General features: G+C 47.0%; 2 protein-coding genes and 1 pseudogene across 2 annotated transcripts in view; all 3 read right to left on the reverse strand.

Annotated features, from left to right (window-relative positions):
- Positions 1-6,312: 6,312 nt before the first annotated feature.
- Positions 6,313-43,862, reverse strand: LOC142912443 (dead end protein homolog 1-like). Its single transcript, XM_076060642.1, has 3 exons — positions 42,302-43,862; positions 33,803-35,124; positions 6,313-6,319 (listed from the first exon to the last, which is right to left on the reverse strand). Exons 1-3 carry the CDS (start codon positions 42,350-42,352, stop codon positions 6,313-6,315), a joined length of 1,380 nt encoding a protein of 459 aa, XP_075916757.1. The 5' UTR covers positions 42,353-43,862.
- A 1,012-nt stretch (positions 43,863-44,874) lies between these two features.
- On the reverse strand, positions 44,875-56,302 carry LOC142912417 (putative RNA-binding protein 46 pseudogene; annotated as a pseudogene).
- Positions 56,303-71,041: 14,739 nt separating this feature from the next.
- LOC142912444 (uncharacterized) overlaps positions 71,042-72,089 on the reverse strand; it is a 4,025-nt gene continuing 2,977 nt past the window's right edge. The window contains exon 3 of the mRNA XM_076060643.1: positions 71,042-71,064. Coding sequence (XP_075916758.1) covers positions 71,042-71,064 — 23 coding nt within the window. The remainder of the gene's footprint in view (positions 71,065-72,089) is intronic.

Consider the following 72,089-nt stretch of genomic DNA (forward strand, 5'->3'; position numbering starts at 1 on the left):
CCAAGCTACAGTCTACATTATAGACTGTCAGTACACTCACCATACTTAATAACCAGGCTACAGTCTACATTATAGACTGTCAGTACACTCACTCAGCTTAATAACCATTACTACAGTCTACATTATAGACTGTCAGTACACTCACTCAGCTTAATAACCAAGCTACAGTCAACATTATAGACTGTCAGTACACTCACCATACTTAATAACCATTACTACAGTCTACACAATAGACTGTCAGTACACTCACTCAGCTTAATAACCATTACTACAGTCTACATTATAGACTGTCAGTACACTCACCATACTTAATAACCATTACTACAGTCTACATTATAGACTGCCAGTACACTCACCATACTTAATAACCATTACTACAGTCTACATTATAGACTGTCAGTACACTCACCATACTTAATAACCGTTACTACAGTCTACATTATAGACTGTCAGTACACTCACCATACTTAATAACCATTACTACAGTCTACATTATAGACTGTCAGTACACTCACCATACTTAATAACCGTTACTACAGTCTACATTATAGACTGTCAGTACACTCACCATACTTAATAACCATTACTACAGTCTACATTATAAACTGTCAGTACACTCACCATACTTAATAATCATTACTACAGTCTACATTATAGACTGTCAGTACACTCACCATACTTAATAACCAGGCTACAGTCTACATTATAGACTGTCAGTACACTCACTCAGCTTAATAACCATTACTACAGTCTACATTATAGACTGTCAGTACACTCACCATACTTAATAACCATTACTACAGTCTATATTATAGACTGTCAGTACACTCACCATACTTAATAACCAGGCTACAGTCTACATTATAGACTGTCAGTACACTCACCATACTTGATAACCAAGCTACAGTCTACATTATAGACTGTCAGTACACTCACCATACTTAATAACCAGGCTACAGTCTACATTATAGACTGTCAGTACACTCACTCAGCTTAATAACCATTACTACAGTCTACATTATAGACTGTCAGTACACTCACCATACTTAATAACCATTACTACAGTCTATATTATAGACTGTCAGTACACTCACCATACTTAATAACCAGGCTACAGTCTACATTATAGACTGTCAGTACACTCACCATACTTGATAACCAAGCTACAGTCTACATTATAGACTGTCAGTACACTCACCATACTTAATAACCATTACTACAGTCTACACAATAGACTGTCAGTACACTCACTCAGCTTAATAACCATTACTACAGTCTACATTATAGACTGTCAGTACACTCACCATACTTAATAACCATTACTACAGTCTACATTATAGACTGCCAGTACACTCACCATACTTAATAACCATTACTACAGTCTACATTATAGACTGTCAGTACACTCACCATACTTAATAACCGTTACTACAGTCTACATTATAGACTGTCAGTACACTCACCATACTTAATAACCATTACTACAGTCTACATTATAAACTGTCAGTACACTCACCATACTTAATAATCATTACTACAGTCTACATTATAGACTGTCAGTACACTTACCATACTTAATAACCAGGCTACAGTCTACATTATAGACTGTCAGTAAACTCACCATACTTAATAACCATTACTACAGTCTACATTATAGACTGTCAGTAAACTCACCATACTTAATAACCATTACTACAGTCTACATTATAGACTGTCAGTACACTCACCATACTTAATAACCATTACTACAGTCTACATTATAGACTGTCAGTACACTCACTCAGCTTAATAACCAGGCTACAGTCTACATTATAGACTGTCAGTACACTCACCATACTTAATAACCATTACTACAGTCTACATTATAGACTGTCAGTAAACTCACCATACTTAATAACCAGGCTACAGTCTACATTATAGACTGTCAGTACACTCACCATACTTAATAACCAAGCTACAGTCTACATTATAGACTGTCAGTACACTCACCATACTTAATAACCATTACTACAGTCTACACAATAGACTGTCAGTACACTCACTCAGCTTAATAACCATTACTACAGTCTACATTATAGACTGTCAGTAAACTCACCATACTTAATAACCATTACTACAGTCTACATTATAGACTGTCAGTACACTCACCATACTTAATAACCAGGCTACAGTCTACATTATAGACTGTCAGTACACTCACCATACTTAATAACCAGACTACAGTCTACATTATAGACTGTCAGTACACTCACCATACTTAATAACCATTACTACAGTCTACATTATAGACTGTCAGTACACTCACCATACTTAATAACCAGGCTACAGTCTACATTATAGACTGTCAGTACACTCACTCAGCTTAATAACCATTACTACAGTCTACATTATAGACTGTCAGTACACTCACCATACTTAATAACCATTACTACAGTCTATATTATAGACTGTCAGTACACTCACCATACTTAATAACCAGGCTACAGTCTACATTATAGACTGTCAGTACACTCACCATACTTAATAACCAGACTACAGTCTACATTATAGACTGTCAGTACACTCACCATACTTAATAACCATTACTACAGTCTACATTATAGACTGTCAGTACACTCACCATACTTGATAACCAAGCTACAGTCTACATTATAGACTGTCAGTACACTCACCATACTTAATAACCAGGCTACAGTCTACATTATAGACTGTCAGTACACTCACTCAGCTTAATAACCATTACTACAGTCTACATTATAGACTGTCAGTACACTCACTCAGCTTAATAACCAAGCTACAGTCTACATTATAGACTGTCAGTACACTCACCATACTTAATAACCATTACTACAGTCTACACAATAGACTGTCAGTACACTCACTCAGCTTAATAACCATTACTACAGTCTACATTATAGACTGTCAGTACACTCACCATACTTAATAACCATTACTACAGTCTACATTATAGACTGTCAGTACACTCACCATACTTAATAACCAGGCTACAGTCTACATTATAGACTGTCAGTACACTCACCATACTTAATAACTAGGCTACAGTCTACATTATAGACTGTCAGTACACTCACTCAGCTTAATAACCATTACTACAGTCTACATTATAGACTGTCAGTACACTCACCATACTTAATAACCATTACTACAGTCTACATTATAGACTGTCAGTACACTCACCATACTTAATAACCAGGCTACAGTCTACATTATAGACTGTCAGTACACTCACCATACTTAATAACTAGGCTACAGTCTACATTATAGACTGTCAGTACACTCACCATACTTAATAACCATTACTACAGTCTACATTATAGACTGTCAGTACACTCACCATACTTAATAACCAAGCTACAGTCTACATTATAGACTGTCAGTACACTCACCATACTTAATAACCAGGCTACAGTCTACATTATAGACTGTCAGTACACTCACCATACTTAATAACCAAGCTACAGTCTACATTATAGACTGTCAGTACACTCACCATACTTAATAACCATTACTACAGTCTACATTATAGACTGTCAGTACACTCACCATACTTAATAACCATTACTACAGTCTACATTATAGACTGTCAGTACACTCACCATACTTAATAACCATTACTACAGTCTACATTATAGACTGTCAGTACACTCACCATACTTAATAACCATTACTACAGTCTACATTATAGACTGTCAGTACACTCACCATACTTAATAACCATTACTACAGTCTACATTATAGACTGTCAGTACACTCACTCAGCTTAATAACCAGGCTACAGTCTACATTATAGACTGTCAGTACACTCACCATACTTAATAACCATTACTACAGTCTACATTATAGACTGTCAGTAAACTCACCATACTTAATAACCAGGCTACAGTCTACATTATAGACTGTCAGTACACTCACCATACTTAATAACCAAGCTACAGTCTACATTATAGACTGTCAGTACACTCACCATACTTAATAACCATTACTACAGTCTACACAATAGACTGTCAGTACACTCACTCAGCTTAATAACCATTACTACAGTCTACATTATAGACTGTCAGTAAACTCACCATACTTAATAACCATTACTACAGTCTACATTATAGACTGTCAGTACACTCACCATACTTAATAACCAGGCTACAGTCTACATTATAGACTGTCAGTACACTCACCATACTTAATAACCAGACTACAGTCTACATTATAGACTGTCAGTACACTCACTCAGCTTAATAACCATTACTACAGTCTACATTATAGACTGTCAGTACACTCACCATACTTAATAACCATTACTACAGTCTATATTATAGACTGTCAGTACACTCACCATACTTAATAACCAGGCTACAGTCTACATTATAGACTGTCAGTACACTCACCATACTTAATAACCAGACTACAGTCTACATTATAGACTGTCAGTACACTCACCATACTTAATAACCATTACTACAGTCTACATTATAGACTGTCAGTACACTCACCATACTTGATAACCAAGCTACAGTCTACATTATAGACTGTCAGTACACTCACCATACTTAATAACCAGGCTACAGTCTACATTATAGACTGTCAGTACACTCACTCAGCTTAATAACCATTACTACAGTCTACATTATAGACTGTCAGTACACTCACTCAGCTTAATAACCAAGCTACAGTCTACATTATAGACTGTCAGTACACTCACCATACTTAATAACCATTACTACAGTCTACACAATAGACTGTCAGTACACTCACTCAGCTTAATAACCATTACTACAGTCTACATTATAGACTGTCAGTACACTCACCATACTTAATAACCATTACTACAGTCTACATTATAGACTGTCAGTACACTCACCATACTTAATAACCAGGCTACAGTCTACATTATAGACTGTCAGTACACTCACCATACTTAATAACTAGGCTACAGTCTACATTATAGACTGTCAGTACACTCACTCAGCTTAATAACCATTACTACAGTCTACATTATAGACTGTCAGTACACTCACCATACTTAATAACCATTACTACAGTCTACATTATAGACTGTCAGTACACTCACCATACTTAATAACCAGGCTACAGTCTACATTATAGACTGTCAGTACACTCACCATACTTAATAACTAGGCTACAGTCTACATTATAGACTGTCAGTACACTCACCATACTTAATAACCATTACTACAGTCTACATTATAGACTGTCAGTACACTCACCATACTTAATAACCAAGCTACAGTCTACATTATAGACTGTCAGTACACTCACCATACTTAATAACCAGGCTACAGTCTACATTATAGACTGTCAGTACACTCACCATACTTAATAACCAAGCTACAGTCTACATTATAGACTGTCAGTACACTCACCATACTTAATAACCATTACTACAGTCTACATTATAGACTGTCAGTACACTCACCATACTTAATAACCATTACTACAGTCTACATTATAGACTGTCAGTACACTCACCATACTTAATAACCATTACTACAGTCTACATTATAGACTGTCAGTACACTCACCATACTTAATAACCATTACTACAGTCTACATTATAGACTGTCAGTACACTCACCATACTTAATAACCATTACTACAGTCTACATTATAGACTGCCAGTACACTCACCATACTTAATAACCAGGCTACAGTCTACATTATAGACTGTCAGTACACTCACCCAGGTTAATAACCATTACTACAGTCTACATTATAGACTGTCAGTACACTCACTCAGCTTAATAACCATTACTACAGTCTACATTATAGACTGCCAGTACACTCACTCAGGTTAATAACCATTACTACAGTCTACATTATAGACTGTCAGCACACTCACCATACTTAATAACCATTACTACAGTCTACATTATAGACTGTAGTACACTCACTCAGCTTAATAACCATTACTACAGTCTACATTATAGACTGTCAGTACACTCACCATACTTAATAACCATTACTACAGTCTACATTATAGACTGTAGTACACTCACTCAGCTTAATAACCAGGCTACAGTCTACATTATAGACTGTCAGTACACTCACCATACTTAATAACCAGGCTACATTATTATTCACAAATTAAATCGTTTGTATTTTGTCAATGGCCATAGACCCAACAGTGTCCCATAGACCCAACACTGCCCATAAATTCAACAGTGCATATTTAAACTATCTGCGAATCACGGGCTGGACATTTGAGGCCACTTTTTACCTCACGTTTTCCCTCACGAGAGGCGATCTCGCACCCCTGGGGGGTCGTCATCGTCGTTAATTTCTGCTCCGAAATAAAAAAAAATTCAAATCCGCACCTCACGACTCTCAAAATGGCGCCTGGCCGAGGAGGAGTCTCAAAAATTTGGCGGGAAAAAAAATCCCGCGTCACGTGGCTAGGGAGGAACCAAATCTGATTGGCTACAAGTCGCCGCTTGGACCAATCAGAGCTCCAAGCGCCTCGCCTCACAGCAGCTCCGCTCCTGCACTGATAGATCACTGCAGAAGGTCTCTCGTCTATAGTTGAATAGTGTAATAGTGTGTGTATCTGTGTGTATGTAGCTGTGTGTATATGTGTGTATCTGTGTGTGTCTCTGTGTGTGTATCTGTGTGTATGTGTGTCTCCGTGTGTATCTGTGTGTGTGTGTATCTGTATGTACGTGTGTGTATGTATGTGTATCTGTGTGTATGTATCTGTGTGTACGTCTCTGTGTGTGTATCCGTGTGTGATGTGTCTCTTTGATCTTTGTGTCTGTGTGGGTGCACATAGCCTGGCACAAGCGTCGTGGTGACGTCACCGCCACTTACTGGCGAATGGCGGTTGTTGTTGTTTGTGTGTGTCTCTGTGTGTGTCTCTGTGTCTCCGTGTGTGTGGTGTGTGTCTCTGTGTCTCCGTGTGTGTGGTGTGTCTCTGTGTGTGGTGTGTGTCTCTGTGTGTGGTGTGTGTCTCTGTGTGTATCTCTGTTTGATGTGTGTGTGTCTCGTGTGTGTGTCTCTGTGTGTGTGATGTGTCTTTGTGTGTGTGTCTGTATGTGTCTCTGTGTGTCTTTGTGTGTCTGTGTGTGTCTCTGTGTGTGTCTCTGTGTGTCTCTGTGTGTGTGGTGTGTGTCTCTGTGTCTCCGTGTGTGTGGTGTGTCTCTGTGTGTGGTGTGTGTCTCTGTGTGTGGTGTGTGTCTCTGTGTGTATCTCTGTTTGATGTGTGTGTGTCTCGTGTGTGTGTCTCTGTGTGTGTGATGTGTCTTTGTGTGTGTGTCTGTATGTGTCTCTGTGTGTCTTTGTGTGTCTGTGTGTGTCTCTGTGTGTGTCTCTGTGTGTCTCTGTGTGTGTTGTATTGCCTCGTTACGCGGTAAATGCTGCGGCACAACAGGAGGGAACTGCAGGGATGAGGCTCTCCACTCTTGGTGCCGTGAATTAAAACAGCGCCAGGGTGGAGCGTCCCGTCCCTACAGCTCGTAGCTGTGACGGAGTGAGAGTGATCAGCGGACAGCCACCATGGTTGCCAGGTAAGGGGAGACTTCACCCGGAACTCGCCTCCACACGTGTTTTCCGTGAACATTGTCGCAATAAACGTACGATCAGGAATCTTTAAAATATCCGACCTTTGTCGTTCCGCAAGAATATTAACGCTCAAACTCGTATCGAACTCTTCATGAATTCACTTGGTCAAACAGTTCAGGTACTCGGCAAAGCATTTCACCACCCGGTATGCAACAGTTAAACAATCTACTCCAAATCAACACCGAAATGTCAAATCATCATCCACCATTGACTTCCACATCGATGGAAGCCGTTTGCCACGACGTCCAAGCCATTAAACACCGGAACAACGAACGTGCCATTTAAGTACATCTTGAAAGCCATTATCTGAAGTAGTTGGTATTAAACAACAATAACTAAATAATAGAAACACGTTTACAATATTGAGCGAAGTTATAGTCACGGACTCTTTCCAACTTGATCTCAACAGGACCACAAAAGCTCAGATATGTGTTGCATAATAATGAATCAATCTGATTGAAATCATCAAACACTTTCCGATTTCAACATCACCTTATAAAAGAATAACATTTTAAATATAAGCGCACAACTTTATCTATCTGTGATGAGCGCTGCATTTTCCGTTGTTTTCATGCAGGGGGCGCTGTAAACCTACGCACCCCCTGCATGGACAACGGAGGCGCAGGGACAGACGTTCGATTACGTTGGAATCGATCTGCAGACGGCGGTCTTCTCGCACGGCCAGCTGTGTGTCGCCTTATCTCGATCCCGCAATCCCAAACAGGTGAAAGTCCGCATCGAACCGAACCCCCAGCAAGGCCATCTACTTAACGACGAGAGAAAATTCACACGAAATGTCCTTTTCAATGAAGTCTTCCTGATGTAAATTGATAGAAGCTTTTAATGAGGGAATAAAATCATCTAATTCAAAACACAACACAATTCAAATGTTTCATTTTAAAACTTCAAAACGGAGCATGGGTTACTTGCGTGAATGCGTCCTTCATGTGCAAATGTTGTGACTTTCCTGGCCTGAAGGCCGTCAATGTGTTGGACCCTTATTGGTGCACAGCGTCTCAACAACAGCAGTGGGGTTTGCTTCAACTGATAGGTAACGAACATGCAGACGTCAATCAGCAAGGAGCATTTCTAGTCCTAGTTAGACAAAATCTACGTCAACACGTAAGACAAAACTACAATTCGTGGTGTAGAGAATGTACCTCCTCCTATACGTGTAACCTTTAAATGGTATGCCTTGTAACTGATGAATGATCCGAGCGTACTACCTATTTCAAAGACAATGAGTTTCTCCAGATGCTTCATGGAACACAAAAGTACCCTTTGACCTGTATCACAAGAACAACGGGTCTCACCTGAGTTATCTGTACAGGTTACTTTCAAACACACATACACACTTTGTCCTAACATCACTTAATCAATGTTTGACCCTTACAGATCAAATGTTACAAGTATGCAAAAAACCAGACAAGTATACATTCTAAATTATTGACAGGCATATTAACAAAATTGAATTACTGCAGTGAAATATCCTGCATCACGTTACATCGTATTAACAAGAAGCTTTAAAAAAAAGTTGCACATTCTGCTTGACAGTGTATGTAAAACATACTATTGTGTCATTCAAAACGAGGCCATTGCATGCTGGCGTCTGAGTGAAAATGTAGCAAATTCTAAACATTACCTACAAACTACACAACTGAGATGACACATCAATCATCGCCCACTACGGACAGGCTCTTGTCCACATGCAGGCCGGTGCAGGGCCACCACCTTGTGCCACACAGGAGCAGCTGCTACTTGGGGATGCTCTTTGAGTGTTTCAGGCGAGGTACGACACAGAACTCCGAGTTGCTGAGGCGATTAAGCAAGCACCATGTAAAAGCAATTATTATGATTACATAGTGAATGCTTGGGAGCTTATTAGCTCTTGCTCCTGGTTAAAGAGCTACCCAACCCATGGGCCCACAAAGTGTTCAACTTCACATTCTTGTTATTAAAGGCCTGTGACAAAGGTGCATCTATTGTAGCGACATCGTCTCTGGCTTACACATCTACCGGGTCTCCGCTTGACTTCGTATTGTCTAGGAGCAAGTCCACCCACACCTCCACTTCCACAAACTGCTGGGAGTTGCCTCACTCTGACTCACAGTCAGAATTCTCCTCCTGCTTTACGATGTGAAGGTCCCATTTTGGAGTTGAATCTTCATCTTCACATTTTACCTTCACTTCTTCACTCATCACTTCTTCACATTTCACCATCACCTCTTCATATTTCACCTTTATACCTTTAAAAGTGTCCAAGCTGGGATTTTCGTCCGGTTCTTGTTTCATGAGGGATGGGCTCATTGCGGCACTTTGACTTTCACAAGCTGATTTCAGACTCCGACTCCGCTCCTTGTGGATCTTCTGATGCTTTTGTGTTCTCTGATGTCTTCGAAGATTTGATGAATCTGCAAATGGCTTCCCGCACAGAGTACACTTGAAGGGTTTCTCTCCTGTGTGTCTTCTCTGGTGTGTTACAAGATCAGATGACTGTGCAAATGCCTTCAAGCACACACTGCACTTGAAAGGTTTCTCTCCCGTGTGTGTTCTCTGGTGTTTTACAAGAGCAGATGACTGTGCAAATGCCTTCACACACACACTGCACTTGAAGGGTTTCTCTCCCGTGTGTGTTCTTTGGTGTACTTTAAGATTTGGTGAAACTGTAAATGCCTTCCCGCACAGAGTGCACCTGAAAGGTTTCTCTCCTGTGTGTGTTCTCTGGTGTTTTACAAGATTAGATGAATCTGCAAACGCCTTCACGCACACACTGCACTTGAAGGGTTTCTCTCCCGTGTGTGTTCTCTGGTGTGTTACAAGATTATATGACTGTGTAAACGCCATCCGGCACATCGTGCACCTGAAGGGTTTCTCTCCCTTGTGTGTTCTCTGGTGTTTTACAAGATCAGATGAATGTGCAAATGCCTTCCCGCACACAGTGCACTTGAAGGGTTTCTCTCCCGTGTGTGTTTTCTGGTGTTTTTTAAGAGCAGATGACCATGAAAAAGCCTTCCCACACACAGTACATTTGAAGGGTTTCTCTCCTGTGTGACTTCTCTGGTGCCATGTCAAATTTCCAGTCCGGTCCGTGCTGTATGCACGCTGGTCGCATTGTTGACTTGTCGTACCGAGCTGCGCTGAGTGCCTTTGCTCCATCAGACCAAATCTGCAGAGGAAGCGTCAGCTGCAGACAGAAAAAAAGAATATCCACACCATCTACACGTCAAGCATAGAGGAATACACACGTGACTTACACGTCTATACTTATTAATATATTCATGATGTAGTGAAAAAGTTTCCCAAATTCATCAGATTTGATGAACGTGCAAACGCCTTCCCGCACAGAGTGCACCTGAAGGGTTTCTCTCCACGGGCTGCTATGGCACGCAATGAGAGGGAAAATGTCATTAATATGCCTGGAAGCCTTCATATCATCAAGATGAATGTTAACCCAAAACTCTAAGCACACCATTTCGGCTGTCTGACTACAAAAGGAATATTTATGAAAGCTAAATTCAGCTAACATAGCAAAGGGTGTTGAAAACAATACTATTTGTGTGATGCAGAAATGCATAAATTAATGTTCAATCGCAACTTAGAGGTGTGAATCCAGGCTCAGATGTCCTTGAATGCTGGGATTAACAGATCAGACTTCAGCTGCATGTGTGTGCTGTGTTCACCTCCTGTTTCCATTCTTATAAAGAGTTCCAGAGGAAAACAAAAATAAACTATTGTTTTGATATAACCTCCGTGTGCAATAGAGTTAATAGACTATACTACAAACACAAACTTGGCACTGTCACACACTGCCATGAGTAAACAAGTGGTGGTGTGACCAGAACCATGCCTGGCCACCTTCATCTGCTCAGCATTAATTCTTCCTCACTCCACCAAGTAATGAATCGAGGATCATCAACATAGCCGAGGCTATCCGTGTCTCTGTCTCTCTCTCCCCGTGGTGAAGGTGTTCCCCTCCACACATTCAGAGTCAACAGCGTCACGCGCTTAGCGTCTTTGACCGATAGACATTGACACACGTATTGTTGGTTCTTTCAGTAAAGTCACGTAGATAGAAAATAAAAATAACAGATTAAATTTAATAAGATAAAGACCACTTGTGTTGCAATCGAAACCTCGTGGGTTTTTTTGCTTTATTTAAAATTTGTCATTTAATTAAATTTTTATTTTATTTTCTATCTACGTGACTTTACCGAAAGAACCAAGAATATTAATTCCTGCATTCACCAAAGTTTTAAGTCAAAACATTCACACACGTTGACAAAGCCTCACCTTGTGTTGTTGTGGGCAGGTCGCTTCTGATAACAAGAGCGGTATAGCTGCTCAAGCGGGCTTGGCCTGCTAACAAAAGAAAATAAAAACTGGGTGAATATTTACAATAAAAAAAGTTACAAAGTGGCGAGCCGGGTGAAGACAAATTAAACTTAAGCGAGATAAATAAAGTAAACGCAATCAGGCGAGGGCAGGAGGCAAGGCCCCGCGTGGCTAGGCCCCGCGTTGTAAAGTTCCAACCTGGACATCGATTCCCATGCTCGCTGCTACTCAACTGACATCCCTACGAGAGAGAGCGAGGCTCTACCTTGGTAAACAACAACAACAACCACCACAACAACCACGACCACCAACACGATGAAAATTTCTCACCTCGGATTTCAGTGCAAGAGCGAAGCGATCGCTTCCTGTTACCTCGTGACGTCACGCGGCAGCAGCAGGTGACATGACGTCAGTCCGGGGTACAAGACACTCCTCTCACGATCGGCTAACTGAATAAATTATGTTAATGAATCTGGGCCATATGTCGAGGGATGGGGGCGTGGGTGCTGAACCTGTCGCAATAAACTCGCGACGGCTTTCACGAACACATTATGTTAATGAGCCGCCAGTCAGAGCGTCGCTTTGCCCAAATAAGGATTGTACGGAACAGATATCGCCAGTAACCAAGCAGAGGTGACGTCACGCTCAAGGGCGCGGTGGAAGGGGTGGGGTGAATACCTTGGTGACATGACGTCACTAGCGAGGCACACCTGCCCCTGGCGTTTCACAGCGATGAGGTCATGCTGAGTGGCGACATCACAGAGCGGGAATAGAGTTTAAGTTGATTTAGATTCATTTTCCATCGCTCCATCTCTTGAACAGAGACCCCTTGCGTGCGTGAGCTCAGCAACTACAACGTGGACATTACTGTGTGTACACACTGTTTCTGTGTGTACACACTGTGTGTACACTATGTGTATACACTGTGTGTGTGTACACTGTGTGTGTACACACTGTGTGTGCCTGTATCTCTGTGTGTGACTGTCTCTTGTGTGTGTGCCTGTGTGTGACACCTGATGATGACTGCTTGTGTTGCAGTCGAAACGTCGTGAGAATTTAATTGTTTTATATTTTTGTTATTTTGTTTCCCTTCTACGTGACTTTACCGAAAGAACCAAGAATAAATATCAGATCTATGTTTTCAAGTAAATACATTTTGGGTAGTGAATAAATTATAGTGTAAATAAGCTACACATGACGAATTGTAGGCAACCATAGTTATAATCAAAGACATTTTTAAACAATCACGTGGTCCCTGTAGTCGCCGTTAGAGACACAAAATCTGCTTGAAAACAGTTCATCAACATATATGAATACATTGATTCGAATAAGCAGAGTTAATTTCCTATTTATGGCATGCCGTTTATGTGTCAGTTTTCGATATCAACATCACCTTATAAAAGAATAACATTTAAAATATAAGCGCACAACTTTATCCGTGATGAACGCTGCACTTTGTCGTTTTCCTGCAGGGGGCGCTGTAAACCTACACGCGCCCCCTGCATGCGATCGACGGACGCGCAGGGACAGACGTTCGATTACGTTGGAATCGATCTGCAGACGGCCAGCAGCTCCGTGTCGCCTCATCTCGTGAAAGTCCGCATCGAACCGAACCCCCGGCAAGGCCATCAACTTAACGACGAGAGAAAATTCACACGAAATGCCCTTTTCAACGAAGCCTTCCGGATGTAAAATGAAATAAGCTTTTAATGAAGAAATAACAATCATCTAATTCAAAACACAACATGATTCAAAGATGTTTCATTTCAAAACTTCAAAACGGAGCATGGGTCGCTTGCGTGAATGCGTCCTTCGTGTGCCGTAAATGTTGTGACTTTCCTGGCCGAAGGCCCTAAAATGCTTGGACCCTTATTGGTGCACAGCGTCTCAACTGCAGTGGGGCTTGATTCAAGCGATATGTAACGAACATCCAGACGTGAATCAGCAAGGTGCATTTCTAGTCCTAGTTAGACAAAATCTACGTCAACACGTAAGACAAAATTACAATTCGTGTTGTAGAGAATGTATCTCCTCTACGTGTAACTTTTAAGCAGTATGCCTTGTAACTGATGAATGATCCGAGCGTGCTCCCTATTTCAAAGACGATGAGTTGCTCCAGAGGCAGATGCTTCATGAAACACAAAAGTACCCTTTGACCCGTATCACAAGAACAACGGGTCTCACCCAAGTTCTCTGTACAGGTTACTTCCAAACAGACACACACACTTTGTCCTAACATCACTTATTCAATGTTTGACCCTCAGACAAAATGTTACATGCACACGCATAATCAGACAAGTATTCATTCTAAATTATTAACAGGCATTTTAACAAAATTGAATTACTGCAGTGAAATAGACTGCATCAGGTTACATCGTATTAACAAAAAGCAATTTAAAAAATAATATGCGCCGTCTACTTAACAGTGTATGTACAACGTACTATTGTCATTTGCATGCTGGCATCTCGGTCAAAATTGATAAAATTCTAAACATTACCTACAAAGTCACGTAGAAGGGAAATAATAAAATAATGAAAATAAAATAAGTAAAATTCTCACGACGTTCGCAAGCAGCCAAAACGTCGTGAGAATTTTATTGTTTTATTTTTATTATCTTATTATTTAGCTTCTACGTGGTGACTTTACCGAAAGATCCAAGAAGATGAATCCCTGCAGTCACGAAAGCTTTAAATCGAAAAATTACCAACAAACTCCACAACTAAGATGCCACATCAACCATCGCCCCCTACTGACAGGCTCTTGTCCACATGCAGGCCGGTGCAGGGCCACCACCTTGTACCACACAGGGGCAGCTGCTACTTGGGGATGCTCTTCGAGTGTTTGAGACGGGATACAAAACTTTGAGTTGCTGAGGCAATCTTGATTTGAAGTTTGTGACTGCAGGGATCCATACTCCTTGGTTCTTTCGGTAAAGTCACGTAGAGGCGATTAAGCAGGCACCATATAAATGCAATTGATAAAATAGTGAATGTTTGGGAGCTTATTGGCTCTCGCTCCTGGTGAGAGATTGACCCAACCCACAGGTCCACGAAGACTGGCCGCTCTTTACTCTGCAGGTTGAACCTAAGAACTGAGTGTTCAACTTCACATTCTTGTCATTAAAGGCCTGTGACAAAGGTGCATCTATTGAAGCGACATCATCTCAAGCTTACACATCTACTGGGTCTCCACTTGACTTTGTATTGTCTCGGAGGAAGTCCACCCACACCTCCACTTCCACAAACTGCCAGGAGTTGCCTCGCTCTGCCTCACAGTCAGAATTCTACTCCTGCTTCACGTTGCCTCCATCGATGTGAAGGTCCCATTTTGGAGTTGAATCTTCATCTCCACATTTCACCTTCACTTCTTCGCTCTTCACCATCACTTCTTCACATTTCACCATCACCTCTTCATATTTCACCTTCACTTCTTCCCTCTTCACCATCACTTCTTCACATTTCACCTTCACTTTTTCCCTCTTCACCGTCACTTCTTCCCTCTTCACTATCACTTCTTCCCTCTTCACCTTCACCTCTTCATATTTCACCTCGATACCTTTTAAAGTGTCCAAGCTGTTATTTTCTTCCGATTCGTCTTTCATGAGGGATGGGCTTATTGTGGCACTTTGACTTTCACAAGCTGATTTCAGACTCCACTCCTTGTGGATCTTCTGATGCTTTTGTGTTTTCTGGTGTACTTGAAGATGTGGTTGCTGTGAAAATGCTTTCCCGCACGGAGTGCACCAGAAGGGTTTCTCTCCTGTGTGTGTTCTCTGGTGTGTTACAAGAGTATATGAATGTGCAAACGTCTTCACGCACACACTGCACTTGAAGGGTTTCTCTCCTGTGTGTGTTCTCTGGTGTTCTACAAGAGTATATGAATGTGCAAACGCCTTCCCACACACAGTGCACTTGAAGGGTTTCTCTCTTGTGTGTGTTCTCTGGTGTTCTACAAGAGTAGATGACTGTGCAAACCCATTCCCACACACAGTGCACTTGAAGGGTTTCTCTCCCGTGTGTCTTCTCTGGTGTATTACAAGAGTAGATGAATGTGCAAACGCCTTCCCACACACACTGCACTTGAAGGGTTTCTCTCCCGTGTGTGTTCTCTGGTGTTCTACAAGATTACATGACTGTGCAAACGCCTTCCCACACACACTGCACTTGAAGGGTTTCTCTCCCGTGTGTGTTCTCTGGTGTATTACAAGAGCAGATGAATGTGCAAACGCCTTCCCACACACACTGCACTTGAAGGGCTTATCTCCCGTGTGTGTTCTCTGGTGTATTACAAGAGTAGATGAATGTGCAAACGCCTTCCCACACACACTGCACTTGAAGGGTTTCTCTCCCGTGTGTGTTCTCTGGTGTTCTACAAGAGCAGATGAACGTGCAAACGCCTTCTCACACACACTGCACTTGAAGGGTTTCTCTCCTGTGTGAGTTCTCTCGTGCCGTGTGAAATCTCCAGTCCGATCCGTGCTGTATGCACACCGGTCGCATTGGAGCCTTGTCATACCGAGCTGCGCTGAGTGCATTTGCTCTATCAGACCAATTCTGCAGAGGAAGCGTCAGAGGAAGCGTCAGCTGCAGACAGAAAAAAATAATATCCACACCATCTACACGTCAGTATCGATGCACAGAGGAAAGCATATATACACAGTAACACGTGACTTACACGTCTATACTTATTCACATATTCATGATATAGTGGAAAAGTGTCCCAAATTCATCACACGGGCTGTTATGGCACACAATGAGAGGGCAAATGGTCATAAACATGCCTGGAAGCCCTCATACCTTCAAAATGAATGTTCACCAAAAACTCCGAGCACACAATTTCAGCTGTCTGGCTACAAAAGGAATATTTATGAAAGCTAAATTCAGCTGACGTAGCAAAGGGTGTTTAAAATAATACTATTTGTGTTATGCAGAAATGCATGAATTAATGTTCAATCTCAACTTAGAGGTGTGAAGCCAGGCACAGATGTCTTTGAATGCTGGGATGAACAGATCCGACTTAAGCCGCATGTGTGTGCTGTGTTAACTTCCTGACTCCATTCTTATAAAGAGTTGCAGAGGAAAACAAACCTAAACCACTGTTTTGATATAACCTCCGTGCTCAATAGAGTTAATAGACTTTACTGCAAACACAAACTTGACACTGCCACACACTCAGAGGCGGAGCCTGGATTTTCAGGTAGGAGGGGGCAACCCCTCCAGCAATGAAATGATAGTTGTTAGTAAGGAGTTGTTAGTAAGTAAGGAGTTGTTAGTAAGGAGTTGTTAGTAAGGAGTTGTTAGTAAGTAAGGAGTTGTTAGTAAGGAGTTGTTAGTAAGGAGTTGTTAGTACGTAATGACTTGTCCCTTGCTTTTTATTCGACGCGTGTTATCGGCATTGCGCTCGCTGAAGGTGTTTGCCTTCAGGGAAGTCGTGTACTGTATACGCAACTGCGCAAAATTCTGTGAGTCGCTTGTAACTGCTTTGCCGTTACTTATTGCCAATTATGGACTCGGACTGTTGTCCTCTCATAGAGTCCCTGGCACGTAATAATATGCCACACGGTGGCAGTGGGTGTCGCAAAATGCTGATTTATCTATATATATGAAAGGGAAATGTGTGGATACGTGTGTCTGTTCGAAATGTTTAGCATACTTCCCAACGTGCCACACACTTGAAATTTGGCATGTGGGTATGTTCCATACTGTACACAATGTAAAAAAATATAAATAGTCTTTTGCATTTTATTGGGGGGGGGGGGAAATGACCATGAAGTGTCTGGCGTCAACCCGCAACACCTCTGAGTTAAGCGCTCTGCAATGCTTAGAGCTGTTAACAGCGTGCTGGGAGATTTTAGGTGGCGCTTCGCTCCTGGCCGATGAAGCCATTGGCTTCTCGGAGTTCAATACATATCCTCCGTGCGAAGAACGGGTAGAACTGCTATCTAAAATATGAAGCAGAACATTCCATCTGTTTGTGCGAAGCAGCAAAAACCTCTCCAACGCTGAGCTCTGGCGTCATGAAAATTTGCACAGCTGACGCTGTCTGGAATTTCTAAGTGAACGTGACTATTTTCAGCTCGCCACGTCATTAATCCCTTCCCGAGTGGCCAAAATCGACCTTACGTAGAAGTGGGTTAAGGTTGAATTTCCTTGAGTGAAAACATCCGATTAGGTAAATTGATTTGTACTCTTTGGTTCTATTGGGTAAAGTCACGTAGGTGAAAATAAAATAACAAAAAATCACGACGTTTCGGCCACAACACAAGCGGCCTTCATCAGGTGAAGGGACGAGACTGTCTGGAGGACAGCGCTGGAGTGGGAGAAGCCACGCTTAGATCACGACCTTTAAGCTGTGTGAGAAGAAAAACACAAAGCGCCTTGACAAAGGAATTAGCATATAATTTAGCATTGAAATGGCTCATTGAAATAGCTAAGTTAAAGTATACACATCCGCAGAGGTACCCCTTGACAAAGGAATTAACATAGAATTTAGCATTGAAATAGCTGAGTGATTAGCTTGTAACTGGTCACAGAAATAGCTATGTTAAAGTCAGAGCATATACATTCACCGAGGCACCTAGTACTCATCAAACAGGAGAATTTAGCGAAACACAACCACGCTCAGACAGCGGCCCTTTAAACTGTGTGCGAGCAAACAAGGTGTTCTGACGATGAAATGAGCATAAAAATTAGCATTTGATTGGCGGATTTTAGGAAAGAGGTGGTGTACGTGCCGTTTGGCGCGGGGGGGGGGGGAAGGGGGGGAGGGGGAGTTTACCTATTGATGGTGTGAAAAGGGAATTTATAAGAGCTGCGAAAGTTTGGGGTACCACTACTTGAAAAATATACTGTACCATTGAAATTAGTTTAACGTTTAGTTCGCTTTAGAACATCTTTCCAATGGTTGCTTAATTTGAAACCATCCTCTCGGTTGAAATTGTGTCTGTGTTTGTAGATCTGAATTGCTTCATGAACAAATCTCTGATAAAAGCCCGTGGGTTTGCAAAGAACCTTGGTATCGGAGAAAATTATATCGTGATCCCCCACAGTGTTGTAACAGTGATCAGCCACGGCAGAAGAATTCGTTTTGCCGTGTTTCAAATCTGATTTGTGCTCGCGAATTCGGTCAGAGACATGTCGCTTTGTCTCACCGATATAGCAATCAAAGCAGGTACAACTCAATTTGTAAACCCCAGGGTACTGTAAATCAGGAATGACATCCTTCACGTATGGGATCAGATCACGAATTTTGTGTACTGTATTGAACCGGACCTGAATCTTGTGTTTATTTAGAATTTTGGAAATCTTTTTAGTAATGCCTGCTATATATGGAAGTGTGATGGTTTTGACCAGAGTATTAAGTGGTTGTTTCTGTATGGAGGGAGAGACAGAGATATGTGGATGACACTTTCGTCATTTGGCCACATGGCCTCCCAGCTCTGAACCTTTTCCTACACCATATCAATTCCAGACATCACGCCATCAAATTCACCATGGAAGTGGAGAAAGATGGCAAGCTACCATTCTTAGATGTTCTGTTTGAGAGGAGACCTGATGGCTCATTGGGGCATTCTGTCTACAGGAAACCCACCCACACAGATTCCTACTTGAAACCTGATTCCCACCACCACCCAGCCCAAAATAATTCTCTCATCAAAACTTTATACCATAGGGCTCATTACATTTCGGACCAACACCACCTGACCAGTGAATTAAAACATGTACACCTGGCCCTGAAAAGGAATGGTTACTGTGACCATACCATCCGCCAAGCTGTCTCTCCCTCCATACAGAAACAACCACTTGATACTCCGGTCAAAACCATCACACTTCCATATATAGCAGGCGTTACTAAAAAGATTTCCAAAATTCTAAACAAACACAAGATCCAGGTCCGGTTCAATACAGTACACAAAATTCGTGATCTGATCCCATCCGTGAAGGATGTCATTCCTGATTTACAGTACCCCAGGGTCTACAAATTGAGTTGTACCTGCGGTGATTGCTATATCGGTGAGACAAAACGACATGTCTCTGACCGAATTCGTGAGCACAAATCAGATTTGAAACACGGCAAAACGAATTCTTCTGCCGTGGCTGATCACTGTTACAACGCTGTGGGGGATCACGATATAATTTTCTCCGATACCAAGGTTCTTTGCAAACCCACGGGCTTTTATCAGAGATTTGTTCATGAAGCAATTCAGATCTACAAACACAGACACAATTTCAACCGAGAGGATGGTTTCAAATTAAGCAACCATTGGAAAGATGTTCTAAACCGAACTAAACATTAAACTAATTTCAATGGTACAGTATATTTTTCAAGTAGTGGTACCCCAAACTTTCGCAGCTCTTATAAATTCCCTTTTCACACCATCAATAGGTAAACTCCCCCTCCCCCCCTTCCCCCCCGCGCCAAACGGCACGTACACCACCTCTTTCCTAAAATCCACCAATCAAATGCTAATTTTTATGCAAATTTCTTCGTCAGAACACCTTGTTTGCTCGCACACAGTTTAAAGGTCCGCTGTCTGAGCGTGGTTGTGTTTCGCTAAATTCTCCTGTTTGATGAGTACTAGGTGCCTCGGTGAATGTATATGCTCTGACTTTAACATAGCTATTTCTGTGACCAGTTACAAGCTAATCACTCAGCTATTTCAATGCTAAATTCTATGCTAATTCCTTTGTCAAGGGGTACCTCTGCGGATGTGTATACTTTAACTTAGCTATTTCAATGAGCCATTTCAATGCTAAATTATATGCTAATTCCTTTGTCAAGGCGCTTTGTGTTTTTCGTCTCACACAGCTTAAAGGTCGTGATCTAAGCGTGGCTTCTCCCACTCCAGCGCTGTCCTCCAGACAGTCTCGTCCCTTCACCTGATGAAGGCCGCTTGTGTTGTGGCCGAAATATCGTGATTTTTTGTTATTTTATTTTCACCTACGTGACTTTACCCAATAGAACCAAAGAGTATGGATCCTAGCAGTCACGAAAGCTTTAAATCTAGAATTGATAACCTCTATGGGGAGAGCTTTCACCTATCTGTTAGAGCTTTTAACAGACAACGGGACAAGTCGCAACTCACTGAGACGCTGACCTTCCTCAAAAGATGCCGCGATCACAAGGTAATAACCATCGCTTTCACACTCACTTCTGCTGCTGTATCTCCTCCGAATTCTAAACAGTTTCTGCTTAAGGCCAGCCTATCTTCAATCTCAGAGAGGATAAGGCTACTCCGATTTGAACTCGATACTTTAGACAGGACTCTCCTACAAGCCCATTTAATGTTAACACAAAAAATGTCACCTTCTGATTGGGATCACGTAGACAACATGACTGCTTCTTCTGCTGAGTCACTGTCAGTCAAATGTAAAGCTAACCTGATTTCTAAATTCAACCACCTATCAAAGAAGAACCCAGTTCCACATATAACAAAACTAGATGTTAACAAAATCGTCATTAATCAGAGTAGCACCCCGATTTCGGACAATCTGAAAACAGTACTGGCTAGGGGACTACATTTTGCTGTCACCCCAAAACACATACCAATAGATGATATCATCTCTCAGGTCGATGTAGCCCTCAAAGGCGTAGGACACATCCAAGCAGACGTTGCGAGAGCTGAAATAGCCACTATTCTTAAGAATGATAAGAAACCCATTAGTGACATCAGCAAAAATGCACGCTCTGAACTCGCGAATTAAAAAAAAACAGAAGTGATATAGTCATCCTCTCAGCCGATAAAGGCAACGCTACTGTTATTATGGATAAAGATTCATACAACAACAAAATCCAGAATCTAAAATAAAAAATGACCCTACTAATAGCCTAGCGATAAAAACCAACAAGATCATCACAAGTTCGACCTCCCTAATCGACCCAACTAAACGTCCCTCCCTAAAACCTTCTGCTGCAAGACCCCCTAGATTCTATGGTCTTCCCAAGATTCATAAAGAAGGCACCCCACTTCGACCCATCGTATCCACGATCAACTCCCCTACCTATAGACTAGCCCGTATTCTGTCAGATGCCTTGCTGCCTTTCACTGGCAAGACCGCCTCAGCAGTACTTAACTCAGCCCAATTGGTCTCTATGGTCAAAGACGTTGTACTGTCCCCTGACGATATCCTTGTCAGCATCGATGTGGTCTCTTTGTTCACCAAGGTCCCAGTACCTGATACCATTGAAATAATTGAAAATTTGGTCCAACATGGACTAGACCCCGACACACCTGCACTGGTTAGGCACTGCCTCAACAATACCTACTTTACTTGGAATGGCTCCTTCTACAAACAAAATGAGGGTACCCCCATGGGATCCCCCTTATCACCAGTGATAGCCAATATTTTCATGGAGAAATTTGAATCAGACGCCATCCAGACTTCCACCCTCAGACCTTCCCTGTGGAAGAGATATGTGGATGACACTTTCGTCATTTGGCCACATGGCCTCCCAGCTCTGAACCTTTTCCTACACCACATCAATTCCAGACATCCCGCCATCAAATTCACCATGGAAGTGGAGAAAGATGGCAAGCTACCATTCTTAGATGTTCTGTTTGAGAGGAGACCTGATGGCTCATTGGGGCATTCTGTCTACAGGAAACCCACCCACACAGATTCCTACGTGAAACCTGATTCCCACCACCACCCAGCCCAAAAGAATTCTCTCATCAAAACTTTATACCATAGGGCTCATTACATTTCGGACCAACACCACCTGACCAGTGAATTAAAACATGTACACCTGGCCCTCAAAAGGAATGGTTACTCTGACCATACCATCCGCCAAGCTGTCTCTCCCTCCATACAGAAACAACCACTTGATACTCCGGTCAAAACCATCACACTTCCATATATAGCAGGCGTTACTAAAAAGATTTCCAAAATTCTAAACAAACACAAGATCCAGGTCCGGTTCAATACAGTACACAAAATTCGTGATCTGATCCCATCCGTGAAGGATGTCATTCCTGAATTACAGTACCCCGGGGTTTACAAATTCAGTTGTACCTGTGGTGATTGCTATATCGGTGAGACAAAACGACATGTCTCTGACCGAATTCGCGAGCACAAATCAGATTTGAAACACTGCAAAACTAATTCTTCTGCCGTGGCTGATCACTGTTACAACGCTGTGGGGGATCACGATATAATTTTATCCGATACCAAGGTTCTTTGCAAACCCACGGGCTTTTATCAGAGATTTGTTCATGAAGCAATTCAGATCTACAAACACAGACACAATTTCAACCGAGAGGATGGTTTCAAATTAAGCAACCATTGGAAAGATATGCTAAACCGAACTAAACATTAAACTAATTTCAATGGTACAGTATATTTTTCAAGTAGTGGTACCCCAAACTTTCGCAGCTCTTAGAAATTCCCTTTTCACACCATCAATAGGTAAACTCCCCTTCCCCCCCTTCCCCCCCGCGCCAAACGGCACGTACACCACCTCTTTCCTAAAATCCGCCAATCAAATGCTAATTTTTATGCAAATTTCTTTGTCAGAACACCTTGTTTGCTCGCACACAGTTTAAAGGTCCGCTGTCTGAGCGTGGTTGTGTTTCGCTAAATTCTCCTGTTTGATGAGTACTAGGTGCCTCGGTGAATGTATATGCTCTGACTTTAACATAGCTATTTCTGTGACCAGTTACAAGCTAATCACTCAGCTATTTCAATGCTAAATTCTATGCTAATTCCTTTGTCAAGGGGTACCTCTGCGGATGTGTATACTTTAACTTAGCTATTTCAATGAGCCATTTCAATGCTAAATTATATGCTAATTCCTTTGTCAAGGCGCTTTGTGTTTTTCGTCTCACACAGCTTAAAGGTCGTGATCTAAGCGTGGCTTCTCCCACTCCAGCGCTGTCCTCCAGACAGTCTCGTCCCTTCACCTGATGAAGGCCGCTTGTGTTGTGGCCGAAATATCGTGATTTTTTGTTATTTTATTTTCACCTACGTGACTTTACCCAATAGAACCAAAGAGTATGGATCCTAGCAGTCACGAAAGCTTTAAATCTAGAATTGATAACCTCTATGGGGAGAGCTTTCACCTATCTGTTAGAGCTTTTAACAGACAACGGGACAAGTCGCAACTCACTGAGACGCTGACCTTCCTCAAAAGATGCCGCGATCACAAGGTAATAACCATCGCTTTCACACTCACTTCTGCTGCTGTATCTTCTCCGAATTCTAAACAGTTTCTGCTTAAGGCCAGCGTATCTTCAATCTCAGAGAGGATAAGGCTACTCCGATTTGAACTCGATACTTTAGACAGGACTCTCCTACAAGCCCATTTAATGTTAACACAAAAAATGTCACCTTCTGATTGGGATCACGTAGACAACATGACTGCTTCTTCTGCTGAGTCACTGTCAGTCAAATGTAAAGCTAACCTGATTTCTAAATTCAACCACCTATCAAAGAAGAACCCAGTTCCACATATAACAAAACTAGATGTTAACAAAATCGTCATTAATCAGAGTAGCACCCCGATTTTGGACAATCTGAAAACAGTACTGGCTAGGGGACTAAATTTTGCTGTCACCCCAAAACACATACCAATAGATGATATCATCTCTCAGGTCGATGTAGCCCTCAAAGGCGTAGGACACATCCAAGCAGACGTTGCGAGAGCTGAAATAGCCACTATTCTTAAGAATGATAAGAAACCCATTAGTAACATCAGCAAAAATGAACGCTCTGAACTCGCGAATTTAAAAAACAGAAGTGATATAGTCATCCTCTCAGCCGATAAAGGCAACGCTACTGTTATTATGGATAAAGATTCATACAACAACAAAATCCAGAATCTACTCAACGATGGAAGTTACTCAAAAATAAAAAATGACCCTACTAATAGCCTAGCGATAAAAACCAACAAGATCATCACAATTTTGACCTCCCTAATCGACCCAACTAAACGTCCCTCCCTAAAACCTTCTGCTGCAAGACCCCCTAGATTCTATGGTCTTCCCAAGATTCATAAAGAAGGCACCCCACTTTGACCCATCGTATCCACGATCAACTCCCCTACCTACAGACTAGCCCGTTTTCTGTCAGATGCCTTGCTGCCTTTCACTGGCAAGACCGCCTCAGCAGTACTTAACTCAGCCCAATTGGTCTCTATGGTCAAAGACGTTGTACTGTCCCCTGACGATATCCTTGTCAGCTTCGATGTGGTCTCTTTGTTCACCAAGGTCCCAGTACCTGATACCATTTAAATAATTGAAAATTTGGTCCAACATGGACTAGACCCCGACACACCTGCACTGGTTAGGCACTGCCTCAACAATACCTACTTTACTTGGAATGGCTCCTTCTACAAACAAAATGAGGGTACCCCCATGGGATCCCCCTTATCACCAGTGAGAGCCAATATTTTCACGGAGAAATTTGAATCAGACGCCATCCAGACTTCCACCCTCAGACCTTCCCTGTGGAAGAGATATGTGGATGATACTTTCGTCATTTGGCCACATGGCCTCCCAGCTCTGAACCTTTTCCTACACCACATCAATTCCAGACATCCCGCCATAAAAATTCACCATGGAAGTGGAGAAAGATGGCTAGCTACCATTCTTAGATGTTCTGTTTGAGAGGAGACCTGATGGCTCATTGGGGCATTCTGTCTACAGGAAACCCACCCACACAGATTCCTACTTGAAACCTGATTTCCACCACCACCCAGCCCAAAATAATTCTCTCATCAAAACTTTATACCATAGGGCTCATTACATTTCGGACCAACACCACCTGACCAGTGAATTAAAACATGTACACCTGGCCCTCAAAAGGAATGGTTACTGTGACCATACCATCCGCCAAGCTGTCTCTCCCTCCATACAGAAACAACCACTTGATACTCCGGTCAAAACCATCACACTTCCATATATAGCAGGCGTTACTAAAAAGATTTCCAAAATTCTAAACAAACACAAGCTCCAGGTCCGGTTCAATACAGTACACAAAATTCGTGATCTGATCCCATCCGTGAAGGATGTCATTCCTGAATTACAGTACCCCAGGGTTTACAAATTCAATTGTACCTGTGGTGATTGCTATATCGGTGAGACAAAGCGACATGTCTCTGACCGAATTCGCGAGCACAAATCAGATTTGAAACACGGCAAAACGAATTCTTCTGCCATGGCTGATCACTGTTACAACGCTGTGGGGGATCACGATATAATTTTCCCCGATACCAAGGTTCTTTGCAAACCCACGGGCTTTTATCAGAGATTTGTTCATGAAGCAATTCAGATCTACAAACACAGACACAATTTCAACCGAGAGGATGGTTTCAAATTAAGCAACCATTGGAAAGATGTGCTAAACCGAACTAAACATTAAACTAATTTCAATGGTACAGTATATTTTTCAAGTAGTGGTACCCCAAACTTTCGCAGCTCTTATAAATTCCCTTTTCACACCATCAATAGGTAAACTCCCCTTCCCCCCCTTCCCCCCCGCGCCAAACGGCACGTACACCACCTCTTTCCTAAAATCCGCCAATCAAATGCTAATTTTTATGCAAATTTCTTTGTCAGAACACCTTGTTTGCTCGCACACAGTTTAAAGGTCCGCTGTCTGAGCGTGGTTGTGTTTCGCTAAATTCTCCTGTTTGATGAGTACTAGGTGCCTCGGTGAACATAGCTATTTCTGTGACCAGTTACAAGCTAATCACTCAGCTATTTCAATGCTAAATTCTATGGTAATTCCTTTGTCAAGCGGTACCTCTGCGGATGTGTATACTTTAACTTAGCTATTTCAATGAGCCATTTCAATGCTAATTCCTTTGTCAAGGTGCTTTGTGTTTTTCTTCTCACACAGCTTAAAGGTCGTGATCTAAGCGTGGCTTCTCCCACTCCAGCGCTGTCCTCCAGACAGTCTCGTCCCTTCACCTGATGAAGGCCGCTTGTGTTGTGGCCGAAACGTCGTGATTTTTTGTTATTTTATTTTCACCTACGTGACTTTACCCAATAGAACCAAAGAGTATGGATCCTAGCAGTCACGAAAGCTTTACATCTAAAATTGATTTGTTTCGGCTTTTTTCTTTCTTGCAAGCATCATTTTTTTCCAGGGTTTTTCAGTGAAATAGAAGGGAATGCGAAGTTAACCAAATACAAGTATCCAAGTCCCGGGCGAAGCTGGGTAGTGAAGCTCATTACTAATAAACCCCAATGATCCTATCAAAATTAGGGATTTCTATCGGATCGTTGGGGGGGCACGTGCCTCTCCACCCCCACTGGCTCCACCACTGTCACACACTGGCATGGTTCACAGGTGGTGGTGTGTCCAGACCCACGCCTGGCCACCTTCACCTGCTCAGTATTAATGCTTCCTCATTCCACCAAGTAGTTAATTGAGGATCAATCAACACAGCCGAGGCTGCGTTTCTCTCTCTCTCTCCCCGTGGTCGTGTGGATTTCCTTCCCGATCCCCCGGTCTCCCCTCTACATGTAGAGAATGAACACCTCCACGTGTCTAGAGTGAACACCGCCACGCGTCTAGAGTGAACACCGCCACGTGTCTAGAGTGAACACCGCCAAGGCGTCTAGAGTGAACACCACCACGCTGTTGTCAAGCCCCACCCTACACCATTGGAAACCTCATTTGCCAGTAACAAAATGCTAATTGTTTTTTTACCCTTTTATCTGGCAACAAAACTGACACCTTTTTTACAAGGAGTCATGTTTACATTGACCACAATACCTGCGGTCAGAACGCAAACAAAAAACAACAACTCTGATAATGTATGTGGCACTGTCCTTGAAATTGATTGGTCCACACCCGAGACAACTTTCTTTAGAGCCTCGTCTCATGTTGGTGTTGGACCAGAAGACGCCAAAAAGAAAGTTGTCTCGGGTGTGGACCAATCAATTTCAAGGACAGTGCCACATACATTATCAGAGTTGTTGTTGTGTGTTTGCGTTCCGACCGCAGGTATTGTGGTCAATGTAAACATGACTCCTTGTAAAGAAGGTGTCAGTTTTGTTGTCAGATAAAAGGGTAAAAAAACAATTATCAAGTCCCACCTTGTTGTTGTTATTGTTGTTGTGGGCAGGTCGCTTCTGATAACAAGAGCGGTATAGCAGCTCAAGCGGGCTTGGCCTGGTGAAAAAAATAAAAACTGCGTGAATATTTACAATAAAAAAGTTACAAAGTGGCGAGCCGGGTGAAGACAAATTAAACTTAAGCGAGATAATTAAAGTGAATGCAATCAGGCGAGGGCAGGAGGCAAGGCCCCGCGTGGCTAGGCCCCGCGTTGTAAAGTTCCAACCTGGACATCGATTCCCATGCTCGCTGCTACTCAACTGACATCCCTACAAGGGAGAGAACGAGGCTCTACCTTGGTAAACAACAACCACCACAACCACCACCACCACAACAACCACAATCGCAATGAGAAGTTCTCACCTCGGATTTCAGTGCAGTGTTACCTCGTGACGTCACGCGGCAGCAGGTGACATGACGTCGATTCCGGGGAACGATACACGCTCCTCCCACAATGAGCAGCTCCGTAACTAAATAGAGAATAAATCATGTTAATGTGCCTCGTCCCATGTGTCGTGGGCAATGAACTCGTCGGCTTTAACGAATAAATTATGTTAATCAGTTGCTATCACTGGGCGTAGCTTTGCCCAAATAAGGATTGGCACTGGAACGCAATCGGCAGTGACACAAGCGGAGGTGACGTCACGCTCAAGAGCGCGGTGTAATACCTTGGTGACATGACGTCACTAGCGAGGTACACCTCCCCCTGGCGTTTCATGCCGATGAGGTAATGCTGAGAGGTGACGTCACAGAGCGGGATTGGAGTTTAAGTTGATTAAGATTCATTTTCATTGCTCCCTCCCTTGGGTGCGTGGGCTCAGCTACAACAACAACGTGGACATTATTTTGTATACACTGTGTGTGTGCACTGTGTGTGTGTACACTGTGTGTGTGTACACAGTGTGTGTACACTGTGTGTGTACACTGTGTGTGTGTGTGTACACTGTGTGTACACTGTATGTGTGTGTACACTGTGTGTGTACACTGTGTGTGCACAGTGTGTACACTGTGTGTGTGTACACTGTGTGTGTACACAATGTGTGTACATAATGTGTGTGTACACAATGTGTGTGTGCACTGTGTGTGTGTGTACACAATGTGTGTGTGTGTACACTGTGTGTGTACACTCTGTGTGTGTACACTATGTGTGTTTACACTGTGTTTACTCTGTGTGTGTTTACACTGTGTGTACACTGTGTGTGTGTACACTGTGTCTGTGTACACTGTGTGTGTGTACAGTGTGTTTGTGTACACTGTGTGTATGTACACTGTGTCTGTGTACACTGTGTGTGTTTACACTGTGTGTGTGTACGGGAGCGGTAGTGTACCGGTTAGCGCTACGCTGCGCTATGCACCTGGCGACCCGGGTTCGATTCCCGCTCACGGCCAACACCAGTGACGATTATCTGAACCGGTCCCAGGCCTCCCCTAGGTCAACTCAGCCTCAAATGAGTACCTGGTGCGGTGTGTAAACATTGCCACTAGGGAGACAAAGGCGGTCGGGCGTGGTGCTGGCCACCCACCCCCTCGTGTACCGTTCCGGCCTTCATAGGTGCTCGCTAACAGCACTTGCCACTACAGTCTGTTAAGGCTATATGGGGGATCTTTGTTTTTTTTGTTTTGTGTGTGTACACTGTGTGTGTGTACACTGTGTGTATGTGTGTACACTGTGTGTGTGTACACTGTGTGTGTACACTCTGTGTGTGTACAATCTGTGTGTGTGTACACTGTGTGTGTTTACACTGTGTGTGTGTACAATGTGTGTGTGTGTACACTGTGTGTGTTTACACTGTGTCTGTGTGTACACAGAGACACAACCTCTACCGTCAGCAGTGGATGGGTGTAGCGAGGTGCAATGCCCCCCCCCCCCCATCTCTGTGATTAAAACACAAACACCACTAGCCTATAATAATAAAGTGACCAAAAAGGACAAAGAGTACGTTTGACCTGTCAACTGATATAAATTCCACATTTATATGGCATGGCCCAGTCTCTCCATTGGATGACTCCTGTTAACCTCACACAGAGTAGTACTCAATTTATTGAGCTCTGATGCCCAAACTGTATCTTGAAATTGCAACCTTTAAAACTGCGAAACAAACGTTTTAACCACATCACTTTCCAGCCAGATATCTCTGCCCAAGTTGGAGCACTCTACCAATGAATCCAGTCATCTGAAATTAACGTTATTGTAACATGCATTCGGAATTCCTTTGGTCGCCCAAATGAGCCTCCGCACCTTGGCATGGATAGCGAGTCCTGCACTCACGTCAGAAGCAATAACGTCCAGCTATTTTATTTCAGCATGGCAGATTTTAAGCCATGTTGACTTGGAATAAACCTCCCCAGGTACTTGGTCCGATTGAAACTGTAAAAATAAAATTGTACCCTTAGGGGTTAGCCTGAATTGAACCCATGAGATCGGATCCAAGCGTAATGCATCAAAGCAGCACTCCCATCTCACTGGGTTTGTACAAAATATCTGTGCTATACACCATACTACTTTACAGTAATATACTACTATACTTTAGCTGGAATGTAGCATGTTTATGGTAGAGTGGATTATTTGTAAATTTTGATTGAAAATCCAAAGTGTCTTCAGTTATAAGACTCCATCATTCTTCAAGCTGCATACCAATGTTGAACAAACATTTGCATTGCTAAAGGACATTTGCAGATGATACATTATTAATGTTTGAGACAGAGGGACATGCCAATGCACGTGAATGTTTTTCAATAAAACATATCAAAACTATACAGTTGCAATGATATTAAAATTAAATCCAAGCGACATTACCATTTTCCCTGCTCCTTGAGTTTGTGCTCAATACTTTAACGTGTACAGGGCCATGGCGGTGTGGGGGCCGACGTCCACCCCACCGCCCTCGCTGGGCAGGTGGGGCGCGACGTCCGCCCCTTCCGCCGCCTCCTCCACCGCGTCGGTCGGCTCCCGCCGGGCCCCCGCCGACCGAGCGATCGGGGCCCCCCGCGCCAGCGCCCTCTCCGAGGGACAGACTCGTGCTGCTGGCTCACGGCCGCACGGAGTAAACCCACGCACCCCCGCGCGCACCGCGGCTATCGCTAACGCAGCGGACAGCGGCACGCTAGCGCCTACACCGGCGAGCGATTACCTCCACGAGCATCCGCGGGCACCGCAGCCGTCGTTAACACGGGGCCCGAACGGTCTCGCACCTGCGGGCGATTATCTCAACGCGCGTCCGTGCACGCCGCGCGCCCACTACGGCTGACGCTGACGCAGCACGCGGCGGCCCACTCGCGTCCACGCCGACGGGCGATGATCTCAACGCGCGAGCTCCGGCCGCGGCTCCGCCCTCGCTCTCGCCGCGCATCCGCCCACGCAGCCGCTCCGCACGGGAATCACACACGCACCACACCGATGCTCTCTGCTAACTTTTATTCGTGGCGCAAACCCCGCACCGCCCGGAGGGAATATTCTACGAGCGGAGCCTAGGCCTACCGCTACCCAAGTCCGCAAATGCTCGCAGGCCCCATCACGTACCTCGCGGCCGTGCTCACGGCGTCTCGCGGACGCCGTGAGAGTCGGAGGGACGAAGACGAAAGGGAACTTTGCCTATCACCGCCTCGTAGCGGCGCTCACCGGCGTCGCACGGATGCCGCGAGCGGCTCGAGAAGGCGGGGAGCGTCGCGCGCGACTCGTCGCCGCCGACCCGGCGAACCTTCGCGCGCCCAAACAATTTGAAGCCAACTCAGGGGCGCCGCAATGTGACTCGCTCCGCGAGGGTCGGCCATTCTCCTGGCACCGGGAAACCGCGGGACTTTCATCCCAGAGACCCTTCGGATGAAAACCCGTCGTGACGGGCAATCCCCCGCCAGGACGCTACGTGTGCGCGCTGCAGGTGCGTGCTCGGTGTGGGGGGCCACGGGGGAGTCGAGGCGATGACAGAGTTGCTCCGAGACCGTGGCACCACAACGGATCAGGAATTGCGTTGAAATCCGGCTCACGCAAAAACACAAAAGGGGCGACCCAACGGGGCCCCGAAATCAAATCGATTCGCCGAGTCGACAAATGTGCACATCGCCCCGGGGATGGCAACTGACAGTCGAGTATGGAAAATCGTGATGTGAACAGATTTTGTTTATGTGCGACACAACTTCACACCACATGGTCCCACGGGGAAAGACGGTGGCATAAGTAAATACAAAAACGAACGAGTAAACCATTGATGATTGATCAAATCTATGAAGGCGATGATCCGGGAAAATTATATTATGATGCTGTGGTAAAAGGTAATAAGTTACTCTAAAGTGCATGGCCATGGAAACGTTGGTAATGATTAGGAAAAAGTCTGAAATATGTTGACGTGTAAATCAGCAAATCAAATTAAATCCACAGAGGAGGGAAAGAAGGATCCCAAGCATGCGACACTCAGAACCAAAAGTGGCAGAGACTCGGCCGAGAGAGTGGAGAGAGAGAGGAAGAGACTTTTCAGGACTTTATTTCCACTAAAAAAGTAACAAAAAAACATTACAGCAAAAAAACACCAAAATTGAAAATCAATCAAACATCAAACTCTTAACAGCGGTATGTGCATGAAATACAAATGGCACCGAGATAGAGGCTGTGGAAACGAGGCGGTGCACGGACATCTCCATGTGCAGCAAAGTTGTTCAAGGATTTTTCAATTTTATAAAGAATCAAATGTTTTGACATCAGAATGCGATGTGAACAATATATATTTTTCTCCCCTACATTTTCAAAACGAAATGGCATTGACATGTCAAACACCTGAATTAGTTTTTTCAAGGATTCTGTTGTCGTAGCTACGTATGCAGGCTGCAAGTTTTTTATGTGGGCACGTGCAAATATTGTCTGGGTACATGAAAATATTCCTTTGAAAATGTGTCCTAGACTATATATATTTGTAAGTTAATAAAAGTAGAATTGAAACATTAGCACAATGTAGATTTGTATATTGTAGGGTAGAAATATATTTATCATAGCGATGATCTAACATTGGTTTAATACAATTTATATTTTTACTTAGAATACTTTAGCCATGCAATAGACTAAATATAATGCTTGTGTTTTAAAAGAAAAAAATATATTTACTAGGATTAAAGTTGCGCGAAAGATTTTATAAAATCTGAGGCTTGGAGAATTGCATGCTGGGAATTAAATTGAGACAGAAAGGGGTTAATGCATGGCTTGCAGAGCAGTCACACGTTACAGAGATCATTGACAAAACAGAATGCGATGTGAACAATATGTATTTTTCTCTGCTACATTTTCAAAACGAAATGGCGTCGACATGTCAAACACCTGAATTAGTTTTTTCTTCAAGGATTCTGTTGTCAGTTTTCATTAAAGTGTAATGACAGGGTGACACCTGCTGACATCACAGGGTGACATCTGCTGACATCACAGGGTGACACCTGCTGACATGACAGGGTGACACCTGCTGACATCACAGGGTGACACCTGCTGACATCACAGGGTGACACCTGCTGACATCACAGGGTGACACCTGCTGACATGACAGGGTGACACCTGCTGACATCACAGGGTGACACCTGCTGACATCACAGGGTGACACCTGCTGACATGACAGGGTGACACCTGCTGACATGACAGGGTGACACCTGCTGGCCTGGCAAGGGCTTAACAGGTACGGCCACAGAGGTAACAACCAATCAGGGAAGGAGGCGCATCTGGGGCAAAGGCAACAGGTGGGGCTAGCCGAGTTACTCCGGTAACCTGCTCGAAAGGTTCCACGAGAGGGCGTGGCCGGAGGCGGGGCCTAGCCACGCCTCTGGCCACGCCCTCTCGTGTAACCTGCTCCAAGGTTCCACGAGAGAGCGTGGCCGGAGGCGGGGCCTAGCCACGCCTCTGGCCACGCCCTCTCGTGTAACCTGCTCCAAGGTTCCACGAGAGGGCGTGGCCGGAGGCGGGGGATTCGCATTGCTGAGGATGTTGTAGGCGAGCTGACACGCCACTTCCCGTGCTCCCTCCTCGCTGGAGCTCAGAAATTCGGGGAAGATGCCGGCGCCTCCTCCCACCCCAGGAATCGACATCTTATAGAGGAGACCCACGGGTATCCCGGGCTCCGAGTAAGCGTGCAGCTCGAAGATTGGGTAGCTGACGCCGGCGGTCTGGCACAGCATCCGCAGCCGCACCTCCCACGACAGCATGGCCGCCTCCGGCAGCGCCTTGAGAGCAATGGGCATGGGCCGCAGGTGGAGAGGTACCCACCACAGCTGCATGCGTGCCCCCCAGCCCCCAAATTGGCTTTGTGTGGCTTTGCCGGTGCCCGTGCACTCCGGCTGCAGCAGGTCTGGCACGGCCGCCTCCATCTCCACCGCCGCGGCCGCAGCCACCCGCTCCGAGATGGCCCAGTCCACCTTGATGGTCCGGCCCCATAGCTGCAAGGTGATTCGAAGGAGTTTCTTCCTGGCCATGGCGGCCGCGCGATGGCTCCCGTACTCGATGAACGCGTAGCCTTGGTTGAGAGTTTTGTCCCAGCGACAGACGCTCATCTTGACGTCCACCACGCCCTCCGTGGCACCGCTCATCGCCATCATCACCTCCGCTCGCTTCTTGTCCTCTGGCAGCCCCCCAATGAAGAGGCGGCGATTGTCCATGCTAAAGTGGACTCCAATGCGGTGTCCGGGACGGATCTCTAATTTGTTGAGTTTCTTGACGGCATCCGTGGCTTCGGCGAGCGTCGCGTAGGTAGCGAACGCATAGCCGCGGTTCTCTCCGCTAATCTCCATCATGAGGCGGAGCTGGTAGAGCTTCCCCACCGTCTCCAGCACGGGCACCAGCTCATCCTCGTAGAGGTTGCGCGGGATCCTCCCCAGAAACACCTCGTAGCCACGGGCGGGAGGGGGCCCCTGCCAGTCGGGCGGTGGTCCGATCTTCCTCTGTCCGTTCTCCTGGACGATGTTGTACCCCGTGCGCAACATGCGGTCCAGCAGGACCTTCATACAGGCCATGCCGAGCGCCGATGGTTTGGCTACTACGGTGGTGCCGGGGCGGCGCCTTGGGGCCCGGTGGAGCCCTTGACACTCCGCGCAGTCGCCTCGTGCCGACAAAGCCACGGGGGGAATCAGCTCCTGAAGAGCCAAATCCCCGGCAGGAACTCGCTCGGCCCAAACCTACAGGCCAGCAGTGGAGAGAGGAAGAGAGAGAGAGTGGAGACGGATGGAGAAAGAGAGCCGCGTTTGTTCGGTCCATGGGCCTAAATGTGACGTTAGCGTAGCCTGTGCAGTATGCATATAGCGCTTTTGTCAATCCACTGCTGGATGAAGCCCTCCCCCACATTGTGCAGAGGAAACAAGAAACACAAACTCACACGGTTCCCGGCATGCATTTGTTTGTCCTCGGAAATGTTCACCGAGCAATGATTTTGCGTTTCGAGCGGCGCTCACGAGGCGGCGTTTGACTTCGCGCGGTGAACTTCGCCCGTGATGACGTCACTGGGCACGACAGGAGAGGTCGGCGCTGACTTTTAGCGCCGGTTTTTTTCTCCCCATCCAATAGTCCATGAGACGCTTCAAAATGAGACCGTTTTGCCGGTATCAAAGTATGACAAAATAAGAATAGATTTGATCCTTTTTTGGCAATAAAACGGGTGTTTAAATGTTCAAACACCAAACAGAAACCTTCTTCAATGAATCTTAAGATCTGTTTTATTGCCAGAAAGGATACAACCTATTCTTATTTTTTCATAGCCCATGAGATGTCTCCTTTGTCGGTACCACGTGAGGTGGCCTACATTGAGCAGTTTCAATTTCTCTATGTGGCCAGTGATAAACAAATGCAATGAGTGAGACTATCAAGTAATTTACTTTCATTTTCCATCCAAATAAATGGGTACGACTGAAGTTTTGCTACCTTAGGTGGTACCGAGTTCTGCTCTGGACCATGAGTGGGCCGTTTAATCAATTTTGGCCAGTTTTCAACATTGTTAGGTCCCTAATAGCAACGTGAGCTGTTGTACTACAATTGTGTTCATATTGGATCATCTTTACAACAGAGCAGACATGCAGACAGAGCTAATGCTTAATGCTTTCAAACCCTCATTGTTGAAATGTGAGTTTACTTGCAAATGGAATCACAGTCCCAAATCATGACCGCAGAATGGTTGGAGCGAGTTGTTGGGGAGGGTGGTGGGTCGGGTGTTGAATTGCCATCATCAAAGCAGCACACGCCCCACCTTATGAACCACACAGAGTAATCACGTGAGGCAGACGTTGTATAGAAATGAGTATTGTTGTTGTAGCGTTCACCAAAACGATCCAGGATATCTTCTTTGGTTCTTTCGGTAAAGTCACGTAGAATGAGAATAAAATAATAAATTGATAAAATAAAATAACACAAAAAATCCTCACGACGTTTCGGCCACAACACAAGCGGCCTTCATCAGGTGAAGGGACGAGACTGTCTGGAGGACAGCGCTGGAGCGAACAAAGCCAAGCTCAGATCGCAACCTTTAAGCTGTGTGAGAAGAAACAAAGCGCCTTGACAAAGGAATTAGCTTGGAATTTAGCATTGAAACGGCTGAGTGATTAGCTTGTGACTGGTCACAGAAATGGCTATGTTAAAGTCAGCATACACATTCACAGAGGCACCTATTACAAATCAAACAGGAGAATTTAGCATTGAAATAACTAGGAGAATTTAGCATTGAAATAGCTGAGTGATCAGCTTGTTACTGGTCACAGAAATGGCTATCTTGAAGTCAAAGCCTACACATCTGAGCTATTCACAGTAACTGGGTATACACTACACTATATAATGAATACTATATAGTGAACCAATAAAAAACTAAAATATAAATTACCTCAATGTTATCAATAAACTCTATATATTCTCCAATCAGCTAAGCTACCAACAATAAGTCGTTATATATCACAATGCTATATGGCGAAAAAATGGGTGGATTCTTACCCTCAACTTTAGCACGTACACCAGGCTCTCAGCCTCTCAGGGCTAATGGTTACTCCGACTACACAATCCGCAAAGCCATCACTCCAGTCATGAAGGATCCTCTTGTGGATCCACTCAAAACCATCACCTTATCCTACATTGCAGGGGTCACTAAAAAGATCTCCAAAATCCTGAATAAACACAAGATCCAGGTCCGATGCAACACAGTACATAAAATACGTGATCTGATTCCATCTGTAAAAGATGCTGTTCCAGACATACAGTACCCGGGCGTTTACAAACTAAAGTGCCTCTGTGGTAGTAGCTACATTGGAGAAACCAAACGACATATCTCGGACCGCATCCGCGAACATAAAGCAGACTTGAAACACGGTAGAACGAACTCCTCTGCCGTGGCAGATCACTGTTATAATTCAGTGGGCTCACATGACATTGACTTCTCCAAGACGGAGGTTCTTTGCAAACCAACCGGCTACCATGAGAGATTTGTTCATGAGGCCATTCACATATACAAGCACAGAGACAATTTCAACCGAGAAGATAGATTCTGGCTTAGTAACCATAGGAAAGATGTTTGAAACCATTTCCGTTCTTAATTTTGGTACCGCCAAAGGTGGTCTAATGATGTAGATGACTTCCCCACGCTCAGATTTTAATCTGGCTGAAAGAAAAAAATCATCCAATCCAAATCGATGTTATATCTGCCGAGTTTCCAAATCCAGAGGAAGACCCAAAATCTGTTTGCAGTAGTGACCGCAAATATGATTCATGGACCATGCGGAAACCTTAATGTCAATGCAGCAGCATGAATGAAGGACATAGAGAGCAGCAAGAAATATCCGAGACAATTTATTAAAGACACACAAACTGGAGATGATGGATATCTTCGCTATAGAAGGTGAGCTCCAGCAGACGGTGGATACACAGCAAGACTGAGGATTAGAGGCAACACGGAAATCGAAATGGACAACAGGTGGGTTGTTCCGTATTCTCCGCTTCTTTCTAAAATGTTTCAGGCGTAGATGTGTTGACCACGCTCCACCTCCTCCAGTCAGTGTGTGTATCATGGTGTGTCAGTGTGTGTGTCAGTGTGTGTCCGGCAAAACAACCCCCTACCTCCTCGCGGTGCCGGACGGGCAACTCTGTCGTGGACAGTGCTGTGGGGGGAGATCCAATTTTGATTGGCTCCTCCCCTCATGGCATATGTGTCCACCACAGGGGCTAAACGGGGGCTCTGAACGGGTGCGAGGGGCTGGTAACCCCTCCACCTTCAATTAATTACCACGAAACCACGAATTAAACTGAAATATGTAACTAATAAGCTTGTGCCGGAGGCCCCGGGGGGCCAGGCGTCTATGACGTCTCCTGGCCAAACCCCAATTGGCGGAGCCAAGAGATTGAATACCTACCCTCGGGGCTACTCCAGAAACAACGAAAAGCCACTACGGGTGGCCACGTGGAATGTTCGAATGCTCACTGCAGAGGAGAGGCTGCCACTCCTCTGTCGGGAGCTAAACCGGTACCGCCTGGATCTATGTGGCATTCAGGAGGTCCGGTGGACCGGCTCTGGCTCCTGCCACCATGAGGGGTGGACAGTCCTCTACTCGGGGCAGCAGAATGCCAAACAACAGGGTGTGGGTCTTCTTTTGAACAAAAGAATGAAGGGGGCGTGGGAGCGTGGCGGTGAGGTGTGGGAAGCTGTAAGCCCCAGGCTACTTTGGGCTCGCCTTCCCATCAACCGGAGGCGAGGAATGGTGGTCGTGGTTACTTATGCCCCCACCGAAGATGAACATCCGTGGAGGGATGCAGGCAAAGCCGATGAGTCAGATGCCTTCTATGACCTCCTGTCACAGGTGCTGGCTAAAGTGGCCCCTCGGGATAGAGTCATCATGTTGGGTGACTTCAATGCCCGAGTTGGTCATGATACTGGCACCTGGTCTGGAGTGATTGGAGGGCATGGGCCAGATCAGCTCAATAACAACGGTAGGAGGCTGCTAGATTTTTGTGCAGCCCATGGGCTTGTAATTACCAACACGCTGTTCCGGCATCGGCGCATCCACACAACATCATGGATGCATGCCGGGTCCAAGCAAGAACATCTGCTGGACTACATAGTGACGGACCAGCGAATGCGAGCCCATGTCCTTGACACCAGGACCTACCGTGGAGCTGATCTGCCCTCTGACCATCGACTAGTCATCTGTAAGATGCGCCTGCCATTCTTCCACTCCGGTGGTGGGTGTACACCCAGGACCCCATTCCAACATAAAGTGGCCTGGTCTCAGTTATCTGATGAAAGTTGCAAGCGAGAATTTCATCATCGCTTGCGGCTGGGATTGGCATCGTCCCCGACTCCTCCTGATGTCGAGGGTAAATGGGCGAGGTTTAGGACTGTGACTCATGCAGCTGCAATGGCTGCTTTGGGAACGCGGTCCAGACCTCCCCAGAGACCCTGGCTGACAGAGGAGGTGTTCAGGATGGTTGAGAAAAAGCGACAGGCCCACTGTCATCGGCTACAGAATCCCACGTCAGAGAATGAGGAGGCTTACCGCAGCCTTCGCTCGGAGGTTCGGAGAGCCGTGAGGCACTGCAAGGATGGGTGGTGGTCGCGGGTTGCTGAGGAGATGGAGTCTGCCTCAGTGGCCCGTGATCACAAATCTCTATTTAACTCCATCAAAAAAGTAACCTGCAGCGCCACACCCATTACCATCATTAGGGGAAAAAACGGTGATCCAATCTCCGACCCCCAGGAACAGGTTCGCAGATTTGCTGAGCATTTCTGTGAGGTCCTGGGGGAGGGAAAATCCCTCAGCCAGGAAAACATCGTGGCACAAAGTGAGGATGACCCTGCTGAGGCTGCGGTGCCTCAAATATTGGAAGAAGTCACCCCTGTGAGTGGCTGGCTGAGGTGCCATCCGTTGAGGACAGCAAGTTGGCACAGTAGGGGGCACAGGTGGTGCATCAGCCAGTCGTCTCAGTCAGTCGACCTGTCGCATCTGGGTCTGCCCCGTGACCTCCTGCCAGCGGGCGTTCGACAATTCACGTGGCCTCAAGGTGCACATCGCCTGGCACAAGCGTCGTGGTGATGTTACCGCCACTTAGTGGCGAACTGCAGTTGTTGTTGTTGATAGTGGAGCTGCTGGTAGTATATTTGGAGTGTGCGTGTCTCTGCCTCGTGGTTGCATGGATTTATTTCTGGTTCCTCCGGTTTCCCCCCTCCAGATTTAGAATTAACGTCACGCATTTAAAATATTTAACTGCGATACATTTCCACACGATGAAGTCACTTTGTGTTGAGCTTTCATTCGTGATGGCCAGGTCGCTTGTGAAAAAAAGCTACATAGCTCAGTGGGCCTTACCTTGTACAATAAAATAGAAAAACTAGTTTATAGTTTAAGAGAGATTAGTTGGATCTGTCACGTGGGTTATTTTAAAAAAAGGTTATTCGTTTCATCAGGTCATGTGCACAGATTACAAAAACATTTGGAGGGAAAAAAAAACATGCTGGCCGTTATGTGACTTCACCGAAAAAGCCAAAGAGTACGTTATGGTCAAGTTTTATCAAAACATTTTTTTTAGGATATTTGCTCTTAATGTGCTTACTTTCCCCCAGCACATTAACTGCATTGTCTTGGTGAATGCGAGGCATCGCGTGGTCATAACCCACCGGGGTATTTTCCCCTTAAGCGTCAAGAGATTGACATTCTCAATGGAAATCATTTCAGGTATTCACTGAAAGTGTCAGAGCTGAATGTTCAGGATAAAACTGAACATTCGTGCTAAAGATTGGTGCCATATTGTACGATTATAATTGTGCAAAATGCAACCAAAACACAATTAGCACGGTTAGCTACGTACCGCTACAGTCTACATTATAGACTGCCAGTACACTCACTCAGCTTAATAACCATTGCTACAGTCAACATTATAGACTGTCAGTACACTCACCATACTTAATAACCATTACTACAGTCTACATTATAGACTGTTAGTACACTCACCATACTTAATAACCATTACTACAGCCTACATTATAGACTGCCAGTACACTCACCATACTTAATAACCATTACTACAGTCTACATTATAGACTGTCAGTACACTCATTCAGCTTAATAACATTACTACAGTCTACATTATAGACTGTCAGTACACTCACCATACTTAATAACCAGGCTACAGTCTACATTATAGACTGTCAGTACACTCACCCAGCTGAATAAGCAGGCTACAGTCTACATTATAGACTGTCAGTAAACTCACCATACTTAATAACCTTTACTACAGTCTACATTATGGACTGCCAGTACACTCACCATACTTAATAACCATTACTACAGTCTACACTATAGACTGTCAGTACACTCACCATACTTAATAACCATTACTACAGTCTACACTATAGACTGTCAGTAGACTCACCATACTTAATAACCAGGCTACAGTCTACATTATAGACTGTCAGTACACTCACCCAGCTGAATAACCAGGCTACAGTCTACATTATAGACTGTCAGTACACTCACCATACTTAATAACCATTACTACAGTCTACATTATAGACTGTCAGTACACTCACTCAGGTTAATAACCATTACTACAGTCTACATTATAGACTGTCAGTACACTAACCATACTTAATAACCAGGCTACAGTCTACATTATAGACTGTCAGTACACTCACCATACTTAATAACCATTACTACAGTCTACATTATAGACTGTCAGTACACTCACTCAGGTTAATAACCATTACTACAGTCTACATTATAGACTGTCAGTACACTCACTCAGCTTAATAACCATTACTACAGTCTACATTATAGACTGTCAGTACACTCACCATACTTAATAACCATTACTACAGTCTACATTATAGATTGTCAGTACACTCACCATACTTAATAACCATTACTACAGTCTACATTATAGACTGTCAGTACACTCACCATACTTAATATCCATTACTACAGTCTACATTATAGACTGTCAGTACACTCACCATACTTAATAACCAGGCTACAGTCTACATTATAGACTGTCAGTACACTCACCATACTTAATAACCATTACTACAGTCTACATTATAGACTGTCAGTACACTCACCATACTTAATAACCATTACTACAGTCTACATTATAGACTGTCAGTACACTCACTCAGGTTAATAACCATTACTACAGTCTACATTATAGACTGTCAGTACACTCACCATACTTAATAACCAGGCTACATTATTATTCACAAATTAAATCGTTTGTATTTTGTCAATGGCCATAGCCTCAGCACTGCCCCATAGACCCAGCACTGTCCATAAATTCAACAGTGCATATTTAAACTATCTGCGAATCACGGGCTGGACATTTGAGGCCACTTTTTACCTCACGTTTTCCCTCACGAGAGGCGATCTCGCACCCCTGGGGGGTCGTCATCGTCGTTAATTTCTGCTCCGAAATAAAAAAAATTCAAATCCGCACCTCACGACTCTCAAAATGGCGCCTGTGTCTCTGCGTGTGTGTCTGTGTCTCTGCGTGTGTGTCACTGTGTCTGTGTGACTGCCAAGTTGTCCTTATTTTCGTTGCCTTCTGATACGCCCAGCAGAGACACTCACTGCACACACTCACCGTGCCGCGCACAGACAAAGATCCCCCGTATACCCTTAACAGACCGTAGGGGCAAGTGCTGTTAGCGAGCTCCTATAAGGCCAGCACGGTACACGAGGGGGTGGGTGGCCAGCACCACGCCCGGCCGCCTTTGTCTCCCTAGTGGCAATGTTTACTACACACCGCACCAAGTACTCATTTGAGGCGGAGTCGACCTAGGGGAGGCCCGGGACCGGTTCAGATAATCGTCAGCGATGTTGGATGTGAGTGGGAATCGAACTTGGGTCGCCAGGATCGTGGTGCAGCGTAGATCTAACCGCTACCCTTCAGCTCTCCACACACGTCGTCGGTCACACACAGAACCGCAGAGGAGGGCAAGAAGGATCCCAAGCGTGTGACACTCAGAACCACAAGTGGCAGAGACTCGGCCGAGAGAGTGGAGAGAGAGAGTGGAGAGAGAGAGTGGAGAGAGAGAGTGGAGAGAGTGAGAGTGGAGAGAGAGAGTGGAGAGAGAGTGGAGAGAGAGAGTGGAGAGAGAGAGTGGAGAGAGTGGAGAGAGAGAGTGGACAGAGTGGAGAGAGAGAGAGTGGAGAGAGAGTAGAGAGTGGAGAGAGAGAGAGTGGAGAGAGAGAGTGGAGAGAGAGAGAGTGGAGAGAGACTTTTCAGGACTTTATTTCCACTGAAACATTAACAGCAGAAACATTACCGGAAAAAAAACACACCTAAACTGAAAATCAATAAAACATCAAACTCTTAACAGCTGTATGTGTACTCTTTGGTTCTATTCGGTAAAGTCACCACGTAAGTAAAAAGATAAAACAACAAAAATCACGATGTTTCGGCCACAACACAAGTAGCCTTCTTCAGGTGAAGGAACAGAACTGAAATACAAATGGCACCGGGATAGAGGCCGTGGAAACGAGGCGGTGCACGGACATCTCCGTGTGCAGCAAAGTTGTTCAAGGGTTTTTCAATTTGATAAACAATCAAATGTTCTGACATCAGAATGCGACGTGAACAAAACATATTTTTCTCCCGTGCATTTTCAAAAACGAAATGGCGTCGACAAACACCTGAATGAGTTTTTTTTCTTCAAGGATTCTGTTGTCGGTTTTCATTAAAGTGTAATGACAGGGTGACACCTGCTGACATGACAGGGTAACACCTGCTGACATGACAGGGTGACACCTGCTGACATCACAGGGTGACACCTGTTGACAGGGTGACACCTGCTGACATAACATGGTGACACCTGCTGACAGGGTGACACCTGCTGACATCACAGGGTGACACCTGCTGACAGGGTGACACCTGCTGACATCACAGGGTGACACCTGCTGACATGACAGGGTGACACCTGCTGACATCACAGGGTGACACCTGCTGACATCACAGGGTGACACCTGCTGACATCACAGGGTGACACCTGCTGACATCACAGGGTGACACCTGTTGACAGGGTGACACCTGCTGACATCACATGGTGACACCTGCTGACAGGGTGACACCTGCTGACATCACAGGGTGACACCTGCTGACAGGGTGACACCTGCTGACATCACAGGGTGACACCTGTTGACAGGGTGACACCTGCTGACATCACATGGTGACACCTGCTGACAGGGTGACACCTGCTGACATCACAGGGTGACACCTGCTGACAGGGTGACACCTGCTGACATCACAGGGTGACACCTGCTGACATCACAGGGTGACACCTGCTGACATCACAAGGTGACACCTGCTGACATGACAGGGTGACACCTGTTGACATGACAGGGTGACACCTGCTGACATCACAGGGTGACACCTGCTGACATCACAGGGTGACACCTGCTGACATCACAGGGTGACACCTGTTGACAGGGTGACACCTGCTGACATCACATGGTGACACCTGCTGACAGGGTGACACCTGCTGACATCACAGGGTGACACCTGCTGACAGGGTGACACCTGCTGACATCACAGGGTGACACCTGCTGACATGACAGGGTGACACCTGCTGACATCACAGGGTGACACCTGCTGACATCACAGGGTGACACCTGCTGACAGGGTGACACCTGCTGACATCACAGGGTGACACCTGCTGACATGACAGGGTGACACCTGCTGACATCACAGGGTGACACCTGCTGACATCACAGGGTGACACCTGCTGACATCACATGGTGACACCTGCTGACAGGGTGACACCTGCTGACATCACAGGGTGACACCTGCTGACAGGGTGACACCTGCTGACATCACAGGGTGACACCTGCTGACATGACAGGGTGACACCTGCTGACATCACAGGGTGACACCTGCTGACATGACAGGGTGACACCTGTTGACATGACAGGGTGACACCTGCTGACATCACAGGGTGACACCTGCAGCCAGGGTGACACCTGCTGACATCATAGGGTGACACCTGCTGACATGACAGGGTGACACCTGCTGGCCTGGCAAGGGCTTCACGGGTATGGCCACAGAGGTAACAACCAATCAGGGAAGGAGGCGCATCTGGGGCAAAGGCAACAGGTGGGGCTAGCCGAGTTACTCCGGTCACCTGCTCGAAAGGTTCCACGAGAGGGCGTGGCCAGAGGCGGGGCCTAGCCACGCCTGGGGAGATATAAGGGGGAGCGGACCCGGAGTTCGGGCCTCGTGCGTGGGGTCCTGGGTCCTGGCGTGTCGTCGTTCGCCGCCATCTCTCTCCGTCGTCGTCACGACGCCAACCGGAATCGTGGCCAAGAAGAGCTGGCACAGTCACGAGACGTTAACGTGGAGAGTCATTTGGTGAGACGTGCGTAGCGAGCGAGGTAGCGGCGCGTGGTCCGGTGAGAAGGAGCGACGAGTCCAACGAAGTCAGGGGTGGTCCCCCCCCCCCCCCCACGAGGGAAAAAGGAAAGGGGGCGGATGGCTGAGTAGAGAGCGTGCGGGAACGTGAACGTGGAGAGCGAGTGGCCGGGCAATTTGCAGTTTGAACGCCGCAATGGACGCGAGGTTCAGAGTGAACGCTAAGTGACGGCTCGTGGGTAGAACATCGTCAGCGGTCTGACGAACGCCGCTGCAATGGACGCATGTCGCTACGGGTACATGTCGCTTTTGGAGCAGGTACAGCACGTGGCGACCACCTGCTGGGTCATGGGGAAGGAGCCGGGTTATGCTGAGAGGTCCTGGGAGAGGCGGCTGGGATGCGGTGTCGCGGCGGGGGCTGGGCGCATTCTCAGAGGATTCGCATCGCTGAGGATGTTGTGGGCGAGCTGACACGCCACCTCCCGTGCTCCCTCCTCGCTGGAGCTCAGAAATGCGGGGAAGATCCCGGCGCCTTCTCCCATCCTGGGAATCGACACCTTATAGAGGAGGCCCGTGGGCATCCCGGGCCCCGAGTGAGCGTGCAGCTCGAAGGTCGGGTAGCTGACGCCGGCGGTCCGGCACAGCATCCACAGCCGCGCCTGCCACGACAGCATGGCCGCCTCCGGCAGCGCCTCGAGAGCCACGGGCACGGGCCGCAGGTGGAGAGGTACCCACCACAGCCACGTGCTTGCCCCCCAGCACCCAAACGGCTGTGCGCGGCCTTGCCGGTGGCCGTGCACTCCGGCTGCAGCAGGTCTGGCACCGCCGCCTCCTTCTCCTCCTCGTCTTCGGTTGTCGCAGCCGCAGCCACCGTGTCCCATTCCGGGATGGCCCAGTCCACCTTGATGGTCCGGCCCCATAGCTGGAAGTTGATTCGAAGGAGCTTCTTCCTGGCCATGGCGGCCGCGTGATGGCTCCCGTACTCGATGAACGCGTAGCCTCGGTTGAGGGTTTTGTCCCAGCAACAGACGCTCATCTTGACGTCCACCACGCCCTCCGTGGCACCGCTCATCGCCATCATCACCTCCGCTCGCTTCTTGTCCTTTGGCAGCCCCCCAATGAAGAGGCGGCGATTGTCCACGCTGAAGCGGACTCCAATGCGGCGTCCGGGACGGATCTCGAATTTGTTGAGTTTCTTGACGGCATCCGTGGCTTCGGCGCGCGTGGCGTAGGTAGCGAACGCGTAGCCGCGGTTCTCTCCGCTATAATCCATCACGAGGCGGAGCTGGTAGAGCTTCCCCACCATCTCCAGCACGGGCACCAGCTCATCCTCGTAGAGGTCGCGCGGGATCCTCCCCAGAAACACCTCGCAGCCACGGGCGGGAGGGGGCCCCTGCCAGTCGGGCGGCGGTCCGAACTTCCTCTGTCCGTTCTCCTGGACGATGCTGTACCCCGTGCGCAACATGCGGTCCAGCAAGACCTTCATATAGGCCATGCCGAGCACCGGTGGTTTGGCTACTACGGTGGTGCTGGGGCAGCGCCTTGGGGCCCGGTGGAGCCCTTGACACTCCGCGTGGTCGCCTCGTGCCGACAAAATCACGGGGGGAATCAGCTCCTGAAAAGCCAAATCTCCGGCAGGAACTCGCTTGGCCCAAACCTACAGGCCAGCAGTGAAGAGAGGAAGAGAGAGAGTGGAGACGGATGGAGAAAGAGAGACGCGTTTGTTCGGTCCGTGGGCCTAAATGTGACGTTAGCGTAGCCTGTGCAGTATGCATACAGCGCTTTTGTCAATCCACTGCTGGATGAAGCCCTCCCCCACATTGCACAGAGGAAACAAGAAACACAAACTCACACGGTTCCCGGCATGCGTTTGTTTGTCCTCGGAAATGTTCACCGAGCGATGATTTTGCGTTTCGAGCGGCGCTCACGAGGCGGCGTTTGACTTCGCGCGGTGAACTTTGCCCGTGATGACGTCACTGGGCACGACAGGAGAGGTCGGCGCTGACTTTTAGCGCCGGTTTTTTTCTCCCCATCCAATAGTCCATGAGACGCTTCAAAATGAGACCGTTTTGCCGGTATCAAAGTATGACAAAATAAGAATAGATTTGATCCTTTTTTGGCAACAAAACGGGTGTTTAGATGTTCAAACACCAAACAGAAACCTTCTTCAATGAATCTTAAGATCTGTTTTATTGCCAGAAAGGATACAACCTATTCTTATTTTTCCATAGCCCATGAGATGTCTCCTTTGTCGGTACCACGTGAGGTGGCCTAAATTGAGCAGTTGCAATTTCTCTACGTGGCCAGGGATAAACAAATTCAATGAGTGAGACTATCAAGTAATTTACTTTCATTTTCCATTCAAATAAATGGGTACGACTAAAGTTTTGCTAACTTAGGTGGTACCGAGTTCTGCTCTGGACCATGAGTGGGCCATTTAATCAACTGTGGCCAGTTTTCAACATTGTATGGTCCCTAACAGCAACAGAGCTGTTGTATTACAATTGTGTTCATATTGGATCATCTTTACAACAGAGCAGACATGCAGACAGATCTTAATGCTTAATGCTTTCAAACCCTCGTTGTTGAAATGTGAGTTTACTTGCAAATGGAATCACAGTCCCAAATCATGACCGCAGAATGGTTGGAGCGAGTTGTTGGAGAGGGTGGTGGGTCGGGGGTTGAATTGCCATCATGAAAGCAGCACACGCCCCACCTTATGAACCACACAGAGTAATCATACGAGCCAGACGTTGTATAGAAATGAGTATTGTTGTTAGTGTAGCGTTCACCAAAACGATCCAGGATATGTTTTATTTGGTCACGCCATTCATATTCAGATATTAATTTTGCTTGTGTTTCAGAGTGGGCCGATTCATCTTTGATCTCATGAAGATGCGAAATCGCAAATAGGTTTTGATCAAATTGCTAAAAGGATACAATTTTTAAATGGATATTTGAAATCAATGGAGTGCATGTTTTACAATTCACGCAGCTCAACGACGAAATAAATAATATCGCATGGTTTTAATTAAGTAAAATATTTTATATATCAGAATTTATAAATTTGTGTCATGAATTAGGGTGATGAATTTTGCTTTGACCATCTCTTAAATAACCGCATTTATAATTAGAGCTGGGGTATCATCATATTTCTTAAGTCGTTGATCACTCAACCAAATATATCGGTTTCATTACTCGACAAATTGGATAACAATTAGTTTTTAAAAATTTGTCCGCATATGTGCCACTGGATGGGAGGTTATGGGTGCGGCATAATCAGTTGTATTATGCTGGGCGTGGCTTGTAGGGGGTTTCCTACCTTCGGGAAGCGTGACGCTGAAATGGTCGCTGTTTATTAATCCACCCGAGTTACTGACCACGCGTTCCTCTGGTTAAGGAACCTTCACGCAAACTGCGGTCATCCTCGCAGTGCCTTTTGGCTCAGTCACCGAACAAAGACGGTCACTGTATCGCACGCTGTCAGATGTGTTTCTGCAGCCGCCTGGAATACTTTTTATTACCATATTAGGAAGCCACTGGAGCTATACACATTCACATCTAGATTTAAAACTCATTTCTTTTGAACTGCTTTTTGTGTTCTTAGCTCTTTCGGTAAAGTCACGTTGAAGGGAAACAATAAAGTAATAAAATATATAAAAATAAAAATTCTCACGACGTTTCGACCATAACACAAACGGTCATCATGATTTTTATTGTTTTATATATATTTTATTATTTTATTGTTTCCCTTCAACGTGACTTTACCGAAAGAGCTAAGAATATGAATTACTGCAGTCACGAAAGCTTTAAATTAAAATTTAACTGCTTTGTGTTTAGTCTTTCGTCCTTCCCCCACATCTCTGATTGGCACGGTTAACTACCGTACAGCGCGAAAGAAGTTCAACAACATACATGCACACAAAGGTTATAAGTTTGGTCAATTCACTTAATCGCCTAATCATATCAGCTCCTAGCTATACTGCACTCTTTGTAGGTGAGTAGGTCGGTAGCTGCGCTACTGTTGTGACATTGCCTACACGATTAACTCTGCGGTGGCGAATAGCGCGAGTGGTGTGTGTGTGTGTGTGATAATTATACATGACGACAGTGGTGTAGCTTGTACAGAATAAGTTAACACGATTTTTAATTTAGAGAGCATCTACATGCAACCGAATCTCACGACGCTATACCACAACAGACGCGTGCACCTAACCGGTAACAACGAGGCGTGATACTTGTCCGGTATTTTAAGAGAGAGACGGCCATAGGCAGAGAAGAGGAGGAAATGTATTTAGCTTGGACGTGGACAGATGGTTGAGGGAAGTAAGTTCCAGATCTAGGAGGCAGCAAGAGGAGAAGGCGAGGCAAATGACGAATCGAGGGTTGACCTCTACACAAGGAGAAGGTCAACTCGCCGCTTCGATCAGAAAGCTTCGGCTCCTGCAGCGCAGAGCGCACGGAGGCGGTGCCTGGTGTAAGAGGGGAGATGAGGCTTGCACGTTGGAACCGCCGACAGTTCAATCTACATTCAGAGACGTTCAATTTGTGTACAGGATACATCACGTGAGAGCCCGGAGTGCAGCGGAGGGGGGCGAGGCTGATTCATTTGGCCTCAGAGGAACGCCGTGACCCTCAACCGGTCCGTCATCAGTCTCAGCCGTGGTCTATCCGCTGCGGGGTGAAGGGCACCCCCCTTGTTAGTTGCTCTCGGTACTGCAAGGGCCACGTTACACTTCACTCCTGCGTCATGAAGCGATCCCGTAGCTCCGTCTCTACACGGGCTGGGCCAGACGTGGGCAAAGGACGGCCCGTTGGGCTTTTTAATCCGGCCTGCCGAACTTGTCCAAATAATATTATTGATGTTGTTGTTAAATTAAATTTTACCTTGCTCCTGTAATGCCCCCGTTTCCCAGATTAGACGGCGCACTTTGACCGGGAGTGCGGTAATTGTTCTGGGCGCAGGCCTCAGACGTTTTCGTGATGTTTGATCAGTCACGTTATGACACGTTTTTGAATGGTTCATGTTCGTGCAATTTGTTAAAATTGCCTTGCAAATAAATGCTTTGCTACCTTTTAAAGGCCAAATCCTTTCACGTAATGATTTTTGACACCATCATTTATGTTAGTTCACACAAACGCTCCATCCACCACCATCACCACCAACATCACCACCACCATCACCACCACCAGCATCACCACCACCATCACCACCACCAGCATCACCACCACCAACATCACCACCACCAACAGCACCATCACCACCACCAACATCACCACCACCAACATCACCACCACCACCAACATCACCACCACAAACATCACCATCACCAACATCACCACCACCAACAGCACCATCACCACCAACAACATCACCATCACCACCACCAACATCACCACCACCACCGACATCACCACCACCACCAACATCACCACCAACATCACCACCACCAACATCACCACCACCAACATCACCACCACTAACATCCCGACCACCACCAACATCCCCACCACCACCAACATCACCACCACCATCACCACCACCAACATCACCACCAACATCCCCACCACCACCAACATCACCACCAACATCACCACCACCATCACCACCACCAACATCACCCCCAACATCTCCACCACCACCAACATCACCACCAACATCACCACCACCAACATCACCACCAACACCAACATCACCACCACCACCACCAACATCACCACCACCACCAACATCCCCACCACCACCAACATCACCAACATCACCACCACCACCAACATCACCACCACCAACAGCACCATCACCATCACCAACATCACCACCACCACCACTACCAACACCACCACCACCAACATCACCACCAACATCCCCACCACCACCACCATCACCACCACCAACATCACCACCACCACCACCAACATCACCACCACTAACATCCCCACTACCACCAACATCACCACCACCACCAACATCACCACCACCATCACCACCACCAACATCACCACCACCAACATCACCACCAACATCCCCACCACCAACATCACCACCAACATCACCACCACCAACATCACCACCAACATCACCACCACCAACACCACCACCACCAACATCACCACCAACATCCCCACCACCACCAACATCACCACCAACATCACCACCACCATCACCACCACCAACATCACCACCAACATCCCCACCACCACCAACATCACCACCAACATCACCACTACCAACATCACCACCAACATCACCACCACCAACATCACCACCACCACCAACACCACCACCAACATCACCACCATCACCACCACCAACATCACCACCAACATCCCCACCACCACCAACATCACCACCACCAACATCACCACCACCAACATCACCACCAACATCACCACCACCAACACCACCACCACCAACATCACCACCAACATCCCCACCACCACCAACATCACCACCAACATCACCACCACCATCACCACCACCAACATCACCACCAACATCCCCACCACCACCAACATCACCACCAACATCACCACTACCAACATCACCACCAACATCACCACCACCAACATCACCACCACCACCAACACCACCACCAACATCACCACCATCACCACCACCAACATCACCACCAACATCCCCACCACCACCAACATCACCACCACCAACATCACCACCACCAACATCACCACCAACATCACCACCACCAACAGCACCATCACAACCACCAACATCACCACCACGAACATCACCACGACAAACATCACCATCACCAACATCACCACCACCACCACCACCAACAGCACCATCATCACCACCAACATCACCATCAACACCACCAACATTACCACCACCACCAACATCACCACCACTAACATCCTCACCACCACCAACATCACCACCACCAACATCACCACCACCACCAACAGCACCATCACCACCACCAACATCACCACCACCAACATCACCACCACCACCAACATCACCACCAACATCACCACCACCAACATCACCACCACCACCAACACCACCACCAACATCACCACCATCACCACCACCAACATCACCACCAACATCCCCACCACCACCAACATCACCACCACCAACATCACCACCACCAACATCACCACCACCACCAACATCACCACCACCAACAGCACCATCACAACCACCAACATCACCACCACCAACATCACCACCACAAACATCACCATCACCAACATCACCACCACCACCACCACCAACAGCACCATCATCACCACCAACATCACCATCAACACCACCAACATTACCACCACCACCACCAACATCACCACCACTAACATCCTCACCATCACCAACATCACCACCACCACCACCAACAGCACCATCATCACCACCAACATCACCATCAACACCACCAACATCACCACCACCACCAACATCACCACCAACACCAACATCACCACCACCACCAACATCACCACCACCATCACCACCACCAACATCCCCACCACCACCAACATCACCAACATCACCACCACCACCAACATCACCACCACCAACAGCACCATCACCACCACCAACATCACCACCACCACCAACATCACCACCACCACCAACACCACCACCACCACCAACATCACCACCAACATCCCCACCACCATCACCACCACCAACATCACCACCACCAACATCACCACCACTAACATCCCCACCACCACCAACATCACCACCACCACCAACATCACCATAACCACCACCAACATCACCACCACCAACATCACCACCAACATCCCCACCACCACCAACATCACCACCAACATCACCACCACCAACATCACCACCAACATCACCACCAACATCACCACCAATAACATCCCCACCACCACCAACATCACCACCACCAACATCACCACCAACATCCCCACCACCACCAACATCACCACCACCAACAGCACCATCACCACCACCAACATCACCACCACCAACATCACCACCACAAACATCACCAACATCACCACCACCAACAGCACCATCACCACCACCAACATCACCATCAACACCACCAACATTACCACCACCACCAACTTCACCACCACTAACATCCTCACCACCACCAACATCACCACCACCAACATCACCACCACCACCACCACCAACAGCACCATCACCACCACCAACATCACCATCACCACCACCAACATCACCACCACCACCAACATCACCACCACTAACATCCCCACCACCACCAACATCACCACCACCACCATCACCACCACCAACATCACCACCAACATCACCACCACTAACATCCCCACCACCACCAACATCACCACCACCACCAACATCACCACCAACATCCCCAGCACCACCAACATCACCACCAACATCACCACCACCAACATCACCACCAACATCACCACCACCACCAACATCACCACCACCATCACCACCACCAACATCACCACCAACATCCCCACCACCACCAACATCACCAACATCACCACCACCACCACCAACATCACCACCACCAACAGCACCATCACCACCACCAACATCACCACCACCACCAACATCACCACCACCGACACCACCACCACCAACATCACCACCAACATCCCCACCACCACCAACATCACCACCACCACCACCAACATCACCACCACTAACATCCCCACCACCACCAACATCACCACCACCACCAACATCACCACCACCATAACCACCACCAACATCACCACCACCACCAACATCACCACCAACATCCCCACCACCACCAACATCACCACCAACATCACCACCACCAACATCACCACCAACATCACCACCACCACCAACATCACCACCACTAACATCCCCACCACCACCAACATCACCACCACCAACATCACCACCAACATCCCCAGCACCACCAACATCACCACCAACATCACCACCACCAACATCACCACCATCACCACCAACATCCCCACCACCACCAACATCACCACCAACATCACCACCACCAACATCACCACCACCACCAACATCACCACCACTAACATCCCCACCACCACCAACATCACCACCACCACCAACATCACCACCAACATCCCCAGAACCACCAACATCACCACCAACATCACCACCAACATCACCACCAACATCCCCACCACCACCAACACCACCACCACCAACATCACCACCAACATCCCCACCACCACCAACATCACCACCAACATCACCACCACCATCACCACCACCAACATCACCACCACCATCACCACCACCAACATCACCACCAACATCCCCACCACCACCAACATCACCAACATCACCACCACCACCAACATCACCACCACCAACAGCACCATCACCACCACCAACATCACCACCACCACCAACATCACCACCACCAACATCACCACCAACATCCCCACCACCACCACCATCACCACCACCAACATCACCAACATCACCACCAACATCCCCACCACCACCAACATCACCACCAACATCACCACCACCAACATCACCACCAACATCACCACCAACATCACCACCACCATCACCACCACCACCACCAACATCACCACCACCACCATCACCACCACCAACATCACCACCAACATCCCCACCACCACCAACATCACCACCACCATCACCACCACCAACATCACCACCAACATCACCATCACCACCAACATCACCACCAACATCACCACCACCACCATCACCACCACCAACAGCACCACCACCAACATCACCACCACAAACATCACCATCACCAACATCACCACCAACATCCCCACCACCACCAACATCACCACCACCATCACCACCACCAACATCACCACCAACATCACCATCACCACCAACATCACCACCAACATCACCACCATCACCACCACCAACAGCACCATCACCACCACCAACATCACCACCACAAACATCACCATCACCAACATCACCACCACCACCAACAGCACAATCACCACCACCAACATCACCACCACCAACATCACCACCAACATCACCACCACTAACATCCCCACCACCACCAACATCACCACCACCACCAACATCACCACCAACATCCCCACCACCACCAACATCACCACCAACATCACCACCACCAACATCACCACCACCAATATCACCACTAACACGACCACCACCAACATCACCACCAACATCCCCACCACCACCAACATCACCACCAACATCACCACCACCATCACCACCACCAACATCACCCCCAACATCCCCACCACCACCAACATCACCACCAACATCACAACCACCATCACCACCAACACCAACATCACCACCACCAACATCACCACCACCATCACCAACATCACCACCAACATCCCCACCACCACCAACATCACCACCACCAACAGCACCATCACCACCACCAACATCACCACCACCAACATCACCACCACCACCAACAACACCACCACCACCACCATCACCACCACCAACATCACCACCACCAACATCACCACCACTAACATCCCCACCACCACCAACATCACCACCAACATCACCACCAGCAACATCACCACCAACATCACCACCACCAACATCACCACCACTAACATCCCCACCACCACCAACATCACCAGTACCACCAACATCACCACCAACATCCCCACCACCACCAACATCACCACCAACATCACCACCACCAACATCACCACCAACATCACCACCACCAATATCACCACCACCAACACCACCACCACCAACATCACCACCACCAACATCACCACCAACATCACCACCAAACGCAATCAGGCGAGGGCAGGAGGGAAGGCCCCGCGTGGCTAGGCCCCACGTTGTAAAGTTCCAACCTGGACATCGATTCCCATGCTCGCTGCTACTCAACTGACATCCCTACGAGAGAGAGAGGCTCTACCTTGGTAAACAACAACCACCACAACAACAACCACCACCACAACGATGAGAATTTCTCACCTCGGATTTCAGTGCAAGCGCGCACACGGCAGCTTCCTGTTACCCCGCGCAACAGGAAGTAGAATGACGTCACTTCCCTCCCACGAATGGCTCTCTAACTGAATAAATTATGTTAATGAGGCTGAACCCGTCGCAATAAACTCGCGACGGCTACATTATGTTAATGGTACACCAGTCATTGGGCGTAGCTTTGCCCAAATAAGGATTGCCACTGGAACGATATAGGCAGTGACCCAAGCGGAGGTGACGTCACGCTCAAGAGCGCGGTGGACGGGGGAGGGGTGAATACCGTGGTGAGATGACGTCACTAGCGAGGTACACCTCCCCCTGGCGTTTCACACCGATGAAGTAATGCAGAGTGGTGACGTCACAGAGTTGGAGTTTAATTTGATTTAGATTCATTTTCCATTGCTCCCTCGGGTGTGTGAGCTCAGCAACAACGTGGACATTATTGTGTATACAGTGTGTGTGTACACTGTGTGTGTGTGTACACTGTGTGTGTGTACACTGTGTGTGTGTACACTATGTGTATACACTGTGTCACTGTGTCGCTGCGTGTCACTGTGTGTCACTGTGTGTGTCACTGTGTGTCACTGTGTGTGTGTCACTGTGTGTGTACACTGTGTGTACCCTGTGTGTGTACACTGTGTATACACTGTGTGTGTACACTGTGTGTATACACTGTGTGTGTGTACACTGTGTGTGTACAGTGTATGTGTACACTGTGTGTACACTGTGTATAAACTCTGTGCCACTGCGTGTGTGTACACTGTGTGTGTGTATATATATACACTGTGTACCCTGTGTGTGTACACTGTGTGTATACACTGTATGTACACTGTGTGTACACTGTGTGTGTACATTGTGTATACCCTGTGTGTGTACATTGTGTGTGTACACTGTGTGTGTACACTGTGTGTGTGTACACTGTGTGTGTACATTGTGTGTACACTGTGTGTCGCTCTGTGTGTCGCTGTGTGTGTCACTGTGTGTGTGTCACTGTGTCACTGTGTGTGTGTCACTGTGCCTGGCACAAGCGTCGTGGTGACGTCACCACCACTTAGTTGCGAATGGCGATTGTTGTTGTGTCACTGTGTCACTGTGCGTCCGTCACTGTGTGTGTGTCAGTGTCTGTACACTGTGTGTGTACACTGTGTGTATGTGTACACTATGTGCATACACTGTGTGTGTACACTGTGTGTATACACTGTGTGTGTACACTGTGTGTACAGTGTGTGTGTGTAAACTATGTGTATACACTGTGTGTGTACACTGTGTGTGTGTACACTGTGTACATTGTGTGTGTACAGTTTGTGTATACTGTATGTGCACAGTGTGTGTGTACACTGTTTGTGTGTACACTTTGTGTGTACACTGTTTGTGTATGTACACTGTGTATATACTGTGTGTGTGTACACTGTGTGTGTGTGTGTACACTGTGTGTATACACTGTGTGTACACTGTGTATAAACTGTGTGTATACACTGTGTGTGTGTACACTGTTTGTGTCCACATTGAACCGAACCCCCGGCAAGGCCATCTACTTAATGACGAGAGAAAATTCACACGAAATGTCCCTTTCAATGAAGTCTTCCAGATGTAAATTGATACAAGCTTTTAATGAAGAAATAAAATCATCTAATTCAAAACACAACACAATTCAAAGATGTTTCATTTTAAAACTTCAAAACGGAGCATGGGGTACTTGCGTGAATGCGTCCTTCGTGTGCAAATGTTGTGACTTTCCTGGCCTGAAGGCCGTCAATGTGTTGGACCCTTATTGGTGCACAGCGTCTCAACAACAGCAGTGGGGTTTGCTTCAAGCGATAGGTAACGAACATCCAGACGTCAATCAGCAAGGAGCATTTCTAGTCCCAGTTAGACAAAATCTACGTCAACACGTAAGACAAAACTACAATTCGTGTTGTAGAGAATGTATCTCCTCCTATACGTTTAACTTTCAAGTGGTATGCCTTGTAACTGATGAATGATCTGAGCGTGCTCCCTATTTCAAAGACAATGAGTTGCTCCAGAGGCAGAAGCTTCGTGAACCACAAAAGTACCCTTTGACCTGTATCACAAGAACAACGGGTCTCACCCGAGTTCTCTGTACAGATTACTTCCGAAACACACACACACTTTGTCCTAACATCACTTATTCAATGTGTGACCCTCAGACAAAATGATACATGCACGCGCACAATCAGACAAGTATTCATTCTAAATCATTGACAGGCATAATAACAACATTGAATTACTGCAGCGAAATTGACTGCATCACGTTACATCGTATTAACAAGAAGTTATTTTACAAATACGCACCGTCTGCTTAACAGTGAATGTACACCGTACTATTGTTGCGTCATTCAAAACGAGTAGGCCGTTGCATGCTGGCGTCTGGGTCAAAATGTAGCAAATTTAAAACATTACGCTACAAATAATAGATCACGGCATTTAGATCACAACACAAGCAATCGTCATCAGGTGGGACAAGCACAGCAGCAATAAGAGGAAACTGCTGGAGTAGGCGCCTACTACTTCAGCAGTTTCTCTTGCTGCGGTTGTCCCACCTGATGACGATTGCTTGTGTTGTGATCTAAACGCCGTGATCTGTTATGTTTCTACCCACGTGGTGACTTTACCGAAATAACTCAAGCGTGTGGATTCCTGCAGTCACGACAGCTTCGAATCAAGATTACCTACAAACAACACAACTGAGATAACGCATCAATCATCGCCCCCTACTGACAGGCTCTTGTCCACATGCAGGCCGGTGCAGGGCCACCACCTTGTGCCACACAGGGGCAGCTGCTACTTGGGGATGCTCTTCGAGTGTTTCAGACGAGGTACGACACGAAACTTTGAGTTGCTGAGGCGATAAAGCAAGCACCGTGTAAATGCAATTATAACATAGTGAATGCTTGGGAGCTTATTGTCTCTCGCTCCTGGTTACAGATCTACCCAACCCATGGGCCCACAAAGTGTTCAACTTCATGTTCTTGTCATTAAAGGCCTGTGACAAAGGTGCATCTATTGGAGCGAAATCGTCTCTGGCTTACACATCTACCGGGTCTCCACTTGACTTTGTATTGTCTCGGAGGAAGTCCACCCACACCTCCACTTCCACAAACTGCTGGGAGTTGCCTCGCTCTGCCTCACAGTCAGAATTCTCCTCCTGCTTCACGATGTGAAGGTCCCATTTTGGAGTTGAATCTTCACCTTCACATTTTAACTTCACGTCTTCGCTCTTCACCATCACCTCTTCACATTTCACCATCACCTCTTCATATTTCACCTTCACCTCTTCATATTTCACCTCGATACCTTCAAAAGTGTCCAAGCTGGGATTTTCTTCCAGTTCGTGTTTCATGAGGGATGGGCTCATTGCGGCACTTTGACTTTCACAAGCTGATTTCAGACTGCACTCCTTGTGGATCTTCTGATGCTTCTGTGTTCTCTGGTGTGTTTTAAGAGCAGATGACTGTGAAAATGCCTTCACACACACTGCACTTGAAGGGTTTCTCTCCCGTGTGTGTACTCTGGTGTGTTTTAAGAGCAGATGACTGAAAATGTCGTCCCACACACACTGCACCTGAAGGGTTTCTCTCCCGTGTGTGTTCTCTGGTGGGTTTTAAGAGCAGATGACTTAAAATGTCTTCCCACACACACTGCAGCTGAAGGGTTTCTCTCCCGTGTGTGTTCTCTGGTGTGTTTTAAGAGCAAATGACTGTACAAATGCCTTCCCACATACAGTGCACTTGAAGGGTTTCTCTCCCGTGTGTGTTCTCTGGTGTGTTTTAAGAGCAAATGACTGTACAAATGCCTTCCCACATACAGTGCACTTGAAGGGTTTCTCTCCCGTGTGTGTTCTCTGGTGTTTTTAAGAGCAGATGACTGTGCAAATGCCTTCCCACACACAGTGCACTTGAAGGGTTTCTCTCCCGTGTGTGTTCTCTGGTGTGTTTTAAGAGTAGATGAATCTGAAAATGTCTTCCCACACACAGTGCAATTGAAGGGTTTCTCTCCTGTGTGTGTTCTCTGGTGTGTTACAAGATTACATGACTGTGCAAACGCTATCCCGCACATCGTGCACCTGAAGGGTTTCTCTCCCGTGTGTGTTCTCTGGTGTTTTACAAGATCAGATGACTGTGCAAATGCCTTCACGCACACACTGCACCTGAAGGGTTTCTCTCCTGTGTGTGTTCTCTGGTGTTTTTTTAAGAGTAGATAAATCTGAAAATGCCTTCCCACACAAACTGCACTTGAAGGGTTTCTCTCCCGTGTGTGTTCTCTGGTGTGTTACAAGATTACATGACTGTGTAAACGCCATTCCGCACATCGTGCACCTGAAGGGTTTCTCTCCCGTGTGTGTTCTCTGGTGTTTTACAAGATCAGATGACTGTGCAAAAGCCTTCACGCACACACTGCACTTGAAGGGTTTCTCTCCTGTGTGTGTTCTCTGGTGTTTTTTAAGAGCAGATGACCATGAAAATGCCTTCTCACACACACTGCACTTGAAGGGTTTCTCTCCTGTGTGAGTTCTCTGGTGCTGTGTCAAATTTCCAGTCCGATCCGTGCTGTATGCACGCTGGTCGCATTGTTGACTTGTCATACCGAGCTGCGCTGAGTGCCTTTGCTCCATCAGACCAATTCTGCAGAGGAAGCGTCAACTGCAGACAGAAACAAAGAATATCCACACCATCTACACGTCAGGCACAGAGGAATGCACACGTGACTTACACGTCTATACTTATTAATATATTCATGATGTAGTGAAAAAGTTTCCCAAATTCATCAGATTTGATGAACGTGCAAACGCCTTCCCGCACAGAGTGCACCTGAAGGGTTTCTCTCCACGGGCTGTTATGGCACACAATGAGAGGGAAAATGTCATTAATATTCCTGGAAGCCTTCATATCTTCCAAGATGAATGTTAACCCAAAACTCTAAGCACACAAATTTGGCTGTCTGACTACAAAAGGAATATTTATGAAAGCTAAATTCAGCTGACATAGCAAAAGGTGTTGAAAACAATACTATTTGTGGTTTGCATAAATGCATGAATTAATGTTCAATCGCAACTTAGAGGTGTGAATCCAGGCTCAGATGTCCTTGAATGCTGGGATGAACAGTTCCGAATTCAGCTGCATGTGTGTGCTGTGTTCACCTCCTGTTTCCATTCTTAGTAAGAGTTCCAGAGGAAAACAAAAATAAACTATAGTCTTGATATAACCTCCGTGTTCAACAGAGTTAATAGACTTTACTTCAAACACAAACTTGACACTGTCACACACTGCCATGGGTAAACAGGTGGCGGTGTGACCAGAACCATGCCTGGCCACCTTCATCTGCTCAGCATTAATTCTTCCTCACTCCACCAAGTAATGAATCGAGGATCATCAACATAGCCGAGGCTATCCGTGTCTCTGTCTCTCCCCGTGGTGAAGGTGTTCCCCTCCACACATTCAGAGTCAACAGCGGCACGCGCTTAGCGTCTTTGACCGATAGATACATTGACACACGTATTGTTGGTTCTTTCAGTAAAGTCACGTAGATAGAAAATAAAAATAACAGATTAAATTCAATAAGATAAAGACCACTTGTGTTGCGATCGAAACGTCGTGGGTTTTTTGCTTTATTTTCAATTTTTTATTTTATTGTTATTTTAATTTTATTTTCTATCTACGTGACTTTACCGAAAGAACCAAGAATATTAATTCCTGCAGTCACCAAAGTTTTAAGTCAAAACATTCACACACGTTGACAAAGCCTCACCTTGTGTTGTTGTGGGCAGGTCGCTTCTGATAACAAGAGCGGTATAGCAGCTCAAGCGGGCTTGGCCTGGTGAAAAAAATGAAAATAAAAACTGCGTGAATATTTACAATAAAACAAAGTTACAAAGTGGCGAGCCGGGTGAAGACAAATTAAACTTAAGCGAGATAATTAAAGTGAATGCAATCAGGCGAGGGCAGGAGGCAAGGCCCCGCGTGGCTAGGCCCCACGTTGTAAAGTTCCAACCTGGACATCGATTCCCATGCTCGCTGCTACTCAACTGACATCCCTACAAGAGAGAGAGAGGCTCTACCTTGGTAAACAACAACAACAACCACCACCACCACGAGAATTTCTCACCTCGGATTTCAGTGCAAGCGCGGATCAGTAGCCTCCTGTTACCTCGCGACGTCACGCGGGTAAGCTGGTGACATGACGTCACTTCCGGGTTAAGAGACACGCCCCTCCCACAATGAGCGGCTGTAACTGAATAAATTATGTTAATGAGTCCGGCCCATATGTCGAGGGATGGGGCGTGGCTGCTGAACCCGTCGCAATAAACTCTCGACGGTTTAAACGAATACATTATGTTAATGTACCGCCAGTCACTGGGCGTAGCTTTGCCCAAATAAGGATTGGCACTGGATTGATATCGGCAGTGACCCAAGCGGAGGTGACGTCACGCTCAAGGGCGCAGTGGACGGGGGTTGGGGGAGTGTGAATACCTTGGTGACATGGCGTCACTAGCGAGGTACACCTCCCGCTGGCACTTCATGAGGTCATGGGGATGGAGTTTAAGTTGATTCAGATTCATTTTCCATTGCCCCCTCCCATGAGTGCGTGAACTCAGCAACAACAACGTGGACATTATTGTGTATACGTACACACTGTGTACACTTTGAGGCCACGTGAAGCATCAAAGGCTCGCTGGAAGGAGGAAGTCGCGTGACAGACTCAGCAGTTGCGATGGGTTAACCGACAGATGGCTATCGATTAGAAATCACATATCCCCGAGTCTCACCTGTGAGTGGCACCGCCTCACGCTGTTGTGGATCCCCACGTGGCTCGGAGGCTCAAAAGCTCCGTGACTCCTGGGTGGTGATACAAAGACAAAGATCCCCCGTGTAGCCTTAACAGACTGTTGGGGCAAGTGCTGTTAGCAAGTATCAGCTCCACCTATGAAGGCTGGCGCGGCACGCGAAGGGAATGGGTGGCCAGCACCGTGCCCGACCGCCTTTGTCTCCCCAGTAGCGATGCTTGCACACCGCACCAAGTACTCACTTGAGGCTGAGTCGACCTAGGGGAGGCCCAGAACCGGTTCAAATAATCGTCACTGGGTGTTGGCTGTGGGCGGGAATCAAACTCGGGTCGTTATGTTCGTAGAGCAGCGCACTAACCGCTAGACTACCGCCACACACGTTACACACACACACGCACAGTACACACACACACACACATGCACAGTACACACACACACAGTACACACACACACGCACAGTGCACACACACACAGTATACACACACGCACAGTACACACGCTCGCACACAACAACCGCCATTCGCCACTAAGTGGCGGTGACGTCACCACGACGCTTGTGCCAGGCTATGTGCACCCTGAGGCCACGTGAAGTGTCGAACGCCCGCTGGCAGGAGGTCACGGGGCAGACCCAGGTGCCACGGGTCGACTGACTGAGATGACTGGCTGATGCACCACCTGTGCCCCCTACTGTGCCAACCTGCTGTGCTTTAGCCACCCGGCGCTCCGCTCGTTGTTCTGAGCGTCGCTCCTCCGCCCTCCGTTGTTGTTGGAGGGCGACTACCTCCAACTGCCCAATAGCGTCCTTCACGAGCCTCCTCCACAGAGGCAGATCTTGACACCGCTTGTACCAGTCATCGGCAAGTCCACTCAGCTCCACGTCCTCCTGTACCACATCACTCCATCTCTTCTCTAGCCCGTGCCGCGCCCGCTTAGCCCCCTCAATCCGGCCGAACAAAAGCTGTTTCGGCATGCGGTGGCTGGGCATGCGGGCTACATGACCCAGCCATCGCAGCCTTGCCCGCCGGAGGAGCTCACCGATGGGACCCTGCCCAGATCTTTCAAGGATTTGTGAGCTCCTCACACAATCCAGTCTGGTTAAACCCAGGATGGATCGTAGGCAGGCCAGCCTAAATGTTTCTAACCGGCGAAGATGCTTCATTAAGAGGGTCCACGTTTCGCAAGCGTAGAGAAGGGAGGGAATGACCGTGGCCGAGAAGACCTGAAGCTTAGTGCGGAGCGACAGACCAGGTAGCTTCCACACAGCGTTACGCAACCGATGAAAAGATATTGCCGCTCGACTGATTCGGAGTGAGACCTCTGCTGTTAAACCAGAACCGGTCATGAGCACACTGCCAAAGTATGGGAAACTCTCCACTCTCTCCACAACTGCCCTATCACCAATTGGGAGTTATGGGGGTCGAGTGTCCGATGGTACAAAATACCCAGGCAGGTGCTTAGTTTTGGTGGGGCTGATGGTAAGGCCCCAACTCTTAGTGGCACGCTCCAGTCTCAGCAGCAGCGTCTCCAACTCCTCCTCTGACTGAGCAGCTATTACCAAATCATCAGCATACATAACGTAGTTGAGCAATAGGGAGCCATCCCTTGACCGCACCCGGGCATCGATCAGCCTCCCAATATATCTGTACCATATGGAGATTCCCCCTGTACAGCTATTGAAGGCTTCACAAACTACATGGTCAAAATAGATGTTAAATAATGTGGGAGCCAGAGGACATCCCTGTCGCACCCCAAGGTGTACAGGGAATGGCTCTGACTCCCGGCCACGTAGTTTTACCCGGGCCCGCTCACCATCATGAAGGTCCTTAATGATCGTGAGCAGAGGGTCAGGTACTCCAAAAGCACGAAGAACGACCCAGAGCCCAGGCGTACTGATGGTATCATAGGCCTTGACCAGGTCAATAAAGCAGAGATGTAGGTCTTGTTGGAATTCCCTACACCTCTGCTGTAGCAGACGGACAGAAAATATGGCATCTGTGCAGGACCGCCCTTTCCTGAAACCGCATTGGGGCTCCGCAAGCCTCTCCTCAGCGTACCTGGCAAGGCGATGCTGAATAATCCTTGCCAGGACCTTTCCCGGCACACTGAGGATTGAGATGCCCCTGTAGTTGTTACAGTCTCTGCGGTCCCCCTTAAAAAGGGGGGACCACCAGGGCATCCTTCCAATCCTGCGGAACCCGTCCAGTGGTCCAGACTGTTGTTATGATGTCATATAGGGCAGTCTGTGCACAAACGCCACCCTCCCTCAGCATTTCGCTTGGGAGATCATCTCTGCCCGCTGCCTTTCCTGGTCTCAGACTCCGGATCGCCTTCAGTACTTCCTCAACAGATGGCACCTCAGCCAGCCACTCACAGGGGGTGACTTCTTCCAATATGAGGCACCGCAGCCTCAGCAGGGTCATCCTCACTTTGTGCCACGATGTTTTCCTGGCTGAGGGATTTTCCCTCCCCCAGGACCTCACAGAAATGCTCAGCAAATCTGCAAACCTGTTCCTGGGGGTTGGAGATTGGATCACCGTTTTTTCCCCTAATGATGGTAATAGGTGTGGCGCTGCAGGTTACTTTTTTGATGGAGTTAAATAGAGATTTGTGATCACGGGCCACTGAGGCAGACTCCATCTCCTCAGCAACCCGCGACCACCACCCATCCTTGCAGCGCCTCACGGCTCTCCGAACCTCCGAGCGAAGGCTGCGGTAAGCCTCCTCATTCTCTGACGTGGGATTCTGTAGCCGATGGCAGTGGGCCTGTCGCTTTTTCTCAACCATCCTGAGCACCTCCTCTGTCAGCCAGGGTCTCTGGGGAGGTCTGGACCGCGTACCCAAAGCAGCCATTACAGCTGCATGAGTCACAGTCCTAAACCTCGCCCATTTACCCTCGACATCAGGAGGAGTCGGGGACGATGCCAATCCCAGCCGCAAGCGATGATGAAATTCTCGCTTGCAACTTTCATCAGATAACTGAGACCAGGCCACTTCAGGTCGGAATGGGGTCCTGGGTGTACACCCACCACCGGAGTGGAAGAATGGCAGGCGCATCTTACAGATGACTAGTCGATGGTCAGAGGGCAGATCAGCTCCACGGTAGGTCCTGGTGTCAAGGACATGGGCTCGCATCCGCTGGTCCGTCACTATGTAGTCCAGCAGATGTTCTTGCTTGGACCCGGCATGCATCCATGATGTTGTGTGGATGCGCCGATGCCGGAACAGCGTGTTGGTAATTACAAGCCCATGGGCTGCACAACAATCTAGCAGCCTCCTACCGTTGTTATTGAGCTGATCTGGCCCATGCCCTCCAATCACTCCAGACCAGGTGCCAGTATCATGACCAACTCGGGCATTAAAGTCACAGACACAACACACACAGAGACACACACACAGAGACACACACACAGAGACACACAACACACACAGACACACACACACTGAGACACGCACACAGAGACAGACACAACACAAATGTCTCCCCGTGTAGTCTCCCTGACGGGCTGCGCGAGGCTTACAGACACACACACACACACAGAGACACACACACAGAGACACACACACACAGACACACACACAGACAGACACAACACACACACAGACACACACACAGACAGACACAACACAAATGTCTCCCTGTGTAGTCTCCCTGACGGGCTGCGTGAGGCTTACACACACAGAGACACACACAGAGACACACCCACACACAGAGACACACACACAGAGACACACACACAGAGACACACACAGAGGTACACCCACACACAGAGACACACACACACACAGAGACACACACACACAGAGACTCACACAGATACACACAGACACACACACAGACACAGAGACACACACACACAACACAAATGTCTCCCCGTGTAGTCTCCCTGACGGGCTGCGTGAGGCTTACAGAGACACACACACAGAGACACACACACAGAGACACACACACACACACACAGAGACACACACAGAAACACACAGAGACACACACACAGAGACACACACAGACACACACAGAGACACACACACAGAGACACACACACAGAGACACACACACAGACACACACAGAGACACACACACAGAGACAGACACACACACAGACAGACACAACACAGAGACACACACACAGAGACACACACACACAGAGACACACACAGACACACACAGATACACACAGACACACACAGAGACACAGACAGAGACACACACATAGAGACACAACACAAATGTCTCCCCGTGTAGTCTCCCTGACGGGCTGCGTGAGGCTGACAGAGCCCGCGCGTCTTTGTGGGCCTCAGGCTGTGAGGGCGAGAGGTCGGCTTCACTCTCTCACTCACCGCCCTCGTTGTTGTGTCGCCCGCTCTCGTTCACGTTTTTGTTTTATTATAGTCGTAGTAGTTGTTGATATTACAGTATTAGTTATTATAGCAGTTCATGTTTTTACTATTGTAATTGTTTATATTATTGCTGTTGTAAGTTGTTGATGTTATTATTAGTGTTATAGTTATGATTGTAGATGTTGTTATTATAGTAGTTATACTTATGATTATAGATGTTGTGGTGATGGTGGTGCTGGTTGTTAGTCTCCTCAGAACACACAGCCGCCTTCTCCCGCCAAAACGCGACACTCTGGTGGTGGAGGGAGAGGGTCGTGGGCGAAACCAACGCGAGCAGCGGGCGAGGGAGGGGTGAATGCCACCGGCGAACTTAAATTGTTTTAATTTAGGAGGGTACACAGCAAACCCCACCTTTCACTAACGCTAGCGAGCCCCTCTTGCTTCTTGTCGCTATGGATGAAATAATTAAACATCAAACAAATTCGCTACATTTATTCAGCTCGTCTTGAGTTGATGCTTTTCATCCCCCTCCCCCTCTCCGGGCTATACTTGGTATAGTCGGAAACGCAGCAGCGCCTTATCTAGTCTATGCTATTTACCATGGGCCTTAATCTGGGCTATGAAATAAAGTTCAATGTCACGTACAATGGAGCTGACCAATTAAAAAACACCCACAAAATATCAACACCACGTGACTCGTGGTGGGAGGGGGGTTGCCATCTTGGTAAGGGAGAAGCCACCACACACCCCCCTACCCAAGATGACCGCCCACACGTTGTTTGACTGGTTGTTGGGGAGAACCTCTGATAGCCAATAGCGACTATTAGGCGACTATTCACACTCGACTATTGCGGAGCTGTAGAAGCCCATCACGCTTTTACCCCGTCGTGGTCTTTGCGCAGGCAAAGTGAGTTCTCAGGCCCGTACGGGCGTACAGCCGTTTCAATACGGGCAAACAACAATACAAATCCGTGTCGATTTGTTTGTGTTTCTTCCTTGTGATGGGACTTTGTAGGATTAACGTTGAGATTTATAAGGGGCACGGGGTGATCAGTAAGGTCTGAATTGGTCTGTAATAAGGTAGGGCACTGATAAGGGGTTGACAGCTGTGTAGTGTATAGTGTAGTATAATGTATAGGATGAACGTTGAGATTTATAAGGGGCACGGGGTGATCAGTAAGGTCTGAATTGGTCTGTAATAAGGTAGGGCACTGATAAGGGGTTGACAGCTGTGTAGTGTATAGTGTAGTATAATGTATAGGATGAACGTTGAGATTTATAAGGGCCACGGGGTGATCGACAAGGTCTGAATTGGTATGTAATAAGGCAGAGCGCCGATAAGGGGTTGACAGCTGTGTAGTGTATAGTGTAGTATAATGTATAGGATGAACGTTGAGATTTATAAGGGCCACGGGGTGATCAGTAAGGTCTGAGTTGGTCTGCAATAAGGTAGGGCACTGATAAGTGGTTGAGAGTTATGCTACTGACACTAACGGTGTGACTATGCATACGTAGTCGTTCAGAGTGTTCAACGTCGGCCTGGGTGCTGCGGTCGTCCAGGCGGGCACCGTTCTGGCCCACGCAGTGGCCGCGTGTCGCGGGAAGGCCGGCGAGGCGACCACAGATGTCTCGTGGCCACGGTGAAGTGGAGGAGCGAGCCGGGCGAATCATGGATGGACGCGCTGCGCTGCAAGAATTCCGATTTTATCCGGCGAGCGGCGGGGCGAATTTTCAAAACATTTTCAGTCAGGGTAAATATGACACTTTGGCCGCACGTCCCTGATGGCAGCACCGCATTGACACGGGCAACGCTGCTTCCGTACGCCAGAATTCACACGGGCTCAGTCGTCAGGAGGAGGACCACGTTCGCCACTGCGGTCGACGAGGGGAGCTCACGTTGTTCCCGTTAAGAAACACGATGGGAGTCTGCGGCTTCGCGCAGATTTCCGCCAATTGAACAAGGTCTCGGTGGCAGATGCACACCCGCTCCCACGGATGGACGATTCATTGGATGCCCTGTCGGCTGTGTGGGTTTTCTACCACACTTGACTTGTCGTCGGGGTGTTGGCAGTTGCCTCTTGATGAGAGCTCTAAACCAAATCCTGTGTTCTGAACACCTCGGGCTCTAAATTTTGATTTAAAGCTTTCGTGACTGCAGTGATTCATATTCTTAGCTCTTTCGGTAAAGTCACGTTGAAGGGAAACAATAAAATAATAAAATATATATAATAAAAACATTCTCACGAGGTTTCGACCATAACGCAAATGGTCATCATCAGTTTGTGTTATGGTCGAAACGTCGTGAGAATTTTTATTGTTTTATATATATTTTATTATTTTATTGTTTCCCTTCAACGTGGTGACTTTACCGAAAGAGCTAAGAACACCTCGGGCTCTGTTCCAGTTTAATTGTCTCCCGATGTGACTCCACTCGGCTCCTGTCACGTTCCAGCGACTCACGCAGCTGGTCCTAGCAGGCCTCCAATGGGACTCGCGCCTCGTTTATTTGGACGACGTGATCGTCTTCGGACGCACGTTCCAGGAGCAGCGGCCGCGATCGGTGTTTGTTCAAAGTTCGGGCGGCCAATCTTACGTTTAAACCACAGTCAAGTGTCACCTCCTGCAGACATCGATTCGCTACTTGGGGCGCGTCGTCAGCGAGTCCGGGGATAGCCACGGACCCCAACAAAACTGCGTGCGTGCGCAACATGGCCAACCCCCACGTCGGTGGGTGACGTTTGCAGATTTGTCGTATTACCGCCGCTTTGTGCCCAAATTTTGCAAAAATTGCAAAACTGCTCCACGCTCTCACCGCGAAAAGGCCAAAGATTTCGGTGGGGGGGGTGGAGGAGGAGGAAACCTCGTTTGTCACGCCGGGGGACGGCCTCGTGACTGCTTTGTGATGTCATACACCAACGTGCATTGAGGCCCTTGTAAGGACTGCTTTGTGACGTCATACACCAACGTGCATTGAGGCCCTTGTAAGGACTGCTTTGTGACGTCATACACCAACGTGCATTGAGGCCCTTGTAAGGACTGCTTTGTGACGTCATACACCAACGTGCATTGAGGCCCTTATAAGGACTGCTTTGTGACATCATACACAAACACACCACATCCGGGGGCTCGCTCTAATGAGTTGAAAAACATTCCAAGGGGCAATTCAGTGGCCCTGTATCTACACAAGTTTTTTGGGACGACCTCCGGAGGGAGAATACTAGCGGGGGGGGGGGGGGGTTGATGACATTAAACGCCAGGAGGTCCGCGGAGCCAGAAGCAAAGATGACCCAAGGCTGGCCCCATGAATCCTCAGGAGGCGTGAAAGTGGCAGGAGCTTTGAGCTTTTGATGCGTCTAAGAGAATTAATGAAGCAAGGTAGAAATTCCTACATAACAGGTACCGTGTACAAACTTCACATTCGTCAGTCCTGCACAGACAGATTCCGAGTAGTACTCGCAATCAGCCTTAAGTTGAGATTTGCAGAAGCAAAAGCTCTGATCAATTAAGAGTTCAGTTATTGCTCAAGCAGATGAAGTATCACTGAAAGTTTTATTTTATTTTTTCTTAATATTTCGAGTCACTTGCAGAGTCAAGGACCTCAAGAAGGTGTACTGCACTAAGCTAAGAGTTTGTGATAAAGTTAAGACTCGTGACAAATGGAGACTTGAGTCGCACACCGATAACAAGTGCGCATTAACTTATTGTCCAAGGGATAGGCTGACCGGGTGTTCAACTCCCCACACTCGCCTCGGCACTCTCGCAGGCCAATGGCAATTTCTGGTTCGGACTGCAGAAGGTTGGAATCGCACCACCAGGAGCAGGCAACAAGCAGCAGTGGTAGTGGTGGATGGATGAATTTTTATTATGAACGGGTGTTGATTTACCTTGCATCAACACCATCATCAACATCACTAACAACATTCAAAACATCATCAACATCAAAATCATTAACACCATCTTCAACATCATCAACATCGTCTCTCTCTTTCTCTCTGTCTCTTTGTGTCTCTCTGTGTATATCTCCCCGTCTCTTTCCCCATGCCTCTCCCTATCCATCTCTCTGTGTGGCCATGTATCTCTCTGTCTCTCTGTGTCTCCGCTGTCTCTGTGTCTCTGTATTTCTCCCCGTCTCTTTCCCCATGCCTCTCCCTATCCGTCTCTCTGTGTGGCCATGTATCTCTCTGTCTCTCCGTGTCTCTCTCTGTCTCCCTGTCTGTGTCTATCTCGCTTTCGGTTTGAGCGGTCGATGTCCCGCAGAGGGCGGTGGAAATGATAAAACATTTTTTTTTTACAATGAACATTAAGTAAATACAATTAAACATCCCGGCATCGAGTTGCAGTTTGTAAAATTAACTCTCAAATTACGATTCTCGCTACGCATCATCACACGGCGGATATACGCACAATCGTCGTGTTCGGCAAAGGAATGACAAATCCTCTTCAAGTCAATATATTAAAATATGATCGCCCGTGAAGAACCAACGGTGAACGAGCAGTTAACAATGAACACCGGCAAAGTGGCTCAGTGGAAAAGGGGGCCAGATTCAATCCCTGGTTGACTCAGCCCATCAACATCACAACTAAAGTGAGCACCACTCTGCAGGGAAGTGAACCTGCAGTGTGCCACAGCTACCGCGCTCCTTTCCTCTCGCACATCCAGCCCTCTCACTCTCTCCTTCATTTCTACC

This window comes from Petromyzon marinus, unplaced genomic scaffold (assembly GCF_048934315.1).
Source record: "Petromyzon marinus isolate PM22_M1 ecotype Great Lakes invasive population unplaced genomic scaffold, UKy_Petmar_22M1.pri1.0 PM_G_Scaffold_20, whole genome shotgun sequence".
Taxonomy (NCBI): domain Eukaryota; kingdom Metazoa; phylum Chordata; class Hyperoartia; order Petromyzontiformes; family Petromyzontidae; genus Petromyzon; species Petromyzon marinus.

What these genes read in the sequence shown, in the direction of transcription:
- LOC142912443 (XM_076060642.1), bottom strand. Translation starts at nt 42,352, where the DNA reads ATGACGACCCCCCAGGGGTGCGAGATCGCCTCTCGTGAGGGAAAACGT. An exon ending in CTCGTGAGGGAAAACGTGAG is followed by an intron (nt 35,125 to 42,301) that starts GTAAAAAGTGGC and finishes GCTGGCCTGTAG; the next exon opens with GTTTGGGCCGAGCGAGTTCC.